This window comes from Solenopsis invicta, chromosome 2 (genome assembly GCF_016802725.1).
Source record: "Solenopsis invicta isolate M01_SB chromosome 2, UNIL_Sinv_3.0, whole genome shotgun sequence".
NCBI lineage: Eukaryota > Metazoa > Arthropoda > Insecta > Hymenoptera > Formicidae > Solenopsis > Solenopsis invicta.
Window position 1 is genome coordinate 19449891 of NC_052665.1, and position 58057 is coordinate 19507947.

General features: G+C 36.6%; 1 protein-coding gene across 9 annotated transcripts; it reads left to right on the top strand.

Moving 5' to 3' along the window:
• The first annotated feature begins 1893 nt into the window (after positions 1-1893).
• On the top strand, positions 1894-51353 carry LOC105193852 (calcium-transporting ATPase sarcoplasmic/endoplasmic reticulum type). Of its 9 annotated transcripts, none has more exons than XM_039446274.1 (15): positions 1894-2188; positions 13188-13379; positions 29350-29367; positions 33947-34029; positions 35024-35410; positions 35627-36114; positions 36265-37270; positions 37759-37979; positions 38098-38233; positions 38323-38475; positions 38575-38708; positions 38786-38903; positions 39013-39130; positions 40270-45076; positions 45753-51353. In XM_039446274.1, exons 2-14 carry the CDS (start codon positions 13262-13264, stop codon positions 40359-40361), a joined length of 3072 nt encoding a protein of 1023 aa, XP_039302208.1. In that variant the 5' UTR covers positions 1894-2188; positions 13188-13261; the 3' UTR covers positions 40362-45076; positions 45753-51353. The 9 variants fall into 9 exon arrangements, with proteins under 9 accessions (XP_039302208.1, XP_025991207.1, XP_025991206.1 ...); XM_039446275.1 differs by lacking the exon at positions 1894-2188 and adding an exon at positions 6427-6636; XM_039446278.1 differs by lacking the exon at positions 1894-2188 and adding an exon at positions 6665-6779.
• Positions 51354-58057: the final 6704 nt, after the last annotated feature.

Here is a 58057-nt window from a genome sequence, read left to right on the forward strand (position 1 = left end):
ATATTAAATGCATTTGGGATTCGAGAAACGGGACGTTGACCCGACTCTTTCTCCTGCAGTTTCTTCGCGTCTCCCAAGATGTGCTTACACTTGAAACGTAGTGCGTTCGTCGTTGCCGGGGGCACTATAATTTGTTCGTTTGCGTACAATGGGTACATTTTCTGAAAAAAAAATAAAATTACAAAAATTGCATATTATAATTCCAACTATTAATTTTTAACCTTACTACACTTTTTAATGTAATTCAACATTCTAACGTTTCCTTTTAAATTAATAAGTGCATTTGTCTGAAAAAAATTTACGCAAAACGTACATTATAATTTCCACTTATTAATTTTTTAAATTAATAAATAAATACATTTGTTTCAAAAAATAAAGTTATAATTTTCAATTATGTTTTCCAATTAGTTTCTTAATTTTAACGCACTTTTAATGTAATCGAACGTTTTAACTTAATTTAAAAAATTAAAAATAGATCACTATTATATTATTCTTATGATAAAATTTTATACAAAATAGAATAATGTACAATATAACAATATAAATAATAAGTAAAATAGTTTTTTACGTAAAAAGATAACAATAAATGCTCTTGAACAGAAATATACACTAACTGTGTAATGGAAAATGTTATATCCCTATTGTATGCATGTATGAATGTATAGAGATTAAAAAATGGTATTGATTAGAGCGGATATAGATAAAAGGATACTGGTAACTAAAAGTGTAAAATAAACAAGTTCACATCAAAGCAATGACGAGAAACGATCGATGTTCGCGCCGAGAAACCTTGATCGCGTTATATGAAAGATGAAAACGGAGCGGCCGCCGAAGAACAAATTTCTCAACAGAATGTTCGTGGTGGATTGTCCTCGAAGATCTGCCTGATATCGCATTTGGATATCCGCCAATCGACTATTTTCGTTCTTGAAGAAAACGCGAGCCTTGTATAATTCTAATAAGAATAATGCTTGAGAGCGCGGTCGAACCGATTTCATATTTATAGATGAATCTAAATGCGGTCTTTTAGCTTTCTAAAGATCGTTTCAGTAATTTCTATTTCAACGTTATTACCAATTATTAATTGTATTTTTAAAATTCTCTGATTAGCAACAGAATGGTAAACGTGTTGAGAGACTTTAAGTTTCTTGATGTTGACGGGCGACATTTTTTTTAAATTATTATGTAATACGCAAATCCAAATATCCAAATTGACTACTGAAAAGAGACTTGGTTTTTTTTTTTTTTTTATTCTTTTAAGAAGAAATAGCATGACTGAGTTTCTTTATGTGCGAAATAATGTATTATGTTCACATAGTACTATCCTTTGAGTATAACTAAAAAAAGTTACAAAAGCAACCTATAAACTTCAAGAAAAGAAGAACCGCAATTACTTACGATATACCGTATCGCAACTATTCTCATCTATTTATTCTATAGATGTTCTCTTACTGTAAGAGAAAAGAAAAACGTTTCACCCTTGTTATCTTAAGAAAAGAAAAAACACTCCCTTCTTTTCTATTAGCTCCACCCTTTAGAGACCAACCTGTACGAAAGACCGCGGGAAACTATTTCAATATTTTCGTCTGCTTGGTCCTTTTATGATGAATCAAAGCACCATTCTTTCGCATAGATCATCACGCCATACTCTTGATGATAGAAATACGGTATACCTTGATGCGGCGTTTAGATCGGACGGCACTGTCTCCTCTTCTCTCTTTTCTCTGCAGCCCTCTTCCTCCCTCGGCTCTTCGAATTCGAAGGTTAAACGCAAAAAAGCGACGACGACATCCGCGACAGCCGCCGGGGCCACTGGCTTCCGGCCAGAGTCAGGCTTTCGTCGTCTCGCCACCAGGTAGCGACGGCTATGGACTATTTAAACGAATTTCGCGGTCGCTCGGCGCTTCGTTTTGTTCAGCAGCGCAGCCGTTGCCCCCTTTTGAATGTTTGTTTGTTTCGCTTCCCTTTTGCCGTCGCGCAAACGACTCTTCCGCACGTCGTAGAGGGTCCAGTCGAGAGCGGCGCGTTGACGTACTACGATGCGCATCGAAGAATAGTGGATCGAAAGACAAGAAAAAAGGGAGAGAAGAGAGAGAGCAAGCAGTGTGAAAGGTTTAACGGGGGTGGTCCACACCCCCCCGCAGCGCTTCCAAGTGTAAAAGTTAAAGGATTGAAGAAAGAAGCTCTGGTAAGTCCCCTCACCGCGCAACCATGGTGTGCAGTTGCATAGTGCTCTTCGTGTGATCACGCGTAGTGACGAGACCTCCGTTTCCGGAGTGGAGAACGCGCGCGGAAGGAGCGCGAGTGTAGTGACAGAGAAGCCAAGAAGGATTAGCCGTGAAATAACGTATTATTATCGTGATCGATTCCAATTATCGTGAATAGCCTTTCTGATTGGCGAAGGACCGAGTTGCGTTCGGAGAACGCGGACAGCTTTATGGTGGAAATTGCAAAATTTCGCGCGCCGACGCGGGACGCAAAATTCAGCAATTTGTATACACGCGGTAGTGGTTAATGGAAAGTTGTTCTTGTCTGGTAAAGCGAAAGCGGCTCGATTAAGGGAGAGTGAAGACCCTCGGACAATCGAAAAGGTTGGACACTATACCTTTTAAATTTTCCTGCGTAAAGTTGAAGAGGACCGTCACTTTGACTGTTCATAGCCGTCACAGTGACGGTTAAACATTGTGAAGACGGGATCGTCTTCCTAAACTTTACGCAGGAAGATTTAAAAGGCAGTGTTCAACCCTCTCGACTGCCTAAGGGTTCCCACTTTCCTCTACTTTTATAATAAATAGCTAGCCAGGCGAGAAGTGTCTCCAGAGCGTTGTCTCTCTGCTCCGTAGTGAATCTCGACTGTTATGAAATTTTGCACGTTAATCCTGGAATGTCTCCTTCGTCACGTAATATTTAGAGGTTTAAAAACTGCGCGTTTACGAACAAAATAACTCTTGAGAACAGAATAACTCCTATCACTTTACACTGCAAAAGAAAGTATGCAAAAGAAACAAAGTTACAAGAATAAATATAAGCCGATAAAAATAAATATAAAAATATGAAAAATTTATAAAGAAAATCCTTACATTTTATAATTGGTATGAATATTACATTTATTTTTCGTGTAAAAAAAATTACATACTTTTTTTACAATATGGCGTAAAGATGTGATTTCTCTTAAATAAGAATTGAATATTTTTATAGCTAGCCGGTTACAATTATTTTAGAACATTGGTTTTTAAATCAGGATGTTTCGATAAATATTTGAAAATATTTAATTGAAATCAAATTAGACAATTCAAATCACAGATTTTTATACATTTGATGTATCTTTTTCTGATGTTATTTTTATAAATTTTTTTATAAATATAAACATTTATTTTATCGAGATAGTTACAAGATATTTTCTAATTAATTTTATTGGATGTTTTATACATGATATTGTAACGTGTATTTGAAAAATGTAAAAATAACGAGACAAAGTTGAATTAGAAAATATATTGTTCTTTGGATCTATCTATTTAGATTATTTATGTAACGCTATCAAATCTGATTTCATCTCATTTTAGAAAATAGAAAAAAATTCTTGTTGGTATTACGTGTAAGAAAATTACGTTAAAACGAGCGGCGCGAGCTTTGATTCCGTTGCATTACATATACGTTATATCGATGCGTGGGCATACGATTGCATAATAAGCGCTTGCGTAGCAAAATCCTCGGATTAAAAGCATGTCATTCTGCGGGAAATAAAATATTTTAACGTGCCATAACGTTCGTGAAGTTCGCGCATACATAAAACAGCTGGATGTGCATTGGAAAGTCAATAAAAACGCTTGTAAAGCTGCTTAATGTCCCCGATCATGCGTGAAACCGCGTAAAACTCACTGCTCTTCATCGACGCGAGTGCAGCAGTGCGTATTACGCGACCTATAATAGCTAGAGCCAAGAATTCATTTTGGTTTTTGTAGGTCACCGCCACACATTTGCACGCTCGCGTAAAACAATTTTCGCGGACCGAGAAATTATCTCGACTCGACGTCGCGGTAATTTGTGCAATCCTAAACTATAATTAAACACCGTTATAAAACACTGAATTGCGCTCGCAAGCGCCGTTGCAGATATTCAATAAAAAAAATAAATCCGCGTATTAGCGAGAGATAGCACGTGTCTATAAAAAAAATGTATGCTTCTTCAACTTACTTGTTACGCTTTGGTATTGCTAAGCTATGCAATTTTAACGTTTTACGCCTAGCGAGATTTAACGCTTAATATATGCTAAAGCTTTAATGCGTCGTGCGAGCAGATATCACATGTGCTCTCTTCTCTCGCATTCTTCCAGTAATTTCGGGTCGCTTATTACGCGCGACTCTATTTATAAAAAATTTCAAAGGCATTCTGTTATCTTTGGCGATGGGTGTGCAGCAGAAATACGTGATGGATGATTTCGTGTTGTAGCCGCAGGGAATGCGTTAATACGTGCACCGTCTGCAGCGGTCGAGTATCGAAACGCACATTTGCGCGCATTCCCATATGGTACCACGTCACAATAGCATAACATATAGATATATCAACATTGCGCCGCTAACACGTTACAGGAAATGATCTGTCGAGCAGTGAATAGGTCAAGTCAATATTGCAGTTAGCTTCTTCATAAAGCGGTCGCGATCTTCTCATTTGAGAAATTGGGAATTTCTCCTTGTCAATTTTCTGATAAATTCACAAATAAGATACACTAAAAGTAATTCGGTTAACTTGAATTTTATTAGTGCTAATTGTAGCGACGCGTAAGCAAGTGATCCAAATAAGGAGAAACCAACTGTTTAAAAATGTAGTAGTCAATTTCTGATCATCGTCTGGTATTACTAAATTTTAATATTCCCAAAGGATTTGTTTCTCTTTAAAAAAGAATTTTAACTCGATTTATTGAGACGGTGATTTACGAAGCGAATTGGCTATAGTTATGCAAGAAATATCTAAATCACAAAATTATAATTTTTTAATCACAGTGAGAGAGTAATCTGTATATTTTTCTACATTAAACAAAAAAGATCTAAATCTAATGTGTGTCTGCAATTCATAAAAAAAAAGTTTTTATCTAAATTTTTAAATCACATCAAATATTATTTGCATTTTTCTCGAAACGAACTTCACGTGAGTTGGACGTTTCTTGCATAACTTTGGCCAATTAATTTGATGTAATTGAGACAGTTATTTGCACGCTATGTCAATTGGCGGTCATTTAACAATCATTTTTACGCAAACGCAGGAGGATATCAGTTTCTTACGAGAATGTATAATCCAACAAAACAAATTACCTCATTCCGCGTACCTATGTGAGGTATTTGTCACATATAACGGCGACCTCTACTTGTTTGCCAACAAGTGCACTACGTTTCTTATCCTTATGGCCCGTCCAACATGTTGCATCTCGTCTTCAAATAGATTCCACCAGTCCACTCACTCAAATCGTGACCACAGCGTCTGCTTCTCCCAGCTGCGCTTTTCGCGCTTTCCGTGCTTAAAATGGAACAAATGTATGCCTCGTGTGTCGACCCTTGTTATGTAAAGGGGTTTAAGCATAATTTAGTTGATTATCTCAGACCCATCTTTTCATCCCTCTTCTGTCGTTGAAAATGTTAGTTGAAGCTTAAAAAGATTTTTATTATTAAAATACTGTTAACATATTTATTTCGCGTTTCTGGAGTACTTGTGTTTTAATTTGATTAAAACATTCATTTCATGTTTTAATTTTATGCTGCAATATTATGCATTCAAATTGCAGAGAACTGAATTGCTTGCATTTTTCATCGGTCAGAATAAGTCATTAGTTCATTTCAATAATTTGTGTAATTCAAAATGTTTGCGCCTCGATATTTTTCGTTAAAGCCTATCCACGAATGTAACGAAGATACCCTCATCTTGTGTAAGGCATTAGATAAAAACATATTCATACATTCATTTACTCAGACTTGGGACAAAGAAGGTAAATTCGATGACAATTGACAACTTGGTTCGTAAGATGGATCTAAAAGGTTCATTAAAGGTACTCTATCGAGTAAAAATTCAATTTATGATGAATGAAGCCAAAACGATGCAGACCTCATATCTTATAATTAAAATGTTTTACGGATGAGGAACCGTTTTCACTCCAGATGAGTTCTCACTTCCCGCGATAATATTCATTCTTACATTTCTACTTACGAACGAATCGAGAAGCCACCCCCCAAGAGTGTCATAGTCCTTGGGAGGAAGCTGAGGGAGGCGGCTGGGCGCGATGGAGGAGGAGGAAGAGGCAATATGCCGGAGATCGGGAGAGCGCGGCAGCTCCCCGAGAGCTGATCTCTGCCAAAATAATTAGGAAGCCGTCGTCGAAGACGTGCTAAAAACGTTCGCTCGAGCGCGCACGATTTGGCCGGCTAGTCGCGTCCCGGGCGCTCGAGCGAGCTGGTCGTCCGGACAGTCGTCCTCGGTAGAGAGCAGTTCGCAGCGGAGTGCCGTGGTGCCGCAGTACCGCGCGACCGGTCGCCGAGTCCGAGTGCCGTATCGCGCGGCGTGTGTTCTGCCCTTCGGCCCTCCGAGGCCGATCTGACGAGTGAGCGATTGCGACCCGTCGTCGGAGGGGACAGTCAGCGACGAGAGAGGGTTAGTCCCTTGTCCACGCGGTTACTCTCGATCATCATTGCATCTCGATCAATTGCAAGCGATATTCGGACTTTCGCCCTGTCGCACGAGGCTTCTTCGTTACTTTTGTCGTAAAATGAGCGACAATATGTAACAGTAGTTTAGTGAGTAATCTAGCGAAATCGGCAAAATGATGTTCGGAGTTTGATCAGAAAATAAGCAGCTTTGTGAGAAATCATTTAAGCTCTTTTATGATTCTTCATGCTGTGTGTGATCTGTCACAATATAAGTCACGATTTGAAGATCTCGACATGGGACTTGGCATGTCTAAACCTTTAAATCTGTACTTAATCGCATCGAAGAATTTAATTAAAAACACTATCTGTACTTTTATCTAAAATACTACCCTAAAGAATCAACTCTGTTCACGGCAGAAAGGAAAACAATTAGGGGGATTTCTCGAGCCTCGCTGGACTCTGGTCGAGCACTTCTCGTTTCCTAGAATTACGTTACCTAAAATTTGTATGTAAGAGTCTTGAAATGTGAATGAGTATACGCGGGGATCTCGTGGGAGTCGTGTGTGACGTGTGTAATTAACCGCTTGTCAACATTTTAGCGAAATTGTTTCGCTCTGACCGCGTTTCTCCAGCTTTCACAACACGGCAAGTTGACGTGCGCGATGATTACGGGGCATAATCGCGTGGGAATTAAATATGACGTGTTTAATTAATCACGGGCACTTCGATGGGCTTTTCGTTTCCGCATGTATTATCTAAATTTGCAAAACGACACAGGTGATCAACCTACAATACATGTTGAATAGTTAAGCTAAATCCTCTGGAAATTATAAACGTGATTTCCATTGGCATTGTAAACGCTTATTGAAGTTCGATATCTGAGAGGCAGGTTGTGGCAATCAGGGATGCTGACATCGCGTTAACACACGCGCAATTAAATATTTGTCCTATATCGATCGCGTTGTTTTAATTCAAATTGACAAGAACATTTCCGGTCGTGGGAAAATGGCATGAGACTTATAGGGATTTAACGGAATGACAGACTTATTAATTTTAAGACAACGTTTTATGCTTTAAGTTTTTGTCTTTAACAATAACGCACAATAACTCTCTTATCTAGAAAGTCTGGAGTTTTTAGGGCCTTAACAAAATAGCTGGCATCTATAATTTCAAGACAATAGCATTCATTAATATGACACTACCCACTCTTGTAATATGTACAAAAATAAAATTAGTAATACTTTTCATCACTTCCAAATAAAACGACTCTTTAATTTCAGATTTCAGACAGGTTACCATAGTGCGTTATCAACATAATACTGATAAAACATTGTCCTAAAATTATGCTAGACTTTACGGATAATTATCCATTCATTAACGTTAACAATTTTAAAGTGAGTCTTATTCGTTATATGGCTGAATCTTAGTGCTAATTTTGTGTGTGATTTTATATATATTTTCAAGTTTATCAAATTGAGCGTCGAATAAATTTTCAATTTCATGAAACACAGTTTAAAGTTGAACGAGAATATCGTAATGTTAAATTAACATTTAATATCACAATATTAAATTGGTAATCAATCGAGTGTTACAATAAACATCATCTCAGTGGTGAATTAGCTAGACTCGTTCCGGAAGGCAGAGAGGTTCAACCCTTGTTGTTTTGAAACCTAACTGATGTGTTATTCTTCATAAAATTTTTATAGTGACGGAGGAGGTTTTTATTATCATCATTGCGATGCTTAATGCATAAATACTTGTTTACGTTATTATTATTAAATTGATTATCAATTTAACATTTTAATATTATTTATACTATTTTCATTCTTGCAAGGGAAATAAGCAAGTGCCTTCTATCGATTTTAATAAGCTTCGAATACATTAAAGTACAAATAAAAATATGAGATATATTTTTATAAATATATTATCACAAGTTAAAGGGATAAAACATTCTTTAAAAAAATAAATCATCACTTTAAGCGAATATTCTCGTCGAAACTATAAAAAAACAATTAAAAAATTTTTTAAATAAAAGTAGAGTGGTTTCTAATGTACTTCATAATAATATAAAAAAATTTAATATTGAAATATTATTATACTGTTCTCATTCATCATTTTAAGCTTTTATTTTAAGAAATTATTTTTATCATTTATTATAAAAAACTGTTGATGCAACTTTTATTTAAAAATTGTTTTTTCTCTCTTGTTATAGATTCAACAATATTTGCTTCAAAAAAAACAATCAGTTTTTTTAAAGGAGTGTTTTACGTTCTTAACATGGGAGATCGTATTATAAAAAAAATACATGTGTCTTATTTTTATCTAAGTTTTAATTAACATATTCAAAGTTTATTAAAATTAGAAGGGGGTACATGGTTGTGTTTTCTTGTTAGAACTGTGTTTCAAGATCGAACATTTATTCGTAACACGCGAGCCACGTTACAAATCTCTCTGAATAACGGGCAAACGTGTTTCTCGGACTTTTTTGTGTCCAAAGCCCAAAGATAAAAAAAAATCCAATGGAAAGTATATAAAATATATCTAAACAATGTCTGAATATCCCGCGGCTTTTAGACGCATTTTAGACATCTCTTGGAGCCACGCCAGCGAGATCTTTGGGCGCTCTTCGTTCCGACCCTGTCATTTCGAATTTGCAAAGTTAGGGAGAGTTAACGTCTAACGATTAGCGGGGCGATGAAAAGTCAGATAGGATCAGTCGCGAAAGTAACAGACGGGTGCGTTTAATCGTTTGTCAGCCTATGCTCAGATAGATGTTTCTTAAAAGAGGCAAAGAAAATTTCGTGGAAAAATTGACCTTGGGAATAAAAGCTCGTCGGACAAATTCAGAGAGCAAGCTAAAATTTACAATTAATCAGCGAAACACTTTTCGACGATTGTTGATTTTTCTCTCAGCAAGGTCAAGTTTCCTTACAGAAATTTAATACTGACAGTATTAAGTGAGCCAGTGATTAATCACTTATTTTGAGTATTAAAAGCACTAACGACAATACTAATATTCAAATTAAATAATTAATTACTGGCCATTTTAATATCTACTGCCAATATAGAATGCTACTCATACATTTTTCTTACACACTAACATTATTTTAGATAATAATTTATCCACACAAAAAGAATTTTGTTTATACCTCTTATGTTTACTTTTAACTAACAATAAGTTGTTAATGTTATAAAATATTGATAGAATAATTAAACTAACATTATTTTTATGTAAAAAGGATTGTTAAGTGTTATTTTATTAAGTTATCAAAATTTTAATAACCAATATTATACTACATTGAATCATTGAAAAAAGTTTGATAATGGCTATCAAATGTTGAGTGAAATAATGCCAAAATGTAAATATTACTAATTATAAGTATTATTAAATTTGATTAGGCATACTGAATATTTAGAAGAGTAAAATTATTTTTTATTGTATTAACCAAATATTTAATTGGCATTATTTCATTCAACATTTGGTAGTTATTACCAAATTCTTTTTTCAGTTTAATTTGAATTGGCACTGTGAAAAATTCACTTATAGTAGCATTTCAAGATTAAATTTCTTTAAGTAAGAGAGTACGAGGTCTTGATTCCGGAAGCTCTCATCCTACATTTTTCTCCCCATTATCATCCCGTTGACGTAACTCCAACATCGCGAATGTTACTCGTTCCCCAAACTTGTTTATGCTGCGAGGATATAAATAATAACTTCAACGTGTGTCACGCTGATATTAATAATGCGGGCCGTTCGCTTGGGATTGAATTGTGATGTTTCGTTTTCCTCGGCGCGAAATGAGATATTCAAACCATCCATCTCAAAGTAAAAAATCACAGCTGGATCGTGTCGCGCGTGGTAATGGGTACGTAAGAGATTTGAAATAGATAAAAAAGAGAGAGAGAGAGAGAGAATGAGAAGAAAACCCAGCGAAAATGTGTATTTTCGGAAACCTCGTTTCTGCGAGCGACGATCCTCGCTCGCGGCCACTCGCGCTTCGCGAAACGGCGATAATTTGACGAGCGAAACGGAGGATTTATCGCGGCAGGATCGCCGACGGTCAACAATCGTACGATCGGCGGTCTACCGCCGCCGACGTCGCGGTTACGTAAGGGGAAACACGCCGCGGTCGGTCCCGTCACCGGACGGGCGTCTTAAAATACGCGCCAAGGAAATAGCCTAGCAGAAGCCTGAAAATAGCCGCGCACCGCGTCACGCGCCGCTCGGCCAATAGCATTGCTCCACATGCTCGCTATCCGCGAGACGCGCCGCGACGCGTGTCGACGCGTGTCGCGGTGAACGGATGCCGCGACGCCGTGCGTCGAGACGTCGCGCGCGCGGACACGCCAGAACGCGCTCACCGCCGGCGGCTGATGTCCCGGAAATGATCGTGGGAGCGTCCGAGCGTCGATTAATCGCCCAACGATCGACCGCGGTCGTCTCGCGCGGCAAGCGGGCGGACACGCGGTCCGTCGTGGCGCGCGACGGCGCGTCCGTCGCCGACGGCGCGCGCCGCCAGGCGGCGCTGACGCTCGCGCAATGATTCGCCCGATTCGCCGTGTCAGTCTCGCGGAAGCGGAGGTCAGGTTAGCGAGTCGTTCGCGCTGGTCACACCGTGTCCGGGGAAAATGACGTGCGTTCCGTACGTCCGCGCCTCGTGATAGCTCGCGCGTGCAGCGTTTCGCAGCAGCAACGGCAGCAGCAGCAGCAGCAGCAGCAACAGCAACGGCAGCAGTAGTAGCAGCGGTAGTAGCAGCGACAGCATTCCGGAGCGCTCTCCGCTTCGGCACGTTTCTTCCGTCTTTTCCTCCCTTCGCGTTGCGTGTGCGCGCGCGAGCTAGCGAACGAACGAGCGAGCGAACGAAAGAGAGAGAGAGAGAGAGGGAGAGAGAGAGACGGGTCGCGCGTTACTCCAAGAGTGAAACGTGAAGTTCCATCGGAGGTTCGTCGTGGATAAGCACGCGCGCCGCCACCGCCGCCGCCGTCGTTGCGCGGCTAACCTAAATATTCGGCGGCCGTAACATAATCTCTCTCTCTCTCTTTCCTTCTGCCACTCTTCCTCACCTTCGTCTCCTCTCTCTCTCTCTCTTTTTCTACATTCCCCTTCTTCCCCGTCTGGTTTTTTTTCTCTCTCTCTCACTCCGTTGACACGTCGTCATCAACGGGCAAATCGTGCTGCCCGTCAACGGCTCCGGCGAGGATACCGTAGTGGGTCGAGCGCGAGTGCATGTCGCGCGGACACGTCGCTCTTCGAGCAGTGAGTCGAAACCGCGGTGGTGTGCGCGCCGCGCTTCCACCATCGTCCTCGTATCCGTCGGCTCGTCACGCGGATTCGTCACCACCGCCGTCGCGTTTCGTAATTTCGCACGGAGGCGGAACACCGTGGGATACCCTGCGTCACGACACCTTCGGTAGTTGAAGTTTATTTTACTTCTTTCTCTCTCTGTCTGTCTGTCTCTCTCTCTCTCTCTCTCTCTCTCTCTCTCTCTCGCTTCTTCTGCCGCGTCCGTCTTCGTAGGCATTTACGTGGTGCGCGTGGATGAATTTACGTGGCGAGCTCCCAGTAGCGGAGTTCTCCAATCGCGAGGAAATACATCTTTATCAGTTTTTTGTTAGGATACGTCGCATGGGCTGGCGTCAAAGCCCCCTTCTTCTTCCCGTTCGCGTTCCTTTCAGCTGAGCACAATGTAACCGGGAGTATATTTTAGAAGGAAATAAGAGCCGAGGATTTATTAATTTTCTGTCTTCCGAATCGAAAATTTTATACAAGTCGAAAAGTGCGCAGTTTCTTTAGTTCTTGCTGAACATAATTCATTCCTTGAACTTATATGTGTGTCTTCTGTGTGTGAAAAGGATGGTATAAGGAAAAAAATGTTGAAATCTGTGTAAAAGAAGCTTAGACATTTTTTTCTTACTTGTGGAACATGATGTTTAAAGGACAGGCTAGGTAACTAAAGACATGAATGTGACTTGTACAACAATGTGAATTTTTAAAAGTAAAGTTAACTTAGATATAACTCAACTCTTGGCGTATGCAAGTTATCAAGGTTGTTAGATTTAATCATTAATAATGTCAAATACTAAATTATAAAAGTAATTGCTAATAGATAAAGTTTAAACGACAATATGTAAAATTTAATATAGATATTTAAAATAAAGTTCAAGATGTTCAGTCCTGTATGCGAATACTCTAAAGAGAGATCATGTATTTTCTTAAATTCTCTTTGTCTTATGACTTGGCATTTTCAAAATAAATAGAAATAATCTTGTGTGCTTTGAATATTTGGCAGCCTTGAACACAATACGAAGCACAGTATTTAGAAAATCGTCTTTGGAATGGCATTCATTAGTTTAAGCAGTTTTCAGCTGTTACATTCGAGTGAATGAACTTCTATTTATAAAAGCTCGCTGATTGTATAATTTATGCTATTTTTTTTATTCGCCTAAAGTTTACATTTACAACTCCGTTGCGCATTCCGTTATCCTCCGTACTATTTTTCAGTACAGCGTAACGAACATATTTTCGTCTAACAAGTAATTTTGTTCACTTTCAGAAATTGTTAGTGTGAATGAACGTACACGGTCACTGAGAGGATAACATTGGTGAAGCATCTACGAAGTAGTAACCATGGAGGACGGCCATTGTAAAACCGTAGAAGAAGTGGTAAATTACTTCAATGTCGATCCTGACCAGGGATTAAGTCCCGATCAAGTCAAGAGGAACCAGGAGAAGTATGGTCTCAACGGTAAGTAATTCTTCTTTCTCATACAGTTGGATTTTAAAGGTCTTGATAAACTCGTGGATTGTTTCGTAATACCTGTTTTAACTTGAAGAGACCGGTTTGTATTAAAAAAGAACGCAAATCTCTTAGTATCATATGAATTAAATATTAAATACTCATGAAATATTCATGAATGAATTAAATATTTATTCGCGCTTGTATTAGAAATTAGATTAATAAAATAAAATTGATGTCAAAGATTATTAAATGTTTAAAATTAGCAAAGGGGAGCCGTGTATTTTTACTATTTACTCCGTCTTGTGAAAAGACTCGAACTCTTTAACATGCAGTAAGTAGTCACACGTGTACTGCACAATAAGTACGCGTTAGAATTATCGTCATTTCAAAGCGTTCAAAGAAAAGTTTCCTTATTTCTGAATCACCTCTATTTCTTTTCAACTTAATCACTCTGTATTTAAATTCTAAATTAACTTCCTACTGAGTACATTTAAAACAAATCGAAAGAGCTCTTAATGTCATTTAGCAACGTGATTTTCTGATTGAGAATTCGTATTTAATTAAAAAAAAAGCAATCAACTTCAGATTGCTCGAAGAAAGGCGCAATAAAAACGGCTGCAGGGTGCTCTCTAGAGATATCTGAGCGTATTACGTAGCACGCACGGCGCGGAAGCCTTATCATGGAGCTCGCGGAAATAATGCGCGTTTATTCGCCGTCGCGGTGCGAGGAGCACGGGTAAAAGTGCCCTTATCAGCCTGATACGTCGACCGTGTGTGTGCCACGCGTGTTGCTCGTCCCCACCATCGCGCGCGAGGGTTACCACCGCCAGCTGCCATCGCCTCGAACACGTGTTCGGAGCCGTAGTTTTCTCTCAATGATGATTACGCATGTGTCGTTTGATTCGCAAGGGTCGTTTTTAATTCCGCCGTGCTCCGTACGTCTACGCTACACAGTTGAAAAATTTGTGTTAAATTACATGTTAAACATATATCGCATGTCTCGAACGGTCCATTCAAGTTTTTGTGTTAATTTAACATAAAATAAATATCTGCGTTAAAAATCAGTATAAGTATTAAGGAAAAAATTAATAAAAAAATGTAACACTTTGATACAATTTGATAATAGAATGTGGAAACATTCTTGGTAGAAAACGGATCTAGTCGATCTGATTCAGAATTTAGAAGTTAGTTGTACTTACATTTTCTAACTTGTCACTGGTTAGTTACAACATATTCGTATTCAATGTTTGTACAGTTTGTGCCAGGTATGCCTGGGGTCCGATTCTAGAGTCCACGTTTTGTTCTTAATTGTTTTTACGTTAATGACTATTATAAGCGGATGCTGCGTTAGCGATCATGAATGTATTGTAGTGTTAGTAAATTATGTTTTGACAGCCGACCGATGTAATCTCAGTTTTGATCTCAGGTGAAATCTCAGAAATATTCCAAAGCTTAATTAAATAGAAGCGGATCAAAGCCTTTGATAATTATCGTCACAAACACTCCGTTGTTGACTATCCTTACATTTATTAAAGAATACGGTAATGTCTCGCACCAAGTTTTATTATTACCTGTAATCGTCAGAAAAACAGCTCACAAAATATATTTTCTTATTTTCAAATAATAACACTTTTTATTTTCAAAACTATAACTTATCTGATATATCAAAGGCTTCGATCCGTTTCTTTTCAATTAAGCTTTAGAATATTTCGGAGATTTCACCGATCAAAACTGAGGTTACCTCGGTCGGCTGTCAAAACATAATTTACTAACATTACGATACATTCATGATCGTTGACGCAGCATCCGCTTATAATAGTCATAAACGTAAAAACAACCAAGAACAAAACGTGGACCCTAGAATCGGACCCCAGGCATACCTGGCACGAACTGTACGTAACTGTTCAGTTACTATTGAAGAAATCGATAAGATAGAGATGGCGCTGTTTTCAAAAATATTTGAGCTAGCTACTGTCAGCTAGATGTGCACAAGATCTCGATTTTTTCTGAGAGCTTTAAATTGAAGTTATTTTATTTTGTAAAAAATCTGTTTAGTGATTGAAGATTTATAACATACATAATGTGAACTATAGATTTTCAGTACTAATAGTGTACATCGAAACGTAATCTCTACATACTGAATAAATAACAAGATATACAGAGAATTATAAAAGGATTATAAATTATAAATAGTTCAGATTAGATAGCTACTAGGAGAAGTGAGCGTTACATTACTAGACAGTAGTTATGTAAGATACAATTTTTCCATCTCATGACTAAACAAACCTGAGATTCAATTTCTACTAGAGATATTTTTTCAGTTTTAACATTTACAATTTAATACGTATATTTTATTCATTTATCTTAGAATTTATCTATTAAAACTACATTATTTTTATGTTATTTCTATTTTTATTTATTCACAAATTTTATTTTAACATTAAGAAATATCGATTTGACATAAAATATTCAAATAACATTATGTTAAATTAACACTTGAATATTTAAAAATTCAACACAAAAATTGTTACCAGAATCGGTTTTAACATAAATACAAATGTTTTTCACTGTGTACGCGTAGATTGCGTGTGCAAAGTACCCTTTTGAGCGCATATTTTATACAAAAAGAATCGAGAAATTATATTTACTTATTTGGAAGGAACATTTCGTCCGATTTCGTATCTTAAACAGTTATTTATCAAATTGTGATAAATTGCTGATTGTGTAATCCTCCTCTATCGTAGCCCCTTGTGTATTGCACGGAAAGAAAAGTAGCTGTCGTAGTTAAAAACTGCACATGGTAACTAAATTACGTCGTAATATATGGACAGCTAATATCTTATCTGTGATTTTAAGATTTGAAAGAGTTTAGCTACCTGAAACATTAATTTAGCTACAGAAAATATTTGCTATGTCCGAAATATACTTTATAGCTAAAAGTTATTCTAGGTTAATTAACTACATTAATTAGCTACCAAGTGTATTACCTACGTATCACTGACATATCGGTTAGTTCCGATAACTATTTTTATGTTGATATACGATGTGATTTGCATGTTTTGCTACTTTACTAATGTATTAGGGACAACAGTAAATCGTTTTGCTGTAATTTATAAATTTATAGTTACGACAGCAAATACAGCCTTAGCAAATTATGGTTAGCTATAACAGGGAAAATTTTTCTTTCTGTGCGGATATATTGCCTATTTCGCAAAGTTATAAATTATCAAAACCGCGTGTAATTATTCGTGTGTGGCTTTTGATTTCTACGTGTCACTTTATTTTGAAAAACTGCTTGTGATGCGTGTATCTATCGATGGTTTACAATAATGTAATCGGGGACGTTTAAATTATCGACATTCCAATTTCCGTCGCTGACAAACTGCTTGATCGAATCGCATGTATTTCGGTCAACACTTTGAATTATGCTGACGTCGAAGATTCAATTATTGCACTTGAGAAATAATTCTTTTGTGATATGAATTCTTTGCGTCAGAACTTAATCCGGCCTGATAACGCGCGATTAATGCAATTAATTAACACGTCAATCAACGTGACTTATATTGTGATAAATGATTTATTATTTTAATGACCTATGATTTACATTGTTTACTTGGTCTAAACGTTAAAAACTTCGATGATATAGGTTTTTAATAACGATATCCATAAAAATTGAATATGCGTTAAAAATTATTCGAAATATATGAATACAAGCTGCATTAAGTAGTCAAATAAATTTTTATTTCCTTTCTCTCTTTCTCTCTAAAGAATCACAACACACGTGGCACATAAATAACTTGAATATAAAAATAGAGCAGAAGATACAAAATTTTATAGAAACCACTTTATAATCGGCTCAATATAGAACTCACTAATTTTTTATTTTGCATCATACGTTTATACAAACTGCAAAAACTATATATCACTGTGTGTGTTTTAAATTTTTTCTCAACAAAATAAGACGCGCTAAAAGAATATTTTTTATCGAATTCCGATAGATTGGTCCATGGTCGAATTAAATTAGGATCGCTAAAGCAACACACATAGTTGAACGAACGAAATATTGATACGTTGCTTTGTTTATCGTTACTTTTTAATGGCCACAAAATTAATACTGTTTGATAATCACGCGGTTCGAGGAAGAGGAGGAGTACGCACGTGTTTTGAACGGTTTATTTTCACATGCATAAATACTGGTTAACGCTCGTCGAAATACCGGACGTTCCTCTTCCGGAGATCGAGCTACGAGAATCTGCCGAGATGAATTATCGATGTAACTATCTTACTCGTTCTTCAGAGATTTCTCTAAAATATGAAAAGAAAAGTCTCGGAAGCTTCGTTACATCGAGAGATCGTGTATTAGTGGAAGTAAAGCAAAATAGAAATTGAACATTGCTTTTTGAACGTCAAACGCAATTCTCTTACTATAGTTCAGCTTTTGTCAAGCAAATTACAAGATCAGAGAGAAGCGGGAATACGAGGGGAAGTAAGACGCGAAAAAGTTATTTCAATGTTTATTAGTTCTAATGCAGTTACGATGCATCGATCATATCGTCGCTTTGGAGAAGTGCATAACCGCGTGCACGGGCTGCCCGGGGATTTTGGGGCTATTCGCGTGTATATATTGCAGTAAACATTACGCGGGAATTACGGCGCGGAGCTACAAAATAGGCGAGTGCGCGGCGAAGTATCGTCTTTCGTTTACGAAAATAAAATACAGCGAGCAACAAGTCCGTCGAATCTTATAGTTAGACGTTATCTGGCGTGTTCCGTCGCTATTTTGACGCTCCTCCGAAGCGCTCCGAATCCGTGACGTGATACAATTGTTTTAAATAACACGTGGTGTCGACGGACGGAGTAGCTCTCCTTTCCCACCTGCGAATTTTTTCTCTCGGCTGAAATACGATCGTGAATTGTAAATCTTTGGCCTTGAGCATCGTGAGCTCGGTCTGCTTTAAAATTATTGGCGTTCAATTGAAATTAAAGAGATGAGACTTTGACTTTTCAGGGGATTGTACCTTATAACATTGAAACTCATCAATCTCTCAATTTTTCTAATAGTCTTAGAACATTGAAGTCTAGGAAAAAGCCCAATAATTCCTCTGACGATACCTTCCGAGATGTATCACTCATACGGAATAGGCTACAATTACGGCTATAATCGCTGTATTTTATTCTCGTGGGAATACGAATCCTGCTGAGATACTGCTCGATAATAGAATGATGATGATTTTTTATTAACAAACAAACTCGTTTTTATCCGCATATGATTAATATATGTATCTGCGAATACGTACTTGTAAAAAAAAACGCATATCCTGTAATAAAATTTATGTCTTCTTTCTGGTATAGGTAATAGGTTCAAGTTTTTCATAAAAAAAAATTGTATTACGTTATAGTCTTTGTCGTATTGCTCAATTTTGATAAAGGCCATTATGAAGTCTTAGGAATGTTATTAACTGGCTTTTAGTTTGGTTGATACAAAGTGTACTATACAGCACATTTGTTATGTATAGAATATCAAATAGCATTCCCTTGCAATGAAAAATTAATCATATTACTTTTGCATTTAATATGCCGCGCCTTAAATGACCTTAAGTTCAATTTTTAAAATTAGCTGGACGACGCTGTGAGCGATAGGCGCACGTAATACTTTGAGGTTCTGATCGATCTAGTAATACGACTGTGTTGAGAGTTTGATGGATAACGTAACTCAATTGCACGTGGCCGAGCGTTGCGTTTGGCAGGCTGCAATGCAGCTTGATGGCCGACGTTAATTGCGTGAAGAAGAATAAAAAAACATAATCTTATTTAGGGTAAATTTGATTCGACGGCGAAGTCGGTCTTCCTTGATTGCGGAAATTTCCAAGCATTGGCCTAGTGCGCGTAAAATACAGCGTTTGAAAAATTGGAGCGTGAAAAAACTTTTTTTTTTTAATCGAGCGAAAGATCTTGTTACAATTCACTGTATATACCATGAGAAGGTAGTTTAAGTTTTTCATTATTTTAAATTTGAACGATAAAAATGTTAATTAAAAATCTTTCGTAAAAGTGAAAGATAAAATTGGAGAGGACAATTTTTTTACGGGCGAAGAGTTGATGATGATTATAATATTTGAAATCAGGAAATTAAAGAAACTTTATATTGCTTAACTTTCATGAGGTTTTATGTCCAATGCAAATTAACTTTGATCTCGATTTAACTTTTTATATTTTTTTTAGTTTTAAGAATTAGATAAAGAGTGAGTTAAACTGAGGTCAAAATTAAGCTACATTGGTAGAAATGGATATTAGAGATAAAATTAGAAGTACAATTGATCAAACGAGTGATCAAATTGAGAAATTAATTGATTGAAGATACATTCACATTGATGCCATACGAAATGAGCGTTCGACACTTGCTTCAAGATAGTGCTATCTTTCATGGAGGCTTTTATTATGATTTTCATCGGATAAGTATTATAAATGTAGGCAGACTTTGTACGCATTGTGATAAAACATATTGTTGCGTAACGTGGACGAGGCCATCTAAATTGTAATGAATATTTATAGGCGTTGTCTCTCTCATTTTCCAATTGCTGTTTGCACTCATAGTGAATTTTGTATTACATATACATAATATTTTAATACGAAAGCGCAAATATCATTTGTTATTGATGAATAAATTTAATTAATGTGTTTTACATGCATATTTATTTAGCAGAAATAAAATTTATTTGTTTGTATATGAATTTTTAATATTATTTTTTCAATAATTTTTGCAGAAACATGAAGCACAAACGGAATAAAAGGAAGAATTTTCTTTAATAAATTTCTATAGAAATTCCTTCTTCGTACGATATTAATAATCTTTCATTCCAATATAATAATATTGAAATGAATATATAATATGATATAACTGCAATGCGTAAATTTCTATTGAAATTCATGAATTAACGCTAGCTTAATCAACAATTGATTTACAAAGTACATTTTGTAATTGTAATTTTTAACCGTATTATTTGTTTTCTTGTTGTTTTTCTGAATTATTGGACAGTTAGTGGAAAATTTTATTTTTAGAAATACGCGATTATTAGTAGTATGAATCAGTTCAACATTTATCAGTTCATTAAAGTGACGCATTATTCCAAGATTTCCACTGCTTTATATATTTTTATTTGCATGTTGAAAAAAAACTCACTTATCAGTTTATAAATCAGTCTTGATACAACTTACCGTGAAAAAGATCTGCATTTGAAGTCGATCTAATCAGCGCGGGGAATTATCTACATAAATACTACGCGCAATTGATGTCTGATGAACATCCTCAGAGATTCGTATCGATGACGTCAATTCATATCGATTACGATTTATATTTTCGCAGGAAAAGCACAAACGGACGTCAGTCGCGCGATATTCGGCGAACGTTATCGTTGAACGTACGTGTATCACGACTTCTCCTGTTTGCACCCGTTCAAAGATAAACAAATTGTAGGTAGTTACACAGACTACACAGAGCGATCTCGCTAACTCGCTTTATCAAGATGCGGTCGGGGAAAATTTCTCGACGAATAATCGCGCGGTAGACCGCACGCTACAGCGATAAAATGTCGTCGCCCACATAAATTTGCATTGCATCAGCTCGGGAAGAAGCTTTTCGACTTTCCGAGCCCGAGAACTCGGCCTATGTAATCGCCGGTGCCGCGTAATAAATACCGAGGGTAAACTTACCGCGCAGAAATTTCCATTTACACTAATCCCCACTAACACTCGCGTATCTTAAAATCGCATGCGAATTCTTGCGTGTTCAATGTGCATTTTGTACATACATAGCCTTCTACTTTTGAATCCTAATTGTCTATTATCGATTTTCTCTTAACGTGAGACTCGCAATCTTTTTTAATTTATCGTAAGATGAAGAGCCCACATTTCTAAAAAAATGCGGATACTGAGTAATTATTAAACTTATTTATGAAAAACGTAATCGACGATACATGAAATATGATCTTTTTTAAATAAGCTTGAATGAATTATATTCCTGTCATATCGGATAAAATGTCATTCCGATAACGATGCCGTTATCACGAATTAATGAATTTTAACAAGTCGAGTTGTGCAAAAAAGTTTAATCGTTCCGCTGTGTTTGCCAGTACGAATCAATTTGTCTTCACATGTACTAAGCAGTCGCAATTGATATTTTTTTTATTTATATTTGCTTTGTGCGCGAATATTTTATTCACGTGCATTTAACTTGGATTTCACCAAGATACGTCGGTTCTGCATCTACGTGGATAGAGTTCGTTCGCAGCGTTCGTTTCCTTATCTTTTTAGGTCAAGGATTAATTGTCGATTCAGCAATGACGTGAGTAATTGAAGAAAAGATTATGTACATATATATATCTCTTCTTTGTATAAGAGTTTTGTAACTTTTCGGTATCTTTTGGAAACTTCTTCGTATCAAAGTTTTATTAATTAAAAAGAAATATCTGAAGAGAACGGCAATTTATTGATATAATCAGAGTGAGAAAAATGCAACAGCTCGTAAATGTAAAATAAAGTGAAGACACGGATGGAAATAGATGCATTAATAATTTTATCAGATTTAAACTTTCGTAGCAACCAATTATTTTACCCCGGCGCCAAGCTACGAAAGAAAGTAGCGAATGGCGCTATGTGGCCAAGCTGAAAGCTCCGGGAGCTGTATTCCATTTAGTCTTAATCCGCCTCGCGGGTAAAAGTGTCCAACACGTGCTTTTACACGGTCATAATTGCATTTCTTAATGTTCTCGGGCTCTTTGTGTTTCTCAACGCATCGCGCTTCGCAAGTCACCGCGCACGAGGGACATCTGACGTGGACAACTTTCAGCGTAAGCAACCACGTCAGAGCAAACGTCGTTGGCCGATTCATTATTAATGCGCTGACTGTGAAGAGACGTTTTCCGGCGCCTTCCTTCGACTCGCGATCACGCGATCGCGTACGAAGGCCGAGGTGCATTGCGACGGCGATACGTAATGACGCTAAGTTAAATTTTTACGAGCGTATTTTTTAATTCAGTTTTCTTTAATTTTTTTTATTAAATATTGAACATATATGTACATATTTTTTATATGTATAAAAGAATGTTTCTTATTTCTTATTTTTTTAGCATTTAAAAAGTATTTTCTCTAGTCTCATATCGAAGACAATACAATTTCGAATGCAATTAATTCGTAACTTTCAATATTCTGCTTTAACGATTTAATTATCGAACTCTTTTTCATCTTGACATAATTATTTTTAAATCTTGCTATTATTATTGCACAAAAATATTAAAAATGATAAAAGATAAAATTACATAATTTATTTACGTAAAAAAATTGTTTCTTACTAGCGTTTCTTCTAGCGTTTAAAAAGTATCTTCTCCAACCTTGATTTATTGAATATACATTTTTTAATGTAATTTTGCATGTGTGTCAATTCATAACTTTAAACTTTTTGCTTTAGAAACTTAATTATCGGATTTTTTAAATTGTCTCAATTCGCATTATTACCGTTGCACCAAAAATCTTCTTTACAGTAAATAAAATAAAAAAAAATTTTCAAAGTTGTAATTACATAATATGACATAAGAGTCAATCGTACATTGCATAATGATTCGTATCGTACTTGAGCTTCATAAATAGCCGCAACGGCTACAAAAATTGCTTGGCGCTTAATAAATCGCTTAATAAAACGTACATGTATGGTGAAATTGCATTAGGAGTTGACGCGACTGAGTGAGGTTAATTCATTTTAAGGTCGCTCTTTAAAGTCGCGGCGTGCCGTGATATTTAGCGCGCTTGGGCGCCTTCTACCACTTCGATATTGCTTCACGCGATTATCCATTTAATTAATTTATTCTCGATCGACCTTCGTCTCCATATGCTCGAACTTTATATCCATTATTATTCCTCAACGATACTTTCTTCGTTACGTTATTTGTTCGCGATTGCGATTTTTTACTGTTTGGAATGTCGATTACGATTAGAATTATAGCGTTCTTTTTTTCTAAAAAAAAAACACAATAGAAATTAAGGAATAATTGAATTATTCCGATCGGAATTTATTCCGAACAGTTTCATAATACGTGCCCTGACATGTGTCGTTTTAAACGTAACACCATCGCAACAAATTCAAATTCCAAATTTCTTTGGCTTTACAATTCAACTATAAAGTATAGTTGATTATATTGTGCGCAGAGACAAAAAACGCTCAAGTTCATCCTCGTTGATACGGATAAATTCATCAGAAACTAATGTTGACACTTTATCTCTTAAAACTACAAAATTCAAATAGACTTTTGCAATTTTAACGGAATAAGCCTTTGGGGAAACCATTAAAAACAAAAAAAACGCATTGACAGTAGTATCTCAAGGGTGATATGAAAATCTATTGGTGTTAAATTTAAAATATTGAAATATACACATATACATACACAATACAAGTGCAAACCGGTTGCATGCCTGATATATATTAACATTAAGAAAACGCTCAGAGCTTGAAACTCGAAGGACATGTTATAAAGACATTACGTTGATTAAATCAACAAACTTTAAATGAGAATAAGGGAATAAGCATTGCCTTCACTGTTAAAAAGGTAATGGAATTTATTGCATTTTAAAGTTATACATTAAATTTAATATGTTTACAGCTGAAAAGCATACGCATGAAATTCCGTGTAATATTGATAACATAAAATTTACATTAAATGTCTTTAATGTAGTTGCTTGTAATTCGCTTCTGTTACATCGGCAAATTCTGTTGCCGATTTTGAACAGTATTGTCACAAAGGAATTTCGATTAAAATGACGTTTAACGTGCTTTACATTTTAAGACGTAAGAACTTTGAAATGACTATTTTTTAAATAAAAATGTAATATTAAGTTTAGAAGATTTAAAATTCTTATACTTTTATTATAAAACTATAATAATATATGGCGCATTGCTAATTTGCAACTGCTTGATTAAATCTGTATACAATCCACAGTGAGAAATACATAAGACGCGTACTTAAAGTCAAGTTTGTAACCAAGTCTCACCAGCATACTCTTATTATTTACTTTCTTCTCGCCAAGTCGAATGCGTTAAAAAGAAAACCTAGAACCAATGCAAATAGGTGCAAAAGAAATAACATACGGTCGTACGCGGTTAACGAGGCTTCGGCGAAAACTTCCAACGGAAACTCGCAAACGCCAGCGAAGTTTACTTTGGTTTCGTCGAACGCTATATCGCCAAGTAGTCTAACCAATCGATAGAAAACTTCCACTCTTCTGTTTCTTAACAGGAAAAACACGGCCGCGAGCAATCGAGAATCTTATTGCCGCGGAAATGCAAACTTAAACGCGGAATCCACAAACACGATTCGATCTTTTAAAGAGTGGTTTTGCAATGTTTGTTTACTATTTAAAGTAAAAATCTTACAATTTGTTCGACACTTTAACACATTTCGAAATAAATTTTTTTCGTCATTTAGGTAGGTAATGTTATAATTGATTAATAGATCTGTGGCATGTTGATTTCACTGTATTATTCGTAATTTTGGGTTCTGATGTAACAATTGTATACACCAGATATAAACGTTACGAAGCTTGAGAATGTTGTTTTTCTTTGATGCTAAGTTTGGATCTTTGTTTAACTCATTTATATGATATTGTGCACAAAATGTTCTAAATCCATACTCGAATTTTCGTATGTGCATAATGCTGGTCTCTCAGGGAAAACACATCACGTATTCTACGTCTATAATAACAATAAAGGTTTGATTCTCTATGTGGAAGCTTGATTCTCTCTGAACGAGCGTTTCGAACTTATTAACATGCAGACTGCGATGGTGATTATGACAGGTGCTTAACTTTTCCGTAGCTACTGGTGAACGAAAATTTGTTAAATACTTGCAAAAAAATAAATTCTATTTAATTATAAAATTTTGAATGACGTAAATAGCTAGATGTAATAACGTAAAGAGCACAATTCAATACACTACCTATGAGAACTTATTCTTATTCAATCATATTGTTTATGACACAAAAAATCATACATTATGATCATGGTAAGATGTACAAAACTTCGAGCAGACGATATGTTATTTTTTGGACAGGTTGCATCTGAATCTCTGAAGAAATCAATATTTGTGAAGCGAAACTGACGAAATATTACGATCAAGGATATCTGAGTACGAAATAATCGAGAATTTTCCGCACATTACGAGTGGTTGAGTCGAGTATGCTCAAACAATATTGTTTTATCTTCTCTGCACTCGAGTGCTGCCGTGCGACACACGAATAAGCACTCGACATACACATGTATTAACGCTACTCGCATTCGTGCACATAATGAGGTTTCGTTCTATCGCAAACGCGCTTGCAGATCAGTTTCATGGATGACCTTAGGCGAGGCAATTATATCGCACCCCATCTATTTTACGTGTACGACGGAATTTATCTTTCATCATTGCCATTTATCAGCTGTGTATTATTCTTGATATCAAGTTGTCACACAAATGACTAATGGAGTAAGCGTGAAAGAAGAAAGAAAATATATTGTGTTTTTATACTATTTATTTATTACCATTGACCTGTCAAACACCTGTAGGTTATTTTGCGCGTTTTCTCATTTTTCATTTATACTTTATCAATATTCTCGCATTTTTTTTCCATGTACACGTTGTTTTTTGTTAACTCATGGTATCTTGATCGAAACGACTAAGGTGTGCGTGTTCGTTGATTGATCGAATTCCATCCAGCGAGTTGATGCGACATCGTCACAATGTTTGCTAAATTTATTTAGGTTTATTTTTCTAATTTTTTGTCGTAATGCGTTTTTGTACTATATATTTTCACAGAGAAACCTTCAGAAATGAGATTTGGCACGCACGTCTCAATACTCAGACAATATTTATAAAATATTCACAAAATACATATTTATAATTATTAGAAAATTTTTAAATATTAACCCAAATATTTTATAAAGATGTTTATGATCTTAGATTGAACAGATCATAAATATTTATCATAAATATAATTATGATAAATATTGTATAAAATATTGTATAAAATATTTAGTCTATATTTTAATAACATTTTATGCAATATTTTTCGTAATATTTATAATAAATATTTATGATCTGTTCAATCTAAAACCATAAAAATATTTATAAAATATTTTAATAAATATTTATAAATGTTAATTATAAATAATGTGTGCTGTTTCGATGGAGAGTGATATTATTGTTTTATTCACACACGGAAAGAACGGTTCTGCGGAGGTATTTAAAATTTAACTAGATACAGATCTGAAAATAATTTTATTGGATCGTTAAAATAATTATGCAGGTATTATGAATGATGTTGCAAAATGTTTTGACATTCCAGCAACTTACACATTTAAATGGTTCAACGAAAGTATTTTCAGATCTGCATCTACACTGTATTTATATCAAGCTAAATTTTCAAATACTTTACAACAAAAGAGAGTATTCTTTCTGTCACCCCTTTAAATCATTCGTATTGCGTAATTCGCTGTTGATTTCTCCGAAACTCGGACGCGTACCTGCTCCGGAACTCGCTCGCCACTTCCTTACACACGAATCGTCTCGACGTAAGTTCACCGTCTAAAGTTAGCACGTGCACACGGTGTGTGCGGAGCGGAGCCGACAATGTGTCGTTCAATGCACGATCGGCGGATTTGTTTGCCGCGCGTTTCTATCGGCTTTGTGCGGCCGTTCACTGTCGCGTGATAATCCGTAGCCCTGACGCTCTCGCACGGCGGCGCGGCGGGGAAAACTCTCGCCAGCTTTTTCCGCACCTATTCCCGCCTCTATCCCTCGATCGTGCCTCGTATTTGCTTCCGTCCGGAGCGTGTGACGACACCGCCCATAACCGACCTCTCGTATTCGTAGTGTGCGTAAAACGCGATCGATGCCACTCGCTGGAGAGGATCGCGGGCACCCAGGTGTTTCTATGAGACCTATGAGGTGTTCCTCCTACCTTCGACGCTTGTCCTAGCATTAATTATTGATTACGTTCGTTTCGTTATCCTTGATCTGAGTTGTACACGTGTATAGTGAAAATATCCGACCATGCAGTTCTATGGAAATACAATTTGTATTTTATGATACAAAAATAGCTTGCGCAAGTTATTGCGCATTTTTGCTTCTTTTTGGAAGCAAGACCTGTTATCGAAAATCGATTGTTAGAATTAATTTTGATACTATGTCTGTAAAGACGATGATTCTTACTTTTCTTTAGAGATATCGATGTTTTTTTTCAGTTAATTTCGGATATCAATCTCGGGTATCAGTATTACGTCTCGATACTAGGTTACTAGGTACAATGTTCGCGTGCGAATTAACGGCTCTTGCGGCGGTGCAAATCGATGTGAAATTGAAGCTATTATTCGCGCGACAAACGCTTTCACGGCTGGCTTTGTTCGAGTTCGAGAATTACACGCGGCCTTTCAGAACCCGCCCGCTGATGTGCGTTTCACGGGAAGCGACGTGTCCTCTGTTGAACACGTCAATCGCGAGACGGCCATTCAAGGAAAAATCTATGCGATCCAGTATACGAATCAATGACTCCCACGTGTCTCTGTTTTTCCTCATGTCACTCCGCACGTATCGCGAGCAGGCAGGCAGGCAGGCAGGCAGGCAGACCGCTCGCGTCGATAGACAGTCTGCATTTCCACATTGCGAACGGTACTTTCCCGCATCCGTCCTCGATCTTTTCCAATAAAACATATTATTGTTTATTTCTGAGCAGCCGACGCCACGCAATAAAATTCTAATTTGTGCGAGGCCACGAATTGTGTAACTTTGTAAATGAAAAATGTAGCGGGAAATGACAGTGTTCGATGAAAATTTTATCCAAGAATAGATTCGCATCGAACGATTTTCGAATAAGTCGGAATTAGGAGACGCGATAAATCTAGAACACCTGCATATAGTTGGGAATACCGGTCGATGGTGTTTCTACGGTTTTCTTAAACAAGGCGTCTTACGAGAAGATCCGCCTTTCCGCGATCTGCGTAAATATTTATATGGACGGTGTTGTTAGAACACGCGCGATCGCCCACACATCCAATTTCAAGGTGTTAATGAACGCTAAAAAGAGTAATCGACCTCACGGATTAAACTGGATTGGGAATTCTCTCGGATATGATAAAAATATATGACCTTTTGGCGCCGCGTTACGACGACAATTTATTTCAGTCGATGTCGTTAGATAATATTTTTAATATTATTGAGTTTCGCGCAATGATTTTGCACGCACCTAATAAAAGCTTTTAAACACCAACTATTCTATAGGTTATTATATTAATTTATGGTTCTCAATGTCTTAGAAATTAAGCTCTTGAAATAAGTGACTATTGCTTTCTTGCGATGGCTGTTTGAAGAAGTCGATATTCTTCAAAATTATAAGCGACATTTGATAATATTGAATGAGCTTCTATAAAATTTCGATCTATCTCGCGCTATAGCGACAGAACTCCCATAACGTCTACTATAAATCTTTCCAACATTCAAAACCTGTCACCTGCACGTTCAACTGAACCGCTAGGCACGCCCATTTTGCATGCCAAATTCGTTCTCGCGGTTTCCTTCAATTTGTTCACGTCAAATTATGGAATTCTAGACTCTCTTGACACATTTCTGCATAATTTGAACTAGGACACCTTAAAGCGAATCCTTCAGATATTTAAACCTCAAATTATAATTTTTATATGCACATAGAACAATTACCGTTTAATTAAAAAAAATTATCGTTTAATTAAGAAAATGTAGAACACTGAGGTATTTTTATATTTTGCATTCAATAATTATTATGAAGTTATTAAAAGTTAACTTGCAAACTTTTCTATTTTAAAAGCTGATAAAAAATATACTTTGTTGTAGCAACAGTTATCGATTGATATTACAAGAATTTAATTCTTTGCCATTTGATAGGCGAAGCGAATTCTAATGTTTTCCTTTTTTTGTTGCAGAATTGCCAGCTGAGGAGGGTGAGTACCGACGAACTTATCGTTTGACGTCGATGGAAAAAACAGGTTTACGACAGATTGGCATATAAATTACTTTCGATGTAGCAAAACAAGTTTGTAAATCGGAAATTTATCTTCTTTTTTTCCTTATAACTTGCATCTTTATATTGAACCGTGACCTTTACCGTGTTTCGAATCAGACATTTATTTAGAATTTATAAGTTTTCGAATTTTGCTTTGTGACAAACGTTGGTCTTTTGCGGAGAAAGATTTTCGCCACGTGTTCGCTGTCAAAGTAGGTCAACGTCTATGCTCCTGGAATTCCATAAGCTTTGAGAGTTAACGTTTCCTGCACTCGCGAATGCATATGCGAATGCGAACGTCAATTTGAACAACCACTCGCAGAAGATAAAAGCGTCAAAATCGTCTTTGCGACTTTTCGGGATTATTCGGAAGCCTTACATGACAATTAATCAAGGCAAGAAATGAAAGAATATTTCATTGAAATGGCATACATATAAAAAATGAGATATAAGAAATTTGATAAATATAGAATATAAAAAAAGAATTTTTATTTATCATCTTTTATATCGAATGCTTTTTACATTCAGAAGCCTTACATGTCAATTAATCAAAGCAAGAAATGAAAAACGAATATTTCATGAAATGGCATACATGTCAAAAATGAGATATAAGAAATGTGATAAATACAAAATATAACAAAAGAATTTTTATTTATTACCTTTTATGTCGAATGCTTTTTACATTAGCACTCGGAACGTCGCATCAAGCGTAGATAGCGTAGATCTTTCGAGCTTTCTTTTTTCGTTGTTTTTCGATCACTTCTTTCGTAAATGTTTCTTTCTTTATATATTTTTCTTCTATAATTAAAAATTTGTAATCGGTAAACCTAATTTAATATAACAACAAACGATCTTTTCCAAATAAAATATTCTTGTTCTACGATGACTTTTACCTAACTAACTAAAAAAGGATTTGAGGTAACAGCAAAGATAACGTGTTCTAGATGTAAAATAACGGTAACGTGAAAAGGAAATATAATATATATGGCGTGACTATACCATGAGGGACTTACAGAATCCAGATACCCGGATCACTTGGCCCATTTACCCTGTCAAAAGACGTCAGTGCGCAGCGCCGTACGTCGCCTTCGACTCGGCCGTAATTGCATCGGCATTGCACTCGACCCGCGCGGAGGCTCGCGCTATCTTTCCGCCGACCTTCGACGACGAATCGACCCGTCGCAGTTGCGGCTCTCGTTGTTACCGTTCGTAGCGCAACGTAACTAAAATTAAAAAAAAAAAAAAAGAAAGCGAACCGAACAATTTCGAAAGATGAATTTTCACGTTTTCCAAAAATACATGTCGAATAAATCGAACTGCAGGAATTGACTTTGTTAAGTCGGAGTCAAGTCGGTTTGAAAGTATCGCATTGTAACAGTTGACGGTGACGATTAGGTCGATTGCAGTCGCACAATTTATATGCGTATGCGTGTAATCAATATGCATTCTACTAAAGCAAGCAATTGCGCGAAAATTAAATCGAGGATATTCCGTCGCATATGCTATTAAAACGCCTTTATTATCAGGCGTAATATTTTATTAACTGGTGAATAGGTTCTGCTAATAATAAATATTTTTGGCTTTATCGAAGATAAATGGCCGATAAGATAGACTATGGCGTCATTGAATTAATATCTTCGAACGCAATAATATATCCGAATCCCGTCGAGTTTTCGCCAACTTATCCTGATAATGTAGAAGCAAAGTTTTTTTTTACACCTGATAACGAGAGGTGTGGTTTTCGTATTAAACGTATGATACGCGATATTTTGCGAAGCTTGTACAGAAGTAATTTTCTTTACGTACGAATGAACAGAGCTATAAACGTCGCAAGCTAAATTACCGTAATCAACGATCTTGATCTCGTGGCAATTAACATTATAGGAGACTTGGCTCTCTAGAAAATGACATCCGACGTTTTCGGCCGGCAAATTGCGTACGATGGTTACTGACAAAGCGCGCTGTCTTTGCGGACTTAGAGCAAGGGTTCGCGTATTATACAATAAATGAGAGGGGAAATACGTAATAGGCACGCTCTTTACCTCAGAACGAAAGTCAGACACGCTATATTTCTTTATTTCGTCGTTATTGTCGTTTATATAATCTGACGCGTTGGAGGAGAGCGCGATCAAGGTCGTATTAATGAGATTCCTGTCATAAATTAATCGCGCGGCCGGTTACGAACGCACAACTGCCTATAATCGTTGTCGCGCTCCGTCCATCGCACATGTATATGCGCGCGGTCTCTGGGTACGCCACGCTCTATCGGCCGATTGACAACGCCTATTGTCGCACGCTGAATCCGGTAATGAAGCATGTTGCACGTATGCACGTGGGTGAGAGAGTAAAGAGGGAAGAGAGGAGAAATGTGCGCTGGTCTGCAGCACTTGTGCGGCACGTTATGCCACGACATTAATTTCCGAGACGCGGTGGAATGTGCACTATGATATTACGTGCAATTTATGTAACGAAATGTATACGTGTTACATGTTTACGTTATCGGAAAGCGTACACTAAGACATAAAAAGTCTTGATACGTTAATTTCGTGTGTGTATAGGAATTTTTTTATATGTATGTATATTGTACATATATATAGTTCTTGTAATTTATAGAATTAATAATGATCAGATTTACGTAACTTATAAGGTAATATACTGACAGTAGAGTTATATGGCTTTGGTTTCTCTTGAATTTTGAAATATATTTTTTGTGCTCCGTTTCAAGTAATTATTCTGTGTTTAGCTGTTTAAATTTTAATTTTATTGATCCTGTTAAATTAAACGTTGAATTTGTTGTTAGTCAACGTGATTATGTCACTGTAAGAGCATACAGGTATTTTAATTAAAAATATTTAGTCGCTAACATAAGTACACTTGATTTGCTGATTTTTACGTTGCTCTGATATTGTACATTTATCTAACTATGAATAATTTTTAATGTAAAACTGCGGTTATTTTTGTCCATAGTTTTAGTTAATTGTTTAATTAAACATTTAAAGAAGAGTCCTCGGTGACTATATTCATAAATTATTTTTTATTGACTTGCAAATCTATCTTTTTTTGACTTTTAAATGAATAATTTCAACTTTCGAGTTTTGTCGACATATTTTATTTATTATTATTTAATCTAATTTTGCTAGGAACTAATTATTATTAGATCTTTTATTTAAAAAATGTTAGGCCTTGTTATAGAGAATTATTATTTTACTATCAAAATTCTATTTCTTTGTTTGCACCTTCCAAATGTAAAAATTCGTAATTCCTTTAAAAAAAGAGAAAAAACACGTGCTGCGACGAAAATGAGAAGAAATGTAAAAAGACTGATTAACAATTGCAATCAAATTTTTATCTCTTTAGCGGCTGCTGTAAATTACAATTAATGAAATCATCAATTATGGAACAATGACGTCAATCGTATGCAGACAAAAGACAACAACCATCAAGGACATCCAGGGTTTGCCCCTGACTACTTTATAATTTTTGTTTCTGACGCATATATTAGAAAGTTACGTTTTTTCGACGACATATTTGACACGTACAAATGAGATCTGTTTGCGAAAATCTTTTCTTACCAGACCAAATTAGCTCCTCGTGTATATAAAACACATGTTGCTTTCGATTAAACTAGGATCTATAGACTAGTGCATACAGATATCGCATTGGAATTGCAGCAGCTTAAACTTTCAATTGCTTTAGCAAATTGGAGATGTAAATATGAATAACTTCTGTGAAAAAATAAAAAGTCCTTAATTTGAATTTGTTACACTTGTGATATTAATGTCCATTCCTACCAACATAAATTAATTTTGATTTAGTTTAATTTATTCTTTATCTAATTTTTAAAAACTAGAAAAAGATAAAGAGTAAATAAAACTAAAATTAAAGTTAATATTTTATTTGTTAGTAGAAATGGAACTTTATAAAATACTTGTTTATTAATAAATTATTAATAAATATATTTTTATTGCACTATAAGCGAAAGAACAATTTTTTCAAATAATTTTTTCGTTTCATAATTTTTACTTAAAAATTTTTTTTTGAAATATAAAACTATGTCGTTGAAAGATATTATTCATGAACGCATGTTATTATGTTGCAGTATAATACTACAAGGTCACGTAACAATGTGATTATTATTAACAATCACATTCTGTATTGATTTCGTTATACGCTATAATTAATAGATTCACTTTTTTGTACAGTTAATAACGAACATTAAAATATTTATACAATTATCATGTAGATTGATTATTCATATTATTGTTATTTAAAAAGATTAAGTATAATTTGAAATTAATAAAAATCTGCAGTTTATGAATTATATTGAAGTTGTATGCCAATTTGTTGTAACAATTTTTAAGTTAAATAGGAATAATAAAACTACTGTTTGTGAAATTGAATTTTGAATGTAAGAATTATTATTATATAAAAACTAATAAAATCTTACATTTTTAATATTCATATTTCATGCATCGCGCGAGATGATCGACAATTCTTAATTTATTTTTCATTTACAGGAAAATCCATCTGGCAACTCGTCTTGGAACAGTTCGATGACCTTCTAGTTAAGATTCTTTTATTAGCTGCTATTATTTCTTTTGTAAGTATATAACGCGATTGAATACTGTATTAAAAAGTTATAAGTAATACCTTATACAATTTAAACTGGTATAGAAATTTGCGTGACAAATCAACCTCTTGTAAAATCAACGTGTCTTCAAAAGAAGTAAAATCTGAAATAATGCAAATTATTGTAAATCTATTAAGTATAGATTAGTATTATCATTTACAATAGGCTTGTTTTCTATTCCTGCACTAGACTGCACTGGAACGTTCCTTCTTGCTTTCACTAACTTTCAAATATATATCTATTTCATTTTAAGTGTACACTAATTCAGGGAGTTCAGGAACAGAAAACAAACGGAATTATAGTTTATGTACTAAAAAATTATGTTTTAATCTTTTACGGAAATTATTGTAATACCAAATGTGAATTCGACTTTTACTTATACTTTTTTTGTTGAATTTTCCGGTGTATGCTGCTTCGCTAAAAGTAATTCTTCGTAATTATATGTTTACGGGGGTTCAAGGGTAAATGAGGCTAAATATATCTTACACAAGAGGTGAAAAAATAGCATATTGATTTCAAGTAGCCGTGGTGATCTGATTTTCTCTGAGCGCATAAGAGAAATATATAACATTCACTATGGAGTTTGATCTATAAATTGTAGAAATTAAAAATGCAGCTTATTCTTAGATATAACAACTTAGAGAAAAGAAATTTTTTTAATGATATGTGTATGTCTTAGAAAAGTTATTTTTAATTTTTTAACATTTTTTATTGTACTTTCTGAAATATATTAGTTAATTGAAATATATTAGTATTGCTTATATTTTCTCATTAATTTTTAAACATTTTTCTTATTTTTGGAGTTTATTTCCTATGAAATTTTAACTATTACTTAAATTTACTTAAAGACAGCAATGTTAACGAAAAGATGTTGAATCGTTCAACAATCCACTGAAAAATATAGGTTTAATGTATTATACAATTCTTTAAGTCTCTCTGATTTAGTTGGTCTATTTTTCATCAGGTATTAGCCTTATTTGAAGAGCACGAGGATGCGTTCACGGCCTTCGTCGAACCCTTTGTCATCCTGCTCATCCTCATCGCCAACGCCGTGGTCGGTGTCTGGCAAGAACGAAATGCTGAGTCTGCGATCGAAGCGCTCAAGGAGTATGAACCCGAGATGGGTAAAGTTGTGCGATCGGACAAATCTGGTGTACAGAGGATTCGGGCCAAAGAGATCGTGCCCGGCGATATTGTGGAGATATCAGTTGGCGACAAGATTCCAGCCGATATCCGTTTGTCCAAGATCTTCTCGACTACCCTCAGGATCGACCAGTCCATTCTGACTGGAGAATCGGTGTCCGTGATCAAGCACACTGACCCTGTGCCCGACCCACGCGCTGTCAATCAGGTAAAGTTACATAAAAACATTTCCGCTACTTTTTCTCAAACATTATCTCTCAAATATCAACGACACATCTTTGAAATGAAAGTTCATATTTGAAAAAAATTGTAAATAAAACTTTTATTCATAGGGTTTGCATAATTATTTATTCATGCGGTTATTTGATTATGTAACGTTTGAAAACGTTTTTTTAATATAAATTCTGTTTTATTATTTCTCTAGGATAAGAAGAACATCTTGTTCTCTGGTACCAATGTCGCCGCCGGAAAGGCTCGTGGTGTCGTTATTGGAACCGGCTTGAATACGGCTATTGGTAAAATCCGTACGGAGATGTCAGAGACTGAGGAGATCAAAACGCCATTGCAACAAAAGTTGGACGAATTTGGCGAGCAACTGTCAAAAGTTATCTCTGTGATTTGCGTTGCCGTGTGGGCTATCAACATTGGCCACTTCAACGATCCGGCTCATGGTGGTTCCTGGATTAAAGGTGCCATTTATTACTTCAAGATTGCCGTCGCTCTCGCCGTAGCTGCTATTCCCGAAGGCTTGCCAGCTGTAATCACGACTTGCTTGGCCCTGGGCACTAGGCGTATGGCTAAAAAGAACGCCATTGTACGATCTTTGCCATCCGTAGAGACTTTAGGTTGTACATCCGTCATTTGCTCGGATAAAACTGGTACTCTGACCACTAATCAGATGTCCGTTAGCCGGTAAGTTGATTAAACAAACAAAATTAACATAGCGTAGATTTGACTTGAATCTTTAATAAACACAAAGTAAAGATACTTTTTCTTTCTTGGTTATATATTTAAATACAAATATTAATTCACACGAAATTTTGAATATTTCAACATTTACAGAATGTTCATCTTCGACAAGATTGATGGTAACGATAGCTCCTTCCACGAATTTGAAATTACCGGCTCAACTTATGAACCTATTGGTGAAATCTTCTTGAGAGGGCAGAAGATTAAGGGACAAGATTATGAAACATTACACGAGATTAGTACAATCTGCATCATGTGCAACGATTCTGCTATCGACTTCAACGAGTTCAAGCAGGCATTCGAGAAGGTCGGCGAAGCTACGGAGACTGCTCTGATCGTTCTTGCTGAGAAAATCAATCCATGCGGAGTCCCGAAGAGCGGTCTGGATCGCCGAGCTGGTGCCATTGTTGTCAGGCAAGATATGGAAACAAAGTGGAAGAAGGAATTCACTCTGGAATTCTCGCGTGATCGCAAGTCCATGTCGTCGTATTGTGTGCCTCTGAAAACATCGAAACTGGGAAATGGACCGAAGCTGTTTGTCAAAGGTGCTCCAGAAGGTGTATTAGATAGGTGCACACATTGCCGTGTTGGTGGTCAGAAGGTCCCTCTTACTTCAACCCTCAAAAACCGCATTCTGGATTTGACCCGTCAATACGGAACCGGTAGAGATACCCTGCGCTGTCTCGCTCTTGCTACTGCTGATCATCCGATGAAGCCCGACGATATGGATCTGGGCGATTCCACTAAATTCTACACATACGAAAAAGATCTCACGTTTGTGGGTGTGGTGGGCATGCTTGATCCACCTCGCAAAGAAGTATTTGATTCAATTGTTAGGTGCCGTGCTGCTGGTATTCGCGTAATTGTTATCACTGGCGATAACAAGGCCACTGCCGAAGCCATCTGTCGACGTATCGGAGTCTTTGGTGAAGACGAAGACACCACCGGCAAATCGTATTCTGGACGTGAATTTGACGATCTACCGATTTCGGAACAGAAAGCAGCTTGCGCCAGAGCTCGCCTCTTCTCTCGCGTAGAACCGGCTCATAAGTCGAAGATTGTGGAGTATTTGCAAAGCATGAATGAAATTTCTGCTATGGTAAGCTATACTATTATTCTATGCACTATATTATCATCATCATCATCATCATTATTATGTCACACTGAATCCAATCTTACTTTTCTAGAAAAAAAAGCTATTGTAAATTTAGCTTCTTTTTTATTTTGTTATAGTTATAAGTTTACAAGTTTTTTAAAAAAAAGGGATTGTAAGTTTTGTTTAACTTCCACTTTGAAGAATAATGAAACGTATTACAGAGTACTGTGATTTATTTAAAATTGAGTATTTGTTTGGGTATTTTATTTCTGTGGAATATTTTTTTTTATTGTATAAAAGGAAAATTCTTATTATACATGGAGAGTAACAAATCCGAGAATCAAACCCTTTTGCTTAACAAGCGATTGTTTTAGCATTAAATTTTCAAACATTTATTACTTTAACATTAATGTGAAATAAATATTTATTATTTAAAAGAATTTATTCAGAGATTATTTAAGAAATAATTTTCCATTGTTTTACTCCTACAGACTGGTGACGGTGTGAACGATGCTCCTGCCTTGAAAAAAGCTGAGATTGGTATCGCTATGGGCTCTGGTACTGCTGTCGCGAAATCGGCTTCGGAGATGGTGTTGGCAGATGACAATTTCTCTTCCATCGTAGCCGCTGTAGAGGAAGGTCGTGCTATTTACAATAACATGAAACAATTTATCCGTTATCTAATTTCTTCCAATATCGGCGAAGTCGTCAGGTACTTACAAAATATACATATGAATACAATGAGAGAGAGAGAGAGAGAGAGAGAGAGAGAGAGAGAAAGAATGAAAGAAAGACTTGAATTCTTATATCCATGCTTATTTATTTTACAGTATATTCTTGACCGCCGCTCTCGGTCTTCCTGAAGCACTGATTCCGGTTCAACTTCTCTGGGTCAATTTAGTTACTGATGGTCTTCCAGCCACTGCGCTCGGTTTCAACCCACCCGACTTGGACATTATGAGCAAAGTAATAATTTAACAATTAATTAAAGAGATGCGCATTGCCATGCCATTAAATATAAGATTGATTGACATATACGTTTTTCTCGTTTAAAGCCTCCTCGCAAAGCTGACGAATCTCTGATTTCTGGATGGCTGTTTTTCCGTTACTTGGCTATTGGTGGGTATGTAGGCGCTGCCACTGTTGGTTCGGCTGCTTGGTGGTTCATGTATAGTCCAAATGGTCCTCAAATGAACTACTACCAAGTGGTAAGTTTTGACAAAAATTAACATTGCTTATATTTAGAATTATGTGAAGATTTAAGTTATTATCTTCTAATTAACATTCATTATTTAAACAAAATATAGACTCATCACTTGGCATGTATTGGTGGTGGAAGCGAATTCAAGGGTATTAACTGCAAGATCTTTGCTGATCCTCACCCCATGACTATGGCTCTCTCTGTGTTGGTCACTATTGAAATGTTGAACGCCATGAACAGGTGAAAAAACATTCGTTATATATTTTATACAAGAATCACGATTTTAATATTATAATAAAATTTACATTTTTCTGTAGCTTGTCTGAGAATCAGTCACTCATCACCATGCCGCCTTGGTCCAACATGTGGCTTATCGCATCCATGGCTCTTTCTTTCACACTCCATTTCGTCATTCTGTACATCGATGTTCTTTCAGTAAGTAAACATTTACATCAGAATTGCAGAGAAGCGAAAGGCCGAGAAATTACACTATTTTAATTTAAAATGTAAAAATTTGTAAGCATTGTTAATTATTTTATTTCAGTCCGTATTCCAAGTGACCCCGTTAACAGGTGAAGAATGGGTTACCGTTATGAAGTTCTCCATTCCAGTGGTACTTCTCGACGAAACCTTGAAGTTCGTTGCCAGAAAGATCACAGACGGTAGGAATCCAATTTACACCGTGCATTGGATCGTTCTAATGTGGGCTGTGTTCTTTGGACTGTTGCATATCTGTCCCATATAGAACGTCCGTGAAATAATAATATTAGTCTAGCAGACGATGTTTTTTTCCTATGGAAAAGCATCCGCGACTAAATTCTTGGACTCGCAATTTGCATTTAACCGAAGCTCTTCCCACCGTGACGCGGGAAGGCGCGAGATAAGTTATTAACAGAGTGCGTTCAAGTGAGATTTTAACAAGTTTGACTGTTGTGCATGGTGTTAGTACGATCATATATGAAATATGCCACCAAGGCCCACCATGCCCGCATCACACACCGTACCCTGATGTCGCTTACAACGATCACGGGTTTCGAGTGGCATCGAGTGATCTAAGAGAGACCCCGTTGTAAATCAAAGATTGTGATCGTTAAATTATTTTCTACGAGTGCCTTTTGAACATTGAATTTCCTCTGCAACAAACACGAAACTGTTTATAGATGTTCTTTTCGATATAGATATTTCCGATATGTTCGACGTCCCGATCCTTCTCCTTTTTTTTGTTGCATTATTATTAAAATTTTTTTTCTTTATGCACGTGTCGGTATAATTAGCAGTATATAAAGTATCTGGTAACTGTAGCAGCTCCTAATAGTACACTAATGCAATTAAAACCCACATTAATTTATGCATGCCTTCCGTCTGTGTTTCTCGCCGATCAATAATGTTATGACATAAACTTTTATATCTGCATGTTTGAAGCGTATTATTGGATTTTGGTCGATTTTGGAAAGTACAAAGTAGTTCGCCCGTTAATATTGGGGGTAGAAACTTCTATTTTAGCGCATTTGCGACGTATCATTTTCATAGAGTAATACGCACGTTTACACACAACGAAGACAATAAAACATTCGGCGGAAACACAGGTAGAACGGATAATAGTTGTAGAATTATATTTGTCTCTTGATTTTATTTTCAGGCCCAATTTAATGCACGCACGCAACAAATTAGCACAGCATTCGGTTATCGGTTCGCGATTAACTTATAATTTCATTTACTAAATTTCTTTACATTTACACATTTCTTTTTCGTTGCTTTTAATGTTGCTTGTTATAAATCACTTTTATTAATGAATTCTTAGTGTCTGGTGTGCCTGTTTCTACTCTGAAGTCAGAACCGGAGCTGTCTGAGCGTTTGCTGAAATTTCAAGGAAATGCGAGGACTTCGCACTAACGGATCTCATTTTGTATTCTGCATACCGTGTCTTCCTTCCCGTAGAGATAATGCATGCACGATACAATTAACACCGCACGTTTTCGTAAGATCCTTTCTTGTTGTAATCTATTATCATTTACTGTCCTCTGCTGTGCCGATCATTGCGACCAATGCGGTCAAATCAATCATTTTTACTTTACACTTTGCGTATCTTTCATATTTATGTCAAGTTATATTCTTAAGATATACATTTAAATGAAAATTTTATTTTTATCGAATGATGTCTTTGTGAGTTATTCCTCTATTAGAAATTTTCTTATTAAAATTTTGTAGATGATCAATATTTACAGATTAGATGATAGTCACAAAATTAATGAAGAATAATCGCGATTGACACGGCAGAGTTTTTTTCTAATTTCTCCCATTGGCTCGCGAACACAACCTCTGTCTCCCTATTAAGTGTATTATAACTCATACGTGTGATTTATACGTTTGAAAGATTTACGCAATGCAACAGATTTGCTAATTTCCGGATATGGACTGCAAAGGCTCGTAAGTGTAAGATAAGGCAATCGTTAAGCAGAGAAAATAATTAACCTCATTACCTCTCTCTTGTACGCTCGAAACTGAGGGGGCAGTCCATAGATTTTTTGGTGCTGCGTTCGTTCTTGTTAATATCCGAGCAATGTTCCGAACGCAAACACACTCATTGTCGGGATTAATTATCCGTTTTTATCAATAATGATATCGAGCTAACTACATTAATCATAGAATCAATTAAACGACGCAGAGATTTTTAAAAAGAATAAATTTATCCTTGATGATGATTTAGTAATAATTGCGCGCATCTATTTTCTATTCTTGGCTCTCGAAAATCTTTTCATATTTAGTTTCTTTTTCAAACTAGAAGAATGAAAGAATCACAGCTTGCTCTTGATCCAATCATCTTGTAAGTTATTTAAAATGATGAAAAATATTTAAAATATACTTTAAAAACTTAATTTAATTAATTGAATTAATAGCAAAGAAATCAATTTTTTATCGGTAACGAAAAAATCTAAGAGATAATGTGCTAAACGTATAATAGGAGAAAATTTGATTAGTGGCTTTTTCACGTACAGAATTTCGTTAAGGATCGGCGGCCACTGAACCGTAATATTTTTATTATTAAAAAGTCATTCGTTTACGTGTACAAGGGATCCCCTACTTTCCCGTTTGTTTTCTCATTTCCAACGGTCTCAAATGATGATTGCCGATCCTCCGAATTTTTGTATTGGGAGCAAATTTAGTCCATAATTAGTCGAGATTACGTCTCGAACGCGAGTGAACGCGAATTCGGTCACTGCCTTAGCCACATAACGAAACGAATAATCGGTGTCGTCACGAGTACGTGGGCCTTCGATACATCTGGCTGCTTAGTCAGTTCATCCTTTGGAGCGTATCCTGTCGGTGGGAGCGACCGCTAATTAAGAGAGGAAGACTGAAATCGATAAGTTTTAATAGAGATTACACCTTCTCGATTGTCTCTTCCCATTCGCTTACGTAAAACTATTATCTCTTGCAAAACGATATTTCTAATTTCGTCTCTCTGCCACGTTCGATCAGAAAAAAAGAAATAATTGGCAGAGAGCGGTATATCGTCACGTGGGAGACGGCAAATTTAAGCGGTTTACGCTTGCGTCGGCAGCACACGATCCAGGATGTCATCCAGATCTTCGTAGAGATCGCCGTGATTCGGCCGTTCGCGATTCAGCGCGCGAGAAACGCAGCGTGCGAGACGCTTCTCCGCAAAACACGTGCAAACGCAACAAGACTGACGATGTGTTCCGGAGAGAAGTGGATGTGTTTCCGCTGCGTTTTCTTCTTGTTTTTTTTTCTTCGGTGCGCGACACAGGATAATTTAATTGCGCCACACCCTTGGCGCTTCAGGAATCGGCCGCGGTCGCGCGGTGCGACATTGTAATATAATTAATTAATTAATTAATTAGTAACGGTTAAGGCGTGATACTTTGGTATGGGCATAATTAAAACTTAATCAGACCGAACGAGTTAGCGCTATCGCACTAACGAACTTGTGTCTCGAGTAGTGTTCCGTTTCGCAGTTTAATTTTTAGCGCGAGATAAAGCTACCGGCCTTGTGTCCCTGCGATCGATGTGACCTGTGTCGCGAGCTTTGCCTTCGACATCATTTGAAAGAAAATCCATTCGCAATTGAATTTTGCGTTTCAATAGCCAGGTAATGAATTGTCGGGAAATGTATGTAATTTTTTAATTATCTGCCTGGAAAGGATCCGTTTTCGCAATCGTAGTATTGTTTCTTAAATAAATGTTTACTGAGGTATTTAGACCGGGCCTCGAATTTCTTCAGAGATAATCTCCGAATCCCGAGGCATCCCGTAACACTTGCCACTTATCATGTTTACCCACTGTGACGCAGACAATGAATGCGCTGCTCATTCGGTGTTCGGGAGCGTGATCTAGTAATTGGCATGGTTAGCACAGGTACGCTCGCGCGCGGGGATCAATGCCGGTGCGAAGAGTAATGCAGTTCTCTACGACGCTCAATAAGTTCGACGAAATTAATCGGGGAGTACGGATGCAAGACGACTCTCGAACGACGGATCTCGAAAATGCGCGAAGAAAGATCGCTCTGAATTTCTTTATGAATCGCTATATTTGAAAGTCTGCAATCTTGGTGAAAATATGAACAGACAGATGTAGATCTGTAATTAAATTTAAGAAACGGGGATGTTACTCTTTTACTGCGTGATTACACACTCGTATCTCGTACGTTTTTTTTTTTCGGGATTTGTCGCTTATTGCTATCTCGCATCCGAATTTCCAACTTCGTCCACGATGTATCTGTAAGTACTTGAATGTGCATTGTATTATATGTTGACCGAGAATGACGGGGTAGTGCCATCACGACGAAAGTATACTGCCCGTCACGCAAATATCGATGCGAACAAAAAGTAGAATCTTATCATTAATACATAACATTATATAAAAGGAAGTAATGATTTATAATTATTCTATCTCTTCGCATGTTATTTATTAACTATAATTTATTGATTTTCATAAAATGAACTGTACATGCGTGCTGAGAGTTAATCAGTTCATTAGTAAACAATATTCATTGATCTTTGTGTGACGTTGACAATCGCAGTGTCCAACGATGATGAGGCTACTGATCGCGTCGTTTCCTTCAGGAAGTACCTATTTCTCTAACGATAATTGAAGTAATATTAATAACTTATGAAATACTATCGTTGAGTGACTTCGAGTATACACACGCCGCGGACGTGCTTCGCGGCGAAAGACTAACCGGGAACATAATTCCGGGTATAAAATCTTCGTAGAGACGGAAATATTAAAAATAGAAGGAATAAAGAGAAATTATATACACGAATCCGATTGTTGCGCGTGTTACGATCCAGTCTATGCATATACGATAAGTACAACATTACGTTATCATGTAATTACCGCGCCAGTTCTCCGTGTTGGCGTTCGCAATTTTGTTTTATTTATCGTCCGATTTGCCTTTGTCGTGTATTCAATTTGAATTCGTGGAGCGACATTATAACAAGTGAGAGAATATGACGATGGAATGATATATAATGCATTACTTGTTATAATAAAAGAATCATGTGTTACTAATGCGTTTCTCGATCCTCCGACGATTGGCCTACTAATCGAAGCAATAATTCTCGCTTGAAATTTGACGGCTGTCGCCATCGGAAAAAAATCGAGCACTTAGTACGATCAGTGTCGTAATAGGTGTTCGGTTCAGTTTGTCCCCGCCTAAACCTATTTTTCGACTTTTTTTCTCTCGTTGTCTGTTATCCACCCTACCACATTCCGAATGTTCATTGTAACCATAGCTGGCTTAAGACATTCAGACAGCTGGTGGGCCAGAGAGTTACATGAGATTACAGAGTTACTGAATGTACATTTGAAATTCAGGAGGGAAATAAAATTCCCATTTTATTCGTAGTTTCTTTTTCTTCATAAATAATAAAGTGAGATCAAAAGTTTTGAGACGATATATTTTTAAAGTTATACGTATGTGTAGGTTGAAATGGAATTCTACTCAGCAATTGTTATTCAATTAAATTAAAAACAAAAAAAAGCAAATTGATATGCAATAATTCTAAAATATATAATATGTATCACGAAAACATTTAATTTTTTAACATAATGAAACGATCAATAAACGGTGCGCTGTGGCCCACTTATTCAATGATTAAGGCAGCTCTCTGCTTGTATAACCCTTGTGATTTTTCAACGTAACAAATCGGAAGGTTCTCAAGGACTTGGGCATTATCTTGTATATCTCACCATCATCGCACTGTGTGTGTGAAGACAAGATTTTGAAGAAACACACTACATGATGCCAAAACTTCTCGACATAATTGCGTCTACGAGGAATTTTTCTATTATCTCTACTATGATTACTGGTGTGTCCTATTTCTCTCCCCCGACCCTCTCGAGATTTGTTGTTTGAAGTTTTTGCATGCATTCACTGGAAAAAGACCGATGTGATAACTGTCGTGTCGACCCAGAATGAGTCCTAAAATCGAGGATACTGAAAACACCCCCTCGACACATCGCGCGACCTCGACACCCAACCCCTTCTTGCTAACTTCCCCCTGCCTGCTGGTGTGCCAAACTGTACAGTCACGGAGAGAGCGATCTTCGAGGGCGATCTACGGATGTGCACACGGACGACACAGGTAATGTTGAATTTGTCAATTTTAAGACTAACGAGATTAACGTTTAGCTGTACGCTCTGTAACACGATATACACATTGTTCACGAACTGCATTTCGCATACAAGCGGCTTACGGGGTGTAGCAATTTCTTTCTTCCCCAGTTACTTCTTGATTTTCGTCGATGAAAGAAACTGCGACTTCCTTTCTGTTACATAATGTATATATTTGTTCATGAAATGTATTGTACATTCCGAAAAGAAACTCAGGGGATTGTGGACCTTCTTCTGTTCTACAATACACGCGCGCGCACATTTTAACCACGTGACATGGAATCTTCTCTTTTTAATAACTCTTATACTGACTGCGATCATATGTATTACATTCCATTTATTTGTTTACGATCTTTATGTACAAATATTTTGTTTAAAGATTTATTGTAATATATTTACCTATATTATCATACACATTCACACATATATGCTTGTTTTCATAATATATTATAATACTTGATCTCTTGCAATTAAGCGTGTTGCTCACATTTAGCAGCGCTAACACATCGCCATTGCCAAGGCTTCGACTAGCAGCTGCATTCCGCTCCGTAGAGTTGGACGAGAGGCGCGTGGCTTGCCGTAGCTGAGCCAGCGAGGGTGGCTTGGCGTGTGGTGAAATAATCGATGTTACCCTCGTATGATTGCAGTGGCACCGGCGGTGATGCCGAAATAAAGCTCGAGGGGACGTAGGGCGAATCTGAGAGACACCTAATCGGCCACAGCCGAGAAATCGGCGACCAACAGCACATAACACTCTCGAGCTGCTCGAAGGGACTGGAGACGTCTTTGACCTAAAAAAAAAGCCGAATATTTTCCGAATAAAACCAAAGTTACCCCACCCCACCGACACACAACACGCTCCGCAATAAGCACCACCGGTCCACGCACGCATGGGCACGCTCACGTTCGTCTGCGTGGCGATCGGCATCCGAGATCGATCTCCCGCGGGATGACGAAGAGATAGAAAAGAGAACGAATGTACGAGCGTAGTTTTACGACGATCGGAGTATTAATTGCAGTCGCGTAAGACCTCATCCATCTTGTTTGTTTGATATTGTTGCTCGTGTTATTATGCGCTAGTAGGTTTCTAACGATGCCATGATTGTGATGATAAGCAAATAAGGATATTGATCTTAATGGAATTGCGTCAAAGGCTGTATTTTATTTTTAATCACTGCTCCATTGTCGAAAGGATAGCTGCTCACAACAGTGGCGAGAGACGCGTCGCAATATTCTTCTTGTACAAAAAGAATAATTACATGACGTTAGTCGATTAACGTCAATTCGAAACTACATCGATCTCGTGACCATTCCTTTTCACAAAGGAGATCCGTACATTCGTTCGTGCATGTCGCATCCAGTTAGTCGGATTAATTCGAGGACCGATCCGTTTCAGACCGCCGACATCGAGAGGAGGTGATGCCGACGCAGTGCCGAGAGAGCTGCTAAAACAGTCGGCCGTTCAACATTTTTTTAAATCTCCTTTAGTTCGCCAATTAGGTCTCCGCTACTCGTTAATCGTTCTCGTGTGTGTTATGTTGCAGTAAATGAGGTGGTCGTCGACAAGTGGGCCCAGTAAATGAGTGGGTCGTCGACAGGCGTGATCCCACACTCCGTCGCCGCCGCCATCGAGCGCGCGAGGCTCAACCCAAAAATTAAAAAAAAAAAACACCCGAACAAAAGAGAAAATAAAAAGATGCAAAGACGAACGACTAAAAGCGTGAAATAACCGGCGTGCGCTTGTGCTCCGTAGAGCGCTATAATAACAACAGCAGCAGCAACAGCAGTAGCAACGTACTCGATAACCACTTAACTACTTGCCAACCTGCAGTTCGGGAATTCCCCCCCGCGCCCGGGACTTCCTCGATCGCTGAGTAGACACGCTGCACCGCTTCGCCGCCGCTGCTTTCATTCTTTCCCATCTTCTCTTCTCCCTCTCCGCAAGATCGCTGCGCACGAGGGGTCGTTCGAGTCGAGGTCGTCGTCCCCGAGGCCGACGAAAGCGAAGCGAACGAACGGCTTTGGGAAACTCTTCGTCTTCGGTGTCTGGAGCCGCATATTAATGTTCTTAACTCAACGACTGTGCCTTCTTAAAGCCAATTGCGCTAAGGTCGGTTAGCGCTAATCTCTACTGTGCCACCCTCCTCCCTCTGTCTTTGCAAAGTGTCATTTGCAGTTGCGGTAGTTGCATTCGTGAAATTATAGAAAGAGGCTCTTGATTAGTATTTTATTACAAACTCCGGTTATCTTTATCGATATTAAAAAATGATCGATTTTTTAAGAATAACTCTAAATTAATATTTTACTTTAAACTACTTTTTTTCTAAAAAAAAAAAAAAACTGATGTTAATCGAAGCCTGGAATAATTGGAAGAAATCGATAGAGATTCTCCTTTCATTTAACACCTTGTATTAGACAGAGGCAAAAGATTAGCTGACTCAAACCGCCGGTGCAATTCAGCTTTAGTTTCCTACCCGAGCGAGGAACGACGCGACATAACTGATCGCGAGAAAGTAGAGAAGCGCTGCCTTGTAGTCCCCTTTTAACCCCTGACGCCTCGGGGGCGTGTTAACGCACATTCAGTCTAACGGCCACGTAGCCCTTTCCTAAATCCAAGTAACTGTCAATCGATCATATCGCTCATGCTTCCGAAAGTATTCCGAAAGTAAGTAATCAAGACAACTTGCCTGAAAAAGGCTTGCTCTTCGAGCGAGATTTTCAGAGTAAGATATTCGACATAATCGAAAAAGTCACTCTCTCGATCCTCTCGAGAATCTTATTAATAAAACTAGAAAAAAGACAAATTTAAGCATTCGCTTTTAACGTATTTAACGTTGCATTCGTTTCATCTCATTGTCTTTTTCACCCTTCTCTCTCAACCATTTACAGGCGCGCTATTTTTCTCGCTATTTTTCTTCCTACCTCTTTCCGCGCCTCTTTACCGATATGGCGTTCTATTGCTTTCTCTTCTCTATTTTTCTCTTTCTTCTTCTCACATTTTTCTTCTTTCCTATTCTGTCTGTTTTTCCCGATGTGAAGATTTCGCTCTTGGCGGTACGTTCTTCCACCTAACAAACTCGACAGTCGTGTCCTCGACTATATAGACAAACAAAGGCAATAATCTACATTTTCGATCGAAGCTGAGCTAACGACGTTGAAGAAATCCACGTCTCTCAACATATGTGTACGCAAAATCAACTAGTCTGTTCCTAAAAATGGAAGCTATCGATCCATCACGTTACTGCGACATGGTTAATGGACTTTTATTCGATAGTGAAGATTGTTGCCTTGAAATTCTTTTACGTCTTCCGTAAAAGCATATTGTATCGTCAGAAGCGATCAACCTTTCGGGTTGAAAAAAAAAAACGGCCCCTTTATCGGGAACTCCCTTAGCTTCCAAGACGCCGTATCCTGCCCGCGATATGAGAGAACCCGCGTAGATTAGGTACCTAATCACACGCGGAGATTAGGTACCCGGTCTCTCTCTCCCCTATCAGCCACGAACGACGAAATCCTCCGTAGCTTGGAACGTCCGGTTCGACGAGAAAAAAAGACCCGTCACTCGTACCTGGAACGCTCAATGATGCCACAGTCCGTCCGCGCGCGCTCGCGTTTATCCTGCGGACAGTCGCGAAAAAGAGAGAGAGAGAGAGAGAGAGAGAGTCCTGTATGTGCTAGAAAGAGAGAGAGAGAGAGAGAGAGTGAACAATTGTGTGTGTATGTGTGTATATGTGTGCGTGTGTCTCTGTTCTTATCGCGCAGAACGAACGAGGAACGAAGAAACCTACTCGCGCCGTTCTGGGTCTCCGTAAATCCTTCAGGGATGCAACTCGCAGCTGCACATCCTGCGTACGCGATTCATCCGACAATCATCGCACAGCGAAGACGCTCGTCGGAGGCAACCGGACGGTGGGAACGAAGGAGAGGGTTGACCAGAGGGGTCGTTCGACTCCTCGGAACGAATTGACGAGTGGTGCCTCTGCGGAAACGAAACGAGAAGCGACGACGGTTTCGAGCAGTGACGTAACTTTCGCGACTGGAGGCTGCCGCGACGAGATGCTTCACGCTCGCGCGTGATGCGAGTTGATTGTACTTGTGAGCTGATAACGATGCCACCGGTGCACGGCGTTGAAGCTCCTTCCGCACGAGCCACCCTTCCCCCGCGAAAACAAGGCGGAAGTTAACTTTGCGAAATACCACCTTGGAAGAGACTTTCCTTTCTTTTTTCGAATCTCCTTGTGCAAACAAAGGAGAGATTATCGCAGAAAGTGAGCCATCAGGAGAGCGGCTCGTGCGAGAGGGAATCGCGAAGCGGAGAAGGTTCGCCTCCGGACACGCATGAAACTTACGCCACCGGGAAATCCAGTAATCTCGCGAGAGTTAAGTAATTATTGTAAATATCCGTCGCGCATGCGATGATACATAACAGAGGAGAGATATTCTACATATAAAAATACATAGTTATATACACATATTATATATATATATATTTTTTTTTTTCTTTCGTGAAGAAGAGCGCACAGATGGACGCGTCGTCGCTGCGGACGATAATAAATTATTGTTATTGATAATATATTATTACTATTATTATTATTATCGTCATCGCTACTTGTTAGTATTACTGTTATCATTGAGAAGCGTCACTGGTTTGGTGATATACTGTATATTGTACGGCGTAAGCGCGAAACTTTTCGAGGACCGGGCTTCGAGCGAGAAGGATTCAAACTGCTGAAGCTCGTGGTTGTGGTTTTTTTTTTCCTCCCTTGTTTATATTCATACACGGTTAATTGTTCTTCGTGGTGACATTAGAGGCGGAATTAGCCACCTCGCGGCGTTCTGATTGTTACTTAGAGAGAGAGAAGGAGGAGAGAGAGAGAGAGAGACAGCCACCTTTTCTCGCTCCGTTGATTTTCTCGCTCCGTTGATTGCGACTCTCTTCGGCTTTTTCTCGACTAAGACTGACGAGACTTCTCGTAGCGATAGGGTAATTAATATCTAACCGTTAGACACACCGTTAAACCATCGGCGGATACAGCGAGCGTCAGTCAGCCTCGTCTCGCCGCAAGAGAGATCTCGTTCTTCGGTCGTTTCGCGTCTCGCCTTTAAAGATCGGCCCTATAGACTTGTCCGGACGCAAGTGATAACATCGCTCCATCGTCACGAACCGAAATTGAATTCGTCATGTTTGCGAATTCTCGTCCGTAAACGTCCTCGCGTGTTCGGGGTAGGACGCGGCGGGTGGAGGTTTGTCGAGGCGCGTATTGGCTACTTTCTCGTTACGGCTCTTTGCTCCCGACATTATTATTATCGTGTGTTGACACCTCTAGTGGTATACGTCGCGTGTTTCTTGAATTTTTCTATTTCGCTCTTTTCTCGCCCTCATCTTGTCCCATCCGGTCTCTCTTCTCCCTGGACTACTTGTTATTCTTCCGCCTTATTCCTGTTCTCGTCGCAGCCCGCGCATCACGTCTCACGTCTCGACGATCGTCATTTCTCGCCCTCTATTACTAAATACATAACTAGCAGTTAAGAATTTTAACGACCCGCGACGCAAAAGTTTATAGGAATCGCCGCCGACAGGACGCGAGATTTCTGGTCGACTTTAGCTCTCGGCACGAAAGTAAGATAAGTAAAGGCCGCGCGCGACGCGAGTTCCTCGACGCGAGTTCCTACCGGCGACGAGCTGATCGCGCGCTGGTGAGAAAACGTCGTCACATTCGTCTTCAAACAGTGTGCATGTGAGAGTGTTTGTGTGCGTGTGTGAGAGAGTGTGTGTGTATATATATGTATATCATTATGTACATTATATCTGTTACATATTATGTACATACATATATGTATATATATATTTAAAAAAGGGCACCTCTTCGTGCCCCCGATAAATTGCTCCGTATACATCACTCGCGTCATCCTAATCGGATACACGTAGATACGTACGTGTCGATGCGGATATTCTGAATACCGATCGTTACGTACGTAGGTACGTCTATCATTTATTTCGCCCATCCTGTAATTAAAGCTCATCAATTTTTAATGTATGTGAACTATTGTCGTGGCGTGTAATATTCGTACTTGTATAAAGGCAATCGCCCGCGCTGACGCTCCAATCGTTCTCGCTCGAATCGTCCACGTTGGAGCATACTCTTAAGAACAAATTTCATTATTTTCTTCGAAAATGGTGACAAACCTTGCACATTTCTAATGTACGCCGACAGCTCTGTACGAATAAAGGTTTGGAAGTAATCTCACTGTCCTGCTTTCACTGTCTTGTCGCGACCCTTTCTCGGGAAAGATATTCTTAGTATTTGATTTCGTAGCATCTCTAGTTTTTGTCTATAAAGAAAAAGTCTGAATTGTGTATTTTTATAATTTAATTTGTATTCAATGTATAATTAGTTAGAGAGATTAATCTTTAAACTAACATTACGTTTGAAATGAATAATTTCATTTGATCACAGAATCACAAATTTAATAGAAATTATAAATTTTAATAAACATAAATTGCATCTCTACATTCATAAAAAAAAATAAAACAATGATATTTGAACAACAAATACGAATTAAATAAAAAACATTTTTTATGCAAGTGCTTTAAAAAAATAAAATCGTTATTCAGATGTATGTACACACAAATAATGTAGTATTACTTTTTTTTTACTGAAATTGAAATTAGATTACGCAACATCCCACAATTCTTTATTATTTTGTAAAATTATTTTTCATAAAAAAACAATGCGAAAAACTATATTTTTAATTCTTCTCTTATCGTACGAACAGAGATTATACGGCAGGAAAGAATCTAAAAACATTTTTGTAAATTAGTGTCAAAATTAAATTGAACAATAATTAATTATTTATTTTGAGTATTAATAACAGTACTTTCAATACTCAAAATAAGTAATTAGTTAACTAGCCAATTTAATACCGAAAAGAATTATTATAAAGTTATATTACAGATTTATTATTATATTATAATATAATTCTGTAATAGTTCTTTTACAGTATTAAATTGACTGATTAAAGTGATTGATTAAAATAGACCATTTTATGTCCTATAAAATTTATCTGAAACACTTTTTGTAAAACTTATATTTTTTGAAAGATAAGTGCTACGGAGTGCTACGGTTATAACTCGGAAAATAATTGAGAAAATATAACTTTATTATAGTGATTTGAGCAGCTCTTGAGACCAGTTATTAAATTCCGTAATACAAAATAAAGCATATCACTTAAAAAAATTTTTTTGTCTTCCACTTAGCATTGGCAATATCCCTCTAGGGCAAACTGGTATCATCAGCAGATAGATCATTTCATGCCCTGTAAATTTTATCTGAAACACTTTTGTAAAACTTATATTTTTTGCGAAATGCTATGGAGTGCTACGAAATGCTGTGGAGTGCTACGGAGTGCTACGAGTGGTACAGTCGCATTAGAGTTGCGACACTTTTTTTGAGTAAAAAGATAATTAAAAAGATAAATTTTTGCACTGTTCTTTTATAAAAAATAGTTTGACAAAATGAGAAAGAATTGCGCAATATTTTGTAATTTAATTGCAATTTCAGTAAAAAAATAATACTACATTATTTATAAATTATTTATTTATTATTAATTTTAGTTTAATTTAAATTTAATTTTAACTTAGTTTTAAATTTAATTTTTAGTCTTAGTATTGTTCAGTTTAGTTTAAGTTCAGTTTAAGCTCAGTTAAATTTAGTTTTACTTGCTAATTTTTATTCAATTCAAGTTTACGTTACCGCTTTTCAAATAACCATTGGTCATAATACACGAATTTAGAAAGAAACGCGCGTCTTGAACTCGTGCGAATTCAGATGACTAGGCATTTCTGTCCACGTGATGCATCATGACGTGGCAGTGAAAGTGCTGAATTCAAAAATGAAACTCATTTAAATTGAGTCTGTCGATCATGAAATTGGATGTGATTCCGTTGTCACAAATACATCTTTCATGTGGTCTACATATTTAGCGCATTATTTATTTTTGCTTTGCCGTAAGATAATTTTAAAATATGCTTCGCAAAGACAGTACGAACACGGCTCATAAATTTCCCAGGCGGAGTAAATAAATTTTCTTCGTCTGGTTAAAAAGTGAAAACTAAAATAGTACAGTTCGCGAATCGTACGCTACGGACCGGCCGAGGACTTATTACTACTTTGCATTGCAAATTTAAATTGTTTTCAGCGACTGGGGGATGATGCGGTCTTTGAGGATAAAACGCAAGATACACGACGCTATGTACGTAACACATATTTCAACTTTTCCACGAAACATTGCATCGCAAATGGCTACAGCGTATCGTTTGAAGTACAAGGCGTAGTGTTTCTGAAAATTTTCGAAATAGTAATGTGGTTTCTTTACATTTATTTGCTTATTTCGCAGAAGTTTTAATTGCACTTTAGTTCACGTACAGATAATGAAACTTAAACTAAATATAATAAAATGTAACTTCAGGAACACTATTATTTTAACATATATAATAAGATGTAAATTAAACAATAATTAAAAATAATTATTGTTTAAAATGTGGAATCAATCACTCCTCGATCTATTGTTCATTGGGGCCGTTTTCGAATTGGCATTTGTTTTTATACTGATGAGCTTATATATACTTTTTTTGCGTATTAGTCTTGTTCGAATATTGTATTTTTTAAATCTCGAGAATTTATTGATTTATATCAAAAACTAAAAAATAATATGCCAGATATACATGTAGATCACGAAATTTCTTGAAATTCATAAATTCTTTAAAGTTAAAAATTTTAGGTATGGAAAGCTTAGTGAAGAGAATGCACAATTCTGATTCTCTGAGCTTTTTAAGTTTTATCTGGAAACTTTTAATCTTCTTAAAAATTTGAGAATCTCAAAATTACAATGCCCATAGTTATGTATCTTTTCCTGGGTCGAGAAACATATTAATAATCTTCAATTATTGACAGTTTTAATTTTAGCGCATAAAGCTTTTCTTTAAAAATTATTTCGATTTTTATATTAATTTGTTTTGATAATAATTTTCTAATAATTTTTTCTTTCTGACGTTTTTTAATTTGACAGTTCTCGTTGATTTTATTGAATTAAAAGGCGTACCGCTATTTTACTTTCTATCTTAGTTTCGAGGAATCGTCATTCTTGTCCCACGTTGTCAGCGAAACGTTCTCGCGCATAGTAAAATCACAGATTATTCCACGTAGAAATCCGCGCATAAATCTTTACGGTGAAGCGAGTCTTGTCTCGCGAAAAAGTAGATATCAAAATGATGCAGTTCGCAATTCGTCGTAAGATAGGCTCCGCATTATAAATTCAAATTGTTTTCAGCAATCATGAGACGATACGAACTTTGAAGATGGAACGCGAGACGTATATTTTCCACATTGCACATATATTTCAGTTTCGCCGCGAAACGTTGCGCCGCAAATACATTCTTGTTGTCTGCATTTGAAATTTAACGCGCGGTAGATTGCAACATTGCTAGCATTTCTCACGTCGGTTATATGTATTTTCTCTTATTTTTTATTATAGATAGTGTTGGTAATCTGAAAATCTTTTGTAGCGATACCAATTAGAATCAATAAAAGTTGAAGACAAGAAATAATTTAATTAAATCATTTTTTAAGAATTAGAGAAATAATTTAAATAAGTGACGTTTCTTTGATTTTGAAGCGTTTACAGAATTAAAATAATGCGAATTAAAAATTTTAATATTGCTAATTATATGTTATTTATCAGCGTGCAATACTAAAATTATAAAATTAATTTAACTCAAATCGACGTGGTACGATTTTAATCTCCGTATTTTCATCCTATTAATAATCTTCTGTGGTTATTTTAACATTAATTTTTTTCTGCTTTTTATAAAAATATAAAAATCTTCTAATTTATTCCATCAAATTTATAATACACACATACACACCGATACAGTTTTTCTTTTTATTACATGAGTTATATAACCAATTAATATATGTACATACATATAACTCATATAATATAAAGAAAAACCAGTAATTTAAATTGCAACTAACCAATTACAATTTTTATTAACTGTTAATTAATTTAATAATATATTTAATTAATTAAAGTTTAGTAATAAAGCTTAAATGCACAAATTTTATATGTGTATCGATGTACATATGTATACATTATGAGTTACAAATTTTGAGATTTTTGTCTTAATTTTCTTATGTTTGAACAATTATTCCTCCTTAAATTCTAATTAATTTTTTGATTATAAAAAGGGGTTGCTAAGTTTTGTTTGTTTTACGCATATAGACCGCAACTATATTTGTCCGTGTAAACTCGATCGCAGTAGTACAAGTCTACCTATTTTCAGCCACAGTAGAGTAGATCTTTGTGGTAAGCATATCTGCACTCATATGTACATACCGTTGTATAAACAGATAATTGAAAGCCGCTACATTCAATATTCACTTTGAAATCTATGCATGTTCAATTAACTTGCATATTAGTTAACAACTTTTTTTGTCAAATAGAACGAACAATGCGATGTAAATTTTAATAATAATTTAAAACAAATATTTGGAAATTTGTAATTATATACTAGGTGTTATATACATTGTTATAGTTTAATTAAATTGCATTTCAGTAAGTGATAATCGATAATAATTTTTATTATTAATTAATTAATTAGTTACGGTTTGAAGTTAGTCTCTCTGGTGTATGGATTAATTAAGTAACGTTATAAATTTGATGAAATAAATTCTGAATTTTGACTTTTACATTTTTACAATAATAAGTAAAAATTAACGTTCAGATAACGTTACATTATTGATCGGATATAAATGTACGGCTCAAAATAATCCATGCAGAGCTGATTTGAATTCAGATATGTTTTTTATAACATAAGTATAACATAAAACATCTTATTAAAGAAAAAAAGCACTTCTTATTGATTTTGAAATTTTAATACTCTGCACGCAAATATTAACATTACTATAATTATTATCAATAATATTAATATTAAAGTATAATAAATGTTAATAATTGAAAATTATGTGTAGACGGTGTATATTTGTGTTTCTAGATATTTTCTCAAAATTAATAACGAAAATTATTCTATGCGTGATACGTCCCACATAAATTACTTTTTTACTCGCCTTTTCAAAAACTATTGAATATAGTTTAAATGACCGCATGACTTTGGCTAATTCCTCCGAGACTAATGCCGAATAGTGAATAACATTACCTTAGGTTCACACATACACTGGGCACATCGCTGGAGCATTAAGTCAAGTTAATCGTGATATATGACACGTTGAGCATGTGGAGAAATTGTCTCGCCCATACTGAGTTACATCCTATATCTTCATATTCATGTGTCACGGCTTACCTTTAGGTAGTACGCACATCAAAACATAGTATATTATCTGTTTGTAACATACAGACAACACTTCCTGTGCCCAAGAAGATTAACGGAGATTTTCAAAATCTTTAAGCTACGTCTATATCATTTTAATGAATTTTTCAAATTTACAAGAATTCAGACAAATTTAGTGTTTAGTTATTAAATGTTGATTTAGTTTAATTAAAATAAATTTAATGAAATTCAACTTGTCTATTGGAAAGTTTTAATAAAAGGGCACGAAATATTCTATAAATATTTATTTCTTTATTCGATTGGATGATACAACATTTTTAACAACATATTGTTTTTAGAAAATACATTTGTCTTGTTTTGAACAAAAATAAATAAAAAAATATTATAGACTTTAAAATATTGATATATAAATATATATATTTTTTTTATTTTGTACACGCGTACTTTGTTTTTTGTATTATTTTGTTACTTTTACAGTTTTTTAAATATCCAAAAAATTTTTTAAATATTATTATAACGAATGGATGAGATGCTGCGATCGATCGGTGTGGATGCAGCTTTACAGCTAAAACGCGATCAATACAAATGCACACGCATAGTTTTGCAGTGCGTAAAATGTTTGAAACTGCATGTTGAGTTCAAAACCAAAATTATGCGAGACGACAGACATTTGCATTAATGCGTTCGCGAGTGGATATTAATATAATTGAAGCGCGTATCGCAACAGTACGCGATAATTCCTTGCTGAAATCGACTACAAGCGTTTTCGCCAAGTTACGTTCCATGAAATAACACCGCGCAACCGTTTGAATTTTAATGGATGATTGTTGAAATTTTATCGCGTCTTTGTGCATCCGATAATAAGCAAACGTTTGTGAATTATTGATACACATTCGAATAAACGTTATTACACAAATGTTATTACGAACTGTTCACAAAGCTTTTACAGTTGAATGCAATTTCCGCAGGACTGAACGTTTATAAAGTTTTGTAAGCTTGTTTGACGAAAGAGTTTATTAATCTACAATTAAGATTAATAATAGAATTGTAGATATTGTACCGCGATGCGAACGATAAATCACCTCGAGTAAACTGTTACTTGCACTTGAACACTTTTAATTCATGATCTGCGGATGTTTCGACGCTTTTGTTGAGGAAAAAAAAAACACTTTGGTTTAAAATTGATTAAAAAACTTGTGGTTAAAAACCGCTCAGAGACGGGATGCTCTGTACAAAAGCGCGCGCGGTTATCTCTCGATATCAATTGCTCCCGTTTCCGTTCTCTATCCAAGCAGCGCAATCCGTTGCCGACCCGCCCGCCCCTCCCGGGAGAGCGATGTAAAAGGCGAAAATCCGCGGTGCGCAAAGTCGGATCGGATGGTGCCACCGATAGAGAGAGAGACGTGATCCGGAGGACATCGCGAATAATTCATCGAAATCCGGCGGGATTTAGAGAGGGAAGGCGGCGAATTCCGGGCCTGAATGCCGAAGGGTCGTCATTCTCGTCGGAGCTTTTCGTTCACCCTCTCGTATGCCATTAGCCGATACTCTCGTGGACGTCTCCGACAGATGGTCGTTTCGCCAAGCGGGAAGATGTAAGAGGGA

Bases quoted from the DNA above. Each gene is read 5' to 3' on its own strand.
- LOC105193852 (XM_039446274.1), top strand. From the start codon at position 13,262: ATGGAGGACGGCCATTGTAAAACCGTAGAAGAAGTGGTAAATTACTTC. The intron at 36,115-36,264 runs GTAAGTTGATTA...CAACATTTACAG, and splicing joins AATCAGATGTCCGTTAGCCG to AATGTTCATCTTCGACAAGA. The intron at 38,234-38,322 runs GTAATAATTTAA...TCTCGTTTAAAG, and splicing joins ACTTGGACATTATGAGCAAA to CCTCCTCGCAAAGCTGACGA.